The 72,089-nt window shown below is 36.1% G+C and overlaps 3 protein-coding genes across 6 annotated transcripts in view; all 3 read left to right on the top strand.

The window, feature by feature from the left end:
* The first annotated feature begins 33,991 nt into the window (after positions 1-33,991).
* Positions 33,992-44,171, top strand: LOC133866780 (uncharacterized protein At4g15970-like). 2 transcript variants are annotated; one of them, XR_009899918.1, is made up of 5 exons: positions 33,992-34,317; positions 37,785-38,150; positions 38,672-39,153; positions 39,287-39,386; positions 43,904-44,171. XR_009899918.1 is itself a non-coding variant. In XM_062303413.1 (5 exons), exons 1-4 carry the CDS (start codon positions 34,102-34,104, stop codon positions 39,327-39,329), a joined length of 1,107 nt encoding a protein of 368 aa, XP_062159397.1. In that variant the 5' UTR covers positions 33,992-34,101; the 3' UTR covers positions 39,330-39,361; positions 43,904-44,171. The 2 variants fall into 2 exon arrangements, 1 of the variants encoding a protein (XP_062159397.1); XM_062303413.1 differs by having other exon boundaries at positions 39,287-39,361.
* Positions 44,172-59,897: 15,726 nt separating this feature from the next.
* Positions 59,898-63,494, top strand: LOC133867447 (uncharacterized). Of its 3 annotated transcripts, XM_062304213.1 has the most exons (3): positions 59,899-61,094; positions 62,859-62,990; positions 63,305-63,494. In XM_062304213.1, exon 1 carries the CDS (start codon positions 60,058-60,060, stop codon positions 60,958-60,960), a length of 903 nt encoding a protein of 300 aa, XP_062160197.1. In that variant the 5' UTR covers positions 59,899-60,057; the 3' UTR covers positions 60,961-61,094; positions 62,859-62,990; positions 63,305-63,494. The 3 variants fall into 3 exon arrangements, with proteins under 3 accessions (XP_062160199.1, XP_062160197.1, XP_062160198.1); XM_062304215.1 differs by lacking the exon at positions 62,859-62,990 and having other exon boundaries at positions 59,898-61,040; XM_062304214.1 differs by lacking the exon at positions 62,859-62,990.
* An 8,494-nt stretch (positions 63,495-71,988) lies between these two features.
* The window catches only part of LOC133867307 (uncharacterized protein At4g15970-like), an 8,212-nt gene continuing 8,111 nt past the window's right edge, over positions 71,989-72,089 (top strand). The window contains exon 1 of the mRNA XM_062304033.1: positions 71,989-72,089. This exon is cut by the window's right edge and continues 281 nt beyond it. The gene's annotated coding sequence lies outside the window, so the exon portion shown is untranslated.

Below are 72,089 nucleotides of genomic sequence, written 5' to 3'. Positions count from 1 at the left end.
CAGGAGAGGGAGCTACATACCCGAGATCGGTATTGTCAGTTGGGCTTTTCTGGATAGACAACATATGAGTCAGCTTCTCATCAGTGACTCTCTCTAGTTGGAGCTGCGTCTCTAGTAGCTTTTCCTTGAGCTCTTGAATTCAGAGCAGCAATGAACTCTTCTCAGTCTGAAGACTGTTCAGATCATAGAGGTGCTGCTTGCGACCTTCCCTCAGCTTCTCATACTCTCTGTAGAGTGTCTTGTAAGCCTCATTGAGCTCTTCTCCATTATCACTGTGCTCTGAGTAATAAGAGTCCTCTTCTTCAACGAACAGAGCCATAAAGGCTAGAAATTTCTCGGACTCTGGAGCTTCTTCTTCTGACTCATCACTAAGAGTCACATTGTAAGCTTTCCCTTTTCCCTTCTTAAGATTCCCGCAATTGGCCCGGATATGCCCAAAGCCTGAGCATTCAAAACATCGGGGTCCTTTGGGATCTTTCTTCTTTTCTTCCTCAGGTTCAGCTTCTCTGGGAGGTTTCTTTACTTTTTCAGAAAACTTCTTCTTGAACCAATCATCTTTCATCAGTCTTTTGAAATTTTTGGCTAACATAGCCACAGCTTTCTCTTCATCCTCAGAGTCATCTTCAGATGAGGCTTCTACTTTCTTCTTGGAAGCCTTCAGGGCAACGGTCTTCAATTTCTTGACCGAGGGCAGAGACAGCTCATATGTTTGAAGAGATCCCACCAGCTCTTCAATCTTCATCTCCTCAAGATCTTTGCTTTCTTCAATGGTGGTTACCTTGATCCTAAAACGCTCAGCAAAGATCTTAGAATCTTTCGGATGAGTTTTACATCCGAGATAGGCTTCCCAAGACTCACCATGGAGTTTCTTAGGTCACTCATCTTGGAGTAAAACTCTCCAAATGTCTCATCTTTTAACATCTTAATCTCTTCAAATTTTGAAATCAACATTTGAATTTTGGCAGATTTTACAAGTTTGGTGCCTTCATATGTTGTTTCCAAAATTTGCCATGCTTCCTTGGCTGATTAGCAGTTTGAAATTTTTGCGAATTCAGATGGTGAAAGTGCTTGGCACAGAGCATGGAGGAATTTATCATTGGAAAGCCGTGCGTTTTTCTGAGGGATTGCTTTGAGGGTTGCATCCGCTGGTTTAGTCCAACCAGTTTCAACAATATTCCAACAGTCAATAGATTTTAAAAAGAAATGCATCCGGGCTTTCCAATAGCCATAGTTCGTACCATCAAAGGCAGGAACAGAATTAAGAGTTTGAGACATATCAATAATATAGAAGTCAACAAAAATTAACACTCAAGAATTAAATCTACATAGAGTGTACCAAGCTCTGAACTTGGAAAGAATCTGAAGCTGGTCGAGTACTGAGAGGCGTCCGGACGGGCTGCTGAGTCGTCCAGACGGATGCAAGCTGGATAGAAACTTCTCAACACAGTGGAGGGTCTGGATGGAAATGCACGTCGTCTGGACGGATGATGCTTGGTCTATCTGGCGTCCGGGCAGTATGGCACGTCGTCCGGACGGATGGAAAAGTGGACAGATGAGCGTCCGGACGGGATGACACATCGTTCGGATGACTGACAGGGAACCGAAATTCTTCTGATTTGCAAGCAGTGCAGAGTCTTCTGAAGCACTTATGAATATTGGAATCCCTGTGATAAAACATCTTTACAAACAAGTGTTTTTGTCCAAAACAGAATGAGGCCAAAAACTAACATAAAACACTTCATGGGGCAGAAGAGAGATATCCTCGGATCGAGAAGTTGGCTGATGAGTCACAAATATTGTATATTTGGACCCCTTAATTTACATTAGTTAAACCTTTAGTTTTGTATTTTTTAATATCTTTTGCAAATTTTAGTGTTTTAGTTGTTTTTCAGGTAATGGGAAGAAAGAAGTCTCAATTTATATGGAATTGCAAATAATATTTTGTCCAATAAAAGACCATGTGCGGCACCACATATAGAAAACGAAATATTTTGACTTAACCAAGAAGAGTTCCAGCATGCAGCTCTTTACACACGTTATTAATTTTGATAAGGAAATAGCATGCACATGAAAGGCAGCACTTGGCCTTCAATTGGACAGATTTTTCTCCACAACAGTGCAGCACACGTGAGGCACCAAACCAGCAACTCATGCACACGTCATTCAGCTCCCAAACTGCATTGGACAGCAGCTGGGCAGCACGTGGAGGGCAGCACACTTCCATCTTCAAAGGCTGGCAGCACTACACACCATCATAGCAGAATTGCACACATGGAGATCACCGGCCAACACATTTATGCAGCTTCAAAGCTGTTGAACAGCAGCTCCACTCCCAAGCACCGAATGGACAAAGGGAAAAAGGAGGGCAGCACTTTGCACACTTGGACAGCACCAAGAGACAAGCTAACAGCAGCTCCCGACCAGCATGCAACTAGATGTCATCATTACACTTTTTTGTGGCTGGAAATTCAGCATGAAGCGGTTCATGATTGTGTTGAAAGCATGAAGCGGTGCGGCGGTAGCTATAGGTGAAAAACTTGTCTTTCAGTCATGCTCTTGAAAAGAGGTGTCCTAGATTCCAAGTTGATGAAGCGGTGAAATAGAAAATAAGCAATGATTACTTCTCATATTAGTTCAAGGCTAGCTTGGGCGGCTAGGCAGAATTTAATACACCTTTGGAGATGCTTTTTCTTGGAGATAAGAAGGAAATCTCTTCCTATGTAAAGGCTGGCAGCTTTCACGTAAAAAGGAGTAGTATAAAGGTGAGTTTTTAGTTTTGTAAAGGAGAGTGTCAATAGCTTAGTTTCTTTTGGAAGAAGTTTAGTTGTAGTTTTTTTTAAGAAAAAAAAGAACAAAGGACGTAAGAGCAATTCCAGCACCATTCTATCTTCAAATTTTCGGTGGACAGCAGTGTGGATGAACTGGGCTTCGACTCCAAATTATCAAAGGACCTCCATGTGTGGCTAAAGCTCTTCCTAGGGTTTTGATAAACCCTATCCAAGTATCAATGGCTTAATTGTGCTTTGTTCTTTGGGATATTTATTTTGGGCATCAATGATTGTATAACTATGAGGATTACATTTTTGTAATTGGTTTTAATGATTAATGCAATCTTGATAAATGTTTATCTTGTCTATGAGAAAGCTTTTTATTTTGATTGTACTCGAATTATATTTATTATTCAAAAGATGATAAATGTAATGGTTATGCAATTATATTATTTGAACATGCAACAAGAGGTTTTGATAGTTCATGCCTAGGATAGACAAATCATGCTACATTTTAGGTTAAAGTAATTTAGGTAGATGATTTGTACTAATCCTAAGATGAGCTATACTTAATCCTTGTCAGTTTGTAACCAAGTTAATGAATTTGATAGTCCATGCTTAACAAATATGGATTATACATATTTATTAATGATGGTATTTTCTTGACAATTTGTTGTGTGCTTGACACCCACACACAAATAATATCAGGCCTAGAATGAATATCCTATATTAATATGATAGTGATTGTTATGAGGATAACGGTGAAATCAATTCCCTAGTTTCCATTTCATAAAGTTCAATTTTAATTTATTTTTCAGTATTTAATTTTCTTTGTTAGTTTATAAATTAAAAATCACAAAAACAACATTTTTCTAAGGGATAAATTAGGATTGATTTTATTAAAGCTTGATATACGCAACCAATACAATCCTTGTGGATCGACACCCTCAATATAGACACTGTCCTACAGTGACTCGTGCTATTGCGAGTGGTATTATTATTATTGAAGTACAAAATAACCACATCACTGGCATTTGCTTTGGTTGTCTCGGCTCGGAGGTTGAGGCCGTATTTCCAGGCTCATGCTATCCTAGTTTTAACCGAGTATCCAATGAGGAAGGTTTTGTAAAAGTCCGATCTGTCACGCCCTTGTTTTGGGATATAAGGGGAAACGCGAACTTGAGTGCTAAAAACTTGTACATTTACAATATAGAGATTGCAAATTCCTATTTTATTAATATAGCCTATAATTAATTAATTACGAAGCCATAAACTCCAAAAAGGGATATACTATACAATAGTCGGTCCACAACGATCCATTTCTCTTAGTGAGGTCTGCACCTTTACAAGAAATAACTTCGTCTTACTGTGTCATCTGAAAAAAAAATTGGGGGAAAAGGGGTGAGTTTGACAACTCAGTAAGGTAAACACAACAAACAAGAGTATGATATTTTTCAGAAATTCTAAATAACTTCAAATAATTTAGCAGGTAAAGAAACAGTTAAATAACATGAAAATAGATCAAATGCAGCATGGTGCTTGAATCATTTATACAGTGTGTCAGTTTTACCCTCCACCGGCCCACTTCCGCTATTTAACCGTAAGCGGCACACGTTACTTTTGGCACGTCCACGAGGACCAATCCTGAAGGAACAAATTGCTCATCCTGTCGTCACAGAGAAGAGCTGACGGATTAGGAACTTCCCTAGGTGAAGCCCTCCCGACCGATAGCCCACACTTTTGGTGTGGTTGCCATGCTACCCATATGGATCCGGATCAAAACACGATGTAGCCGTGGGGTAAAACTTTGTGTGATATATGCACATATAATTACGATAATATCATCATTATCTGCTCACATGGAGCACATGCAACATATACGATATGATGCACAAATATAACTATAAAGAATTTCATGAAATCATTATATAGCACATATACATTCTGAGGTCCACAGTTTCATTATCTTAATTCACAATTCATACTTTGAAAGCTATAATCATATAATCACATGATTTCCCAATTACATTTGATAATAAGAGTAATATCATGACAGAATTTAAAGTGACAATCAATATAGAGAAATGAAGGAGTTTTAGGAAAATTCTCGACTTTTTCTTTTGAAAAGTTTTATTAAAATTTCGCTGGGGTTTTTAGGTAGTGTTTCCCTTACCTGGATTTTGCAATTAGCGTCGGGGTCGACCTTCTACCACAAAGATTTCCACAGAAATCTATCGGAAAAATCACCCAAAAATCGTAGGAAATCGCTTCCTACTTCACCGGATCCTCTCTTCCCGAAGACCCACCGAAACACGGCCTCCAAACACCGAAAATCACCTCTGACGCCAACCCACGGAAAAACCCAGCTCTGTCTCGTCGGAAATGCCCTGGTTCGGCCGAAAATCGCGCTACTGGACGATTTCCATTCGTCGGCTCTGCCTTAACGGATTTCGCGTCCTCCGGCCACCGGACGACGACCCAGAACCGGTCATCGTACCTCCTGCTCCTCCGGTGCTAACCCACCGGTTCTCTCCTCTCCCACTCCATGTTTCTGCCTCTCATCGGTCTCTCCCCCGAACTCACTCTCTCCCTGGCTCCCGATCTTTCTCTTTCTCTGCATCTCTCTCCCTCTCTCAACCGATCTCCCTCTTTTAGTATCTCTCTCCCTGTTTCACTCTTTCTCTCTCCCAATCTTCCCCTCTCGAATCCACTTTCTCCCTCTGTCTCACTGTGTCTCGGTGAAGAAAAAGAATAGAAGAAGAAAGAATGAAAAAGAAGAAGGAAGAAGACGAAGAGAAGAAGAAATAATAAAAGAGGAAGACAACCTGCTGTGCAAGTTGTTTTTTTTTTTTTTTTTTCAACTTGTTGATTAAGTCAAGCTTAAATTACTTAATAAGTTTTGTATTATTATTACAAAATTTAATTTATAAAAATATCTTAAGTTAATCTTTTAAATATTATTATTCTTAGATATTTCCATACAAAACTTAGTAATTAGTTTTGTAAGATTAGAGTCAAGTTCATTTTATTGCAAATATTATTAACCCAATAATATTATATCACTGACAACATTAATATAATATTGTGTCAATAATAATTAAAAACTGGGGCATTACACGATCTTTCTGGAAGATTAGTCAACTGAGCAATAGAACTCTGGCAGTTCGATATTGAGTTTCATCCTCGAACAACTATAAAGGGGCAGGTTCTAGCAGATTTTTTAGTGGAATTCTGCAATGTTCCCGAAGCGGAAGAACTTCCCGAAGAATCAACCTGGGTTGTGCATGTAGACGAATCCTCGGCACGAGGCAGAAGCGGGGTGGGAGTCATCCTTAGGAACCTCGAAGGCCAAGAGTTTGGTTTTGCTATAAAACTGGACTTTGTCACCACCAACAACGAAGCAGAATATGAAGCAGTGATAGCAGGATTGGCACTGTCTCGAGAGATGGGAGCAACAAACATTGAAATTCAAAGTGATTCTCAGGTAGTGGTGGGCCAGGTTCAAGGACAATTTGACACTCAAGAAGACCGAATGTCGAGATATCTGGAACATGTACGTCATTACCAATCTTATTTTGACAGGGTTGTTGTCACAAAGGTACCTTGTGAGGCAAATACGCAGGCAGATGAACTTTCAAAGATAGCTTCGGGAACAGAGGAGTAGATCGAGACCTCACAACGATAGATTATTATTCTGACCGAGCCGTCCATAACCCCGGAGATTAACATTATGGAAGCCGGTACAATACCAAATGAACCGGAATGGGCTACTGAGATTATTCAGTTTCTAAAAGACGGGTCTTTACCCCCAGATAAGACTGCAGCTCGGAGGATTAGAAATTAGGCAACTCTGTTCTGTCTCCTAGGAGAAACGCTCTACAAAAGGGGATACTCCGAACCATTACTGAAATGCCTTTCCAGAGCTGAGGCGGAGTATGTGCTGAAAGAAATCCATGAAGGTGTGTGTGGGAACCATTCGGGAGGATGAATGCTGGTGCACAAAACCATTCGAGTAGGATATTACTGGCCTACGGTAAGTAAAGATTCAGCCCAAGTTGTGAGGCGTTGTGACAAGTGCCAAAGATTCTCAAGAATTATGAAGACAGCTCCTGAAAAGCTTACTCCCCTTACTTTTCTATGGCCGTTTGCGAAATGGGGGGTGTACATTGTTGGCCCAATGCCTTTAGGGAAGGGGAGTAAGAAGTTCTTAGTTGTGGCTGTAGACTATTTCACCAAGTGGGCAGAAGCAGAAGCGTTGGCAGCTATAACCACAACGAATATCACAAGTTTCCTTTGGAGGTCGGTGGTGTGTCGGTTCAGTATCCCACATGCATTTGTCACGGATAATGAAAAATAGTTTGACTGTGAACCATTCCGCAGGTGGTGTTTAGAACTTCGTATCCGAAACTACTATGCCTCGGTACTGCGTCCACAGGCGAATGGGCAAGTGGAGGCGACAAACAAGACCTTGGTAAGGACATTGAAGAAAAAGCTCGAAAAGAAGAAAGAAGCATGGGTTGAGTATGTTCCAGAGGTGCGTTGGTCATACCGAACCACAAGAAGAACTCCGACAGGCGAGACCCCATTTTCACTCACCTATGGGACCGAGGTAGTGATACCAGCTGAAGTGGGATCCCCGAGTTTTCGTGTAGCTTACTACAATCCCGAGCTCAATGATGAAAAAGTCAAGCTACACCTAGATCTTTTGCAGGAGAAAAGAGATGATGCTCAAGTTACATGGGCAGCGTATCAAAATCGGACAGCTCGGTACTTCAATAAAATGGTGGTTCCTAGAAAGTTTCAGGTTGGAGATTGGGTCCTCAGGAAAGTGAGCTTAATGACGAAAGATCCAACAGAAGGAAAAATGGCACAAAAATGGGAAGGTCCCTATCAGATAGTAAGATGTCATCAAAAAGGGGCTTATCGTCTAATGACCGAGATAGGGAAGATGCTCCCAAGATCATGGAACGCCGAACACTTGAAGAAGAAATATTATATGTAAATTTTTGTTTTGTTTTGTTTTTTTTTTTTTTCTACAAATTTTATAATCAATAAAGCAGACCGTTTCAAAAATTATGGAAAGGATAAGAATCCGCCCGAATCCTTTCCTCGGATAACCCGAAAAGGTTATGGAAAGGATACCAAGGGAAGAAACCCCTCGGTTGGGGGTTTCCGAAGGGATAAGGATAAGGACATGAATATTCTGAATTGTAGTCATCACAAGATATAATTCCATAAAGAAGAAATTGAAAGATCGTAAATTGTTCAAGACAGAAGTATGAAAGGTATAAACTTTTCTTGATTTATAAAATCCTTCACAGGTTACAAGAATTCCCCCCCCCCCCCCCCCCCAGGGCCAAAAAAAAAAAAAAAGGAAGAAAGAAAAATTCAGTCCTCAAATACAACTTTTAGTTTGCAGCGTCATCGAGAGGATCATCTCGGGGATCCGGTGTGTCAGATCCCCAACTCGGAACATCGGGCATGAATTCTTTACCAAAGTCTTCCATTTCTTGGACTGCTTCATCCGAAATTTCGACTAGAAGCGGGCCAACCGTTTCAAGATCGAACTTATACTGAGGGTTCATCACCAAGGCTCGAAAATTCTCGAACCCCCAGTTGAATCCCTGACCCCAACTTTGGTCTCGAAGATATGGCATGTAGCTTAGTTGCTTCAGATAGCGTTTCAGTTTAGCTTGGCCAGCGTCATAACTGGCTCTAAGTCTGATCAAAAGACTCTCATCCTGTGCCTTGAGAGCTTTGTCTCTTTCGGCCTCAAGTCTTTCAACCTCGGCCTTTAACTTCTCCTTTTCGGCTTCAGCATTTTCAGCATTTTTGCACGCTTCGGAGCATTCGTTTTGTACGGCCCATAAACGAGACCCCAGTTGATCCGCACGGTCAAGTTCAGTAGAAAGACCTACGACAGAGCGGGTATACCGCTCATTTGTCTCAGACACTTCCTTTTCTAAACGAGCTTTGGTGGAATGCTCCTCGGATATAATTAAGTCCCGGGAAGTAAGCTCTTCGTCCCGGGATTGAAGGAGAGCTTTCAAAGTTAATACTTCCTTCTCTAGCCTCGAAAGTCAAGCTTGCACTTCGGGGGTTGGGGCAGTAGGCTGCACTTCTTGACTGTTTTCGTACCTTTGCCAGAGGGCTGTCATCTTCACCAGAAGCTACAAAGAAAAAGGAAGGAAAATTTTAGAGTAATGTGCTTAAATTTGGTTTAAACAAGGGTTCGTTTTCGGAAGCATACCTGATAATGGGAGATAAGAATGCCTTGGGCAATTCTCTTGGGGGAAGTAGTCCCCGCATTTCCTAGGAACCCTTCGGGGATTAGGTTTTTGATGGTCTCCATCGGATGAACAAGAAGGCCTCTACCCAAAACTTCGAAGGCCGCTGTAAATCTAGAAGAAGAGCTAGGTCCCATAGAAGGAGCAGTTTCCGTATTCGGGGCTGCCTCAGACTTATTAGGCCTTGGCTCAGAAGTGCTAGCCTCAGTGTTGGCTCTGTTTCTCTAAGGAGCTTCTGGATGATGAGTCGCCTCGGAAATGCTCGCCTCGGTATTGACTCTGGATCTTTTACGCACTTCAAGATGTTGAGTCGCTTCGGACTGATTTACGCCCCCTACTTCAGGGTTAGCACCTGGCCTATTCTGAACTCCCACCTGCGGAGGAACTTCTGGCTTTTCGGTACTTACCCTCTCGGGTATTCCCGTGTGAACTACCTCGGTCCGATTAGGAGCTGAATATGATTCTGGAGAGGTAGCATGCTTCGTTTCACACTCGTAATTAGGAGGTGGGGGAGTTTCAGGACGCTCTGTTGAAGGAGTTCGAGGAGTATGTTCTTCCACTATGTCTTCGGCAAAAGCTTCATATTGGGGGGGTGGCAGCATCCTCATTCTTCTCTTCAGCAGACTCCTCACCTGAAGAAGCAAATTCTTGTTGAACCTCCTCGGCATCAGAGGGCCTTATGACTGGCCTACCCCACATACGCTCAGCCTCCGAAATTATTTCGGCCAGGCGATCTCAGGCACCAAATTTCTTTTTCCTTACCACGTGCTTCACTCGGCGCATGGCTAGCATGGTACGGGCCTCAGGTATCGGTTCGCTCTCCCCTTCTGATCTTTCTAGAACCGGACTTGTTGTTGTAGAGGCTCCGGCATTGGTTTCCTCGAGAGGAATGTCTGAGCCCCGGTGCGACACCTCGGAGCTAGTTTCATCTCTTAGGCCAAAAGAGGGTAGGGAGCCAGCTCCTCGGTTTGGGGAGACTTCCGGAACAAAACCCCAAAAGCTCGTTGAGCCCTCTTCAGTGTTGGTTTCAGCCGTGGGACTCCTCGGAGAAGTTCTCTTCGCACCTGAGGCGGCCAGAGGAATGTTCTGCTTCTTCCTCAAAGGAACATCCTCGGGAGTTTCTTCGGCTCTTCCAGAAAGTCTCTTCTTGGTGGCAGGCCTCGGTGATGGAGGGGCATCACTTCTTTTCTTGGCAACTCCTCTTTTGGTGATCGTCTTCTTGTTCCTCAGGATTTTATATCGAAGAAATTGCCTCAAATATTCCTCGATCACAAGGTTATCAAAATCAATTTTGTCGAACTTCTCGGCTTTAACCCTAGCTGCAGACCAATCGCTTATCTTCATAACATCTTCCCGATCAGATATACTAATTGAAGGGGGTTCGCTTCGGTTAGGTCGCAGCAATTACCAGGTCCGAGACATCCTGCGGTTCTCGGGCAAAATTGTACCTTCGGTGCATTCCCATTCCCCAGATACTCGAAAGAACTGTTGCTCCCAGAACTTGTTGTTAGTCAACCCGCTCTTAAGCTTGATGAATATAGGGGGTGACGGATAGAAAGCTCGATCATTCCCTCTGAAGTCTGCCTTGGCCTATAGATGTTCAAGAATTGAAGAATCTTCATCTCCTTCTTCAATACTAGTCTCCAGAGGATGTAGGAAGCAAATAGATATCTCCAGACGTTGGGGATGATCTGACTAGGAGCAACCATTAGAAAAAGGACAAAGTCTCGGGCGATCTCCAGAAAGGGTAGCCGGAGTCCAGCCATGAACATCCTTTCGAATAAAGTGACGTCATTGTCATCGATAACCTGAGCCCCTGGGGTTTGATAGAACATCCTTACCGTCGGAGGGATGTCATAGTTCAGCTGTAGTACCCTCTCATGCCTTTCGAAGAAGGCGGTCTCCACCCTGCTCTCCAGGGGAGAAAGGTCCACAGGGCCGTCAGACCTTTTAGTTCGGGCCCGAGAGGTAGGGGGAATATTGGAGGTAGCTTTCTTGGGGGCCATTTCAGAGAGAGAAAGAAAGAGTGGAAGTTTCAGAGAAGGAAAAACTCAAGAAGATGATGACAATGGTGTATAATGAGAGAGAGTACGGAAATATGTAAAAGGGTGAATAGTAAAAATAGTTGAAGCATTAAATATACCCCCCACGGGTCCAAGATATTAAGAGGCACCATCATTTCAGAATCTCCGAAAACTGAGGGGGTGTCCGTTTCGAATCCAGAAATCAAATGAGTATTAAAAGACGCAACCTCAAGAATAGCACGTCATGATTTCAAAAGAGTGGCGACGTCAGGAATGTGCGGGCTTCCGTCATTATGAAAAAAAAAAAGAAATGAAGCGGCACAGTTCAAACGTTCAAACTTTCAAAAAGACGCCGCATTTGTGACAAAAGTGATGATAGAGTACAGGTTCGCGGGCAACGAATAATTCCCTTAATTTCAATTTATTTTTGAAATTAGAGAATTATGGGGGTAACTGTTAGGGATAAAATCAGCTCCGAGGACACGTGGATCCTAACTTAGAGTCACCTCAGTGTTACATCTCGGACATTCATCATGACCCTGTATAAGAAGATTGTCTCGGAATGATTACACCTCGGACTTACCAAACTCAGCAACAGTGCGAGAATATTCCGAGATCTCCTAGTCTGATCGGAGCGAACATGTCTCAGATATTTACGCCTCTGAGGATTGGTCAAAGCACACTACAATCGTCTTGGAGGTATCTTCTTGAACTTGACTAATAAGTGATTAAGTATTAACAAAACACTAGCATGAGAAAATCCCTAAAGTTGGAACGCTACACGATGTGATAAGGCCCATATCCCGGAAGCCTAGAAGCTAATCTTTATCCCATATTTAATGGGATAAGACCGCAAATGATACGGAACTAGGATTGAAGAGGCAGAGCGCTATCCAATCTGGACTCTATTGCCTTATTCAAATTTCCTGAAGATAAGGCTAAGACTCGAGCAAACTGGGACTCAAACTCCTAGTCCAATTGGGCTTCAAGAGTTCCAGTAGGTCTGTAAATACATGCATATAAATAAGACCGCAATGCCACGTAATGGGGATGCATCTTTTGAGCTTTGAGATTGCAAATACTCTCCAGAGAATTTTAACTGACTTAGGCACCGGAGTGGGCGTAGTCGGCACCCCTGACAAGTCGTTTACTATTTTTTGCAGGTTACAAGGTGAATCAATTCATCACAGGGGAGAAATACACGACGAATCATACCGGAAACTGTACCAACACAGGCTTTCATGCTTTTACAGACAAACCCTAACTATCGATAACCACACACATTCTCCTTCAAGTGCGAAACAGTGAGCTTTTTTGAATATGGATGGGAATAGCAACCCCTTCACCTCAATCACCGAGCTCTGTCACGTGTTGGCCTCCCAAGAGGACCGCTTACGTCACTGCCCTTTTGCTCGCGAATCTAATGACGACGACCACGTGGAGTCCACAGGGATCCTCATGGTGTCTTTGCTAGAGAGTAGCAGCGTCCACGACGTGTTCCAGACCCCACCAGAGGGATCCGTACTCCAGAGCTTAGAGGAGCAGTGGTCGATGGCCTTCAATCATCCTTATGACCGGGCGATCGATGGCCCACGTGATGTCGTGGATTTGGGGAGGGACTTCGATCTAGGGTTTTCGGAGGTGGAACTGGTGCAGAGAGTCAACGACGATTCAGTCTCTGAGTGCCGAATGAGGACGGAATCGTCATTGGATGAGGGCTTAGCCGACTCACTGTCGAAGAAATCCAATCTTTCAGAATAGCAAATGGCTTCGGAGGCTCCATAAGCGTGTGTAGTAGCTCTAACTGACACCAATACAGAGAATTTTGGTGTGAAATTGGACTTCGAGAGTCGCAAAAACTTTGAAATTAGTGAAGAAACGACAGTGGAAGCAAACAGTGACGATATCGAAGTCTATTCTTCCACGAAGAGGAAGTTGGATTATTTTCAATCGGAATCCAAAGAAAGCGGCGAGGACGATTTGGAAGGTGAGCAGCCGGTGGGGAAGGGAGCATAGAGAGTGCTGATTAGCATATTGAACGTGTTGAAAATTCTCAAGGAAGGGTGTGATGATGAGGATGAGAGCCTGAAGAATGTTAGCATTCTGGAGATTTGTAAGCAGCGGGGAGTGACTTTTCCGCGACCGAGGTGGTGGCCGGAAGGCGGGTTTGAAGCAGTTGACGATAGAGATGATGGTGGCGAACCGGCGGTGGTTTGAAGCTGGAGAATGGAGAGAGAGAGTTTTGAGGCCATTTGAGTCTTTCTTGCAGGTTGTTATTTTGAGAGCCATGGATGGGGTAGGTAGCTAATGTGGAGCTTCTTTTGGCTTGTAATTTGGAAAGCTTCTTCATGGTATGCTCAATGTGTTTTTGATTCAGAAAAAATTGCGTTTTTAATTTTAAAAATGCACAATTTTAAATGTTAAATTACAATTTTATAAGTCAAATCGATATTTTAGAACACACTTCTTATTTTTTATCCCTTTTTTTTGTGTTTTATTTATTTATTTTTTATCGACTTGTGAGGTAGGCCCGTCTCAATATATTTTTAGCCTAAGGCGACAAGGTTAAGTCTAAGCCTTTTTTTATTTTATTTTATTTTATTTTATTTTAAATATTAATATTATATTTTTATTCAAAAGTTAATTTTCTCACTTTTAATTGAAATTTTGGTTGTTCAATGCTCGTTTCAAGGCCCAAAAAATATTTACCCACCATATAATTGTTTATTATTATTATTTTTATTCTCTCCATTATTTTTAAGAATAGAATGTAAACATATGAAGTTGGAAAATAAATTTTATTTAAGACTGTCTTTAATATTATTTTATTCTCTTATTTAATATTATCAACTTTTTAAGTCTTATTTCAAGAATGAAATGGTGGAGAATTAAATGATATTAATGCATTTTTAATTACTTATTACTATAATTAAGGCCTTAATTAAATAATGTTAACTATAATTAAGCCTTCAAATATTGTTTCATAAATATTTTTTTTTTTTTATTAATATTCATTAATTGAAGGCCTTTTTAAATTTGGGCCTTAAGCAACGGCCCAACTTTTTCCTATATAGAGCCGGCCTTGCTTGGAGGGTTGGGATTGAGAAGTATAGGAGAGATTTGAGCTTTGAGGAAACAGAAAAGGCAGTAGCTTGATTACTACGGAAGAGATTTTAATTGTTTTTCCTATTTTGGACCATTTATTTTGGTGGGGTGTCTGACCTGGTTTAGTTTTGCATGGTAAGAAGATAAATGAGTTTCATGGAGACGGATGGGATTTAGCATATTGGTTTTTAAGGCTTTTAATTGGAGTGTAACCGACAACAGCTGATTATTAAACCATTCATTTATTGAGAACATCTTTAGAGGATTCGAGCAACGAATGAGAGAGAGTTATGGGTATCGGGGTGTCTGAGCAGGTTCCCGGGCTGTCTGGGGGTGCAAAACTCACTTGCTCGGCACCCCGAAACCCACACCCTCATCTCTGGAATTCAGACAGAGAATTCCTAAAATGAACACCGAAATTGGTGTGATCTATTGAATAGCCAATTTCTTGCCTGCAAACATTTGAAAAGAGTGAAATTGATGGTGATTTATCCTATGTAGAGGTACAATGCTTCATTCTGATTGGTCTGATGTGTGGTTTCCTTGAGCAATTTAAGGATTAGCTCTTCTGCAATTAGTTGCAGCCTCTCTACCAGAGACAGGCAATTGGAGTGGGGGAATTAAGACAATAATCAGAGCATGATCTTTTGGTGATAACTGGGGAATTTCCCAGGAAGTGTCATATGATGATAATGATAGAAATTTTTTGTGGTTTGATTACCCTAGTTGGGTCTGAATCTCAGATGCTTGATCTGCGTTGTTTGGAATGTTGAGTTGTTTGATCGATTTGAATCGTATTCAATTGCTTATTAATCTCTATGGAGAAATGTGTAAGGTATTGAAAGATCAATGTGTTCGTGTGTGAGTTTGATTGATTCTCTTGATAAGAGATTTACTGGACAATAGTTTTGCTTCTGTTTACATTTATTGTGTTCGTGTGCGAGTTTGATTGATTCCCTTTATAAGAGATTTGCTGGACAATAGTTTTGCTTGTGTTCACGTTCACGTTCACGTTCATTGTGTTCATGCTTATTGTCCAAGAACAATGTGTTCATATTTACATTTACTGTGTTCGTGTGAGAGTTTGATCGATTCCCTTGATAAGAGATTTGCTTGGCAATAGTTTTGCTTGTGTTCCCATTTACTGTGTTCATGTTTACTGTCCAAGAACAATAGTTTTGCATGTCAGATTTGGGCAACTACACATTGTTTGATTCCTTTGATTTTTTCATGACATACTTATAATTATACTCATGAAGCTCTCTGGCCATGGCGATAAGATACCAGCTCAACCAATATAAATTGTCACAATATTTCCAATAAGGTAAAGGTGATGTGATTGGTTTGAGACCCACATCAAATTTGATCTCATTACATGTATATATGACTTCATTTTCCATAAAAGATTAGCATGGCCGAGCTTTAGTAATCTGAATTGTATAGATTTTTCTTCTAGACTTAAAAGAACTCCCCCAAGTGCACCCACTACCTAGTAAATTTTACTTGAATTTCAATGGCTGACAATAATATGTCTGAGAAGTTGTAAGAAGAAATTCAACTAAGTATTGCTTAAAAATAATGAATTTTGACCTACCTTTACAATTTGAATACCTAACACATTCTTGACAATATTGGGGCGGGAGAGGAGAGAGAGGCCTCTGATAGTTTCTAGAGAGAGAGAACTTAAAAGAAGAAATTGTGGCGCGGGGGGAGGGAGGCTTCACCCCTCCCTCCTCCCCGCAATGTTTTTTGACCTCTATGGAGGTTTTTGCTTCCCTTTGGTTAGTTCCAAGGGTGATTTTGTCTCCTAGCCTTTAGGGTTATGGAGTGGGTGTTTCCTCTCTGGTTTCTAGAACTAGTAGAGAGGTATTTTGGCCTATTGTTCTCTTGGGATAGAGGTGTTTTGTGTTATTTGGTTTTTTTTTTTAGGCAGGAATAACAAGCATGAGACGTTTGTTTGGGAAGGGGTTTTCTATCCGTGCTTCATCGTCATCTTCATTTTTTGTTGTTAGATATAGGCCCATCCGCTGGGCTTTTCAGGACACGCCTCTCAATGGTGTTCGCTGTCCCCCTCTGGTCCTACCTTCGCAAGCTACGACCATGTGGGTCTTCGGTGCTTGGCGTGTGGCCCACACGCGCTAGGGAACTCTTTCCTTAGAGCTGCGCGTCAAGGCCACAACTTGTCTTTTAGGTCTTAGCCGGTGGTGGTGGGTGGTTTTCGCAGTCGTTTGCTGCAGGGGGTGCCAGGGTATGGCGCGTGTTTATACGCGCCGGCACCGGCGACGGTTGTCTTCCTTCAGACTCCGACTTTGTTTGGTGTTTCTGTTTTGTCTTTGTTTGTATGTTTATTCTCGTATTTGTTTTTATTTTATCAAAAGTCTGTCTATGGGTTTTCAGATATTACTGGTCTGTTTTAGGGCTTGTTTTGCCCGAATCAGCCTTCTCATCTTTAGGATTCGTGCTTAAATGTAGAGAATGGCTTAAATGCCTGATCTTGTAATATTTGTTTATTTCTAGACAGCACCCAAGTCAGATTTTCTAGCTTAGTGGGTAGCGTGCGTTTGTCCTTCTAGTCATTGTAATGTGCCCTCGATCCTATTGGTTTTAATACAAGGAGTCCTGAGCTTATTGTTTCAAAAATAAATAAATAAAGATTCTTACAACTCCTAACCAAAATCATCCAGTTGGGCTACATAACTCATGAATCCTACCAACTATAATATGGATAGACCCATTACAACTCAAGGGCTAAAGGCCCACTATCCCACCAACGCTAAAGGCCCACTCACCTAATATACCTATTACAAAATTCCCATGAGGTTCAACAAGAACATAAATTTTCTACAAACCTGTTTCTAGGAAATTTTTTACAATCCACATATAAGAGATACATGTATCATTTAAACTTATGAGAATCACATGTTTTTTTTTTGTTAATGCTATTAAAAAAATATGTGAGAAGCACATGCTTTTAAAACATGTGCTTCTCACATGCCAAGGGATACATGTCAATCTTAGAATCTTAGATATAGTTTGTATGAAATTTCTTACAAACCGGTTTTAAGAAATTTCTATCTGTTCGGCAAGCACTAAAGAGTGAGTTTGAATCCAGCAATGGGAATTACTCATTCTCATTCCTGATTAGTATTAGCCACATTGGATTTTACTGATATCTTGGTAGGATCAGTTAGGCTATTGCTCAATTGGTCTTGAGGGAACGCATGTGGTTTTTCGTCCAGGTAGAGTAGCTACAATCGATTGCCCCCTCATGCCCTTTTAATTACCAAGAAAACAAAACAAAACAAGTAGCATAAAAAGAAAAGAAATGATGCGGCAATGGGTAAAAATGAGGAAATTTGTACAAGTGACAACATAATGGCTATAGCTTCCACCACACCACTAGATTTCATCACATGATGTAAAACATTCAGGCAACAATCTGTTGTTCTTCAATTCCTACACAATTTAGTAACCAACTTCCTATGTTTGAAGGTATCTGAAAACACCATGTTCTCCAAATTTCGACACCAACCCAACAATATCCTCTTCATTGAAAGTCCTCCCTCGGCAATGCCGCAAAAACATTAATATCACCCGTAACATCATTGGGCAGACATTCCTCCTCATATTTGGTTGAAGCATCTAGTCAAGCACATTAAGTGCATAATCGGCATGCCACATCTACTATGGAGACAAAATTGGCTGCATGCTATGAAGCCACTACACTGGCGTTATAGTTGATAAATTTTGCTGGTGACTTCAAAATTGTCGATTTTATAGCAAGACGAATCAAGATCTTCGGCGATAACGCTGCTACAATTTTCTTTTCTAAAAATAATAGGAGTACAAGTAGAAGTAAGCATATTGACATCAAGTATCTCAGAGTGAGAGAGAACATTAGGAGCATGAAGCGTCTATTGGACATATAAGTATTAAATTGATGAATTGCGGATCTTATTACTAAGAGTTTACCAGTAAAATAGTTTAAAAGTCATATAGAGCATATGAGACTCATTAATTCGTTTTGTACTTCGTTTCGCTCTATTAGTCTATAGACATTAAGTAATTGTTATAAAGTTTTATGCAAATTTATTAATAAATAAAGTTGGATCTGAATGGCTAAAGTGTAGTTGCTCACAAAGTACTCATTTAAAGAGTATCATACATTGTAATACATGGAATGAATGACTTATTTTATAATGGTTTTACCATCATGTTTCACGTGTAGTATTATTTACGTGAGTAAGAGTATTCCATGAATAAATTAGAATAAATAAAGTTATGGCATTATTGAAGTACCTAACACCATAAAGAAATTCTAGTGTGAAGGATGTTGGACCATAAAGGGTGCAAACCCAAGTATAGGTTTTTGCAAGTAATAAATCACGGTAAGTCCGAGGTCGATCCACAAGGAATGATTAGACACGAGAGAATAATTTTTATTATTATGTAGAAAAGAAAAAAAAATAAAGGAATTTTGCTTATGGTTTCCACTCGAAAGTGGAGCAAAGGAATATAATTTAAATTAAAAAGTAAACTATGAAACTAAAATAAATAAAGTTGATTTGGAAGATAATATTGGAAATGACTAGGGTTTTAAGGATCCACCTAGTATTTTATTACGTATTCATGAGACATAAAAAAAATATAAAATAGATCAAACATGGGTTGATTGAGAATTTGATTTCAAAAAAATGAAACAATAAATTAAGCATTCTATATATTTTCGAATCATATCAAATCAAACAAAATAAGCATTTGATATAAACAAAAAATCATAAGGAATCAAAATAAACTTGTCTCATTAAATTACTCTCAAATAAAAATCATCCCCAAAATTTAATCATTCATCTATGAAAACAAATAGTCCCAAGAAGACATAATAAAAATGCTAGGTTTCACCTCTAGCCTTAGGTAGAGGTTTAGTCACTCATGTTTGTGAAAATAAATTCCATAATCAAAGTGTTAAACATAAATTAAAAACAAAGAAAATAAAAATTCAAACTCTCGCCTCTATGCTCTTCTATGCTCCTTGGCTCTTCTCTCCTCCTCTTGCAAGAGCAAAACATGGTATTTATAGAGCTTGCTATGTCTTTTCGGTGCTTCTAATCTGGAAAGAATTTGAATTTCTTGCATTAATTGCACCGCAGCCCAAGTGTGGAAATGAATAATATCTTTGGTACTGCATTCTCTTTTAGAAAGAAATCCGTCTTCTATTCGGTTTCCCAAGTATGGAAGGAGATGCACGCTACTTAAAAAAAATAAAAATATTCTTGTCTCTCTTGTTCTGGAAGAAATAGGTGCTGCCAGGTCTAAGTGGAAAGACGTGTCTCCCTTTGGCAAGAAAATCGTGTATAACAATTCCGTGTTGCATGCCAAGCCTAGAAAGAAAATTGCTTTGTCTTGATTTTGTGCACAACTACAGGTCTAGGTGAAACAATGTTCTCCAAAGCGCCTCCTCACGTGTTCATCCAATATTTCTTGGAGAGAAAATCCTATTTGTCAATTTAGTGTTGCCCTTCATGGAAAAAGAGCTTGGTGGTCCAATTTTAGATTAAGACAAAAAAAAATTATTTCCTTCTCATTTATATTTTATTCTTCCCAATATTTCTTTCCTTTGTTAATCCACAAAAATATTGACATTTTCTCTCAAAGACCTGTAAAACACTTAAATTCTAAAACTAACCAAAATTATCAGAAAATAACAAAACTAAGGATTTAACAAATGTAAATTAAAGGGGGGGGGGGGGGTCCAAATATACAATATTTTGCACTCATCAAATACCCCACAACTTACATTTTGCTAGTCCCTTAGCAAAACAAAATAAAAATAGAAAATAAAATCAAAACATGAAACATAAATCCACTTTCGTGGGAGGGACGATTGCATTTAGCGAATGCAACAAGCCTTTTAAACCCCTAGGACTCCCTAGAGGACGAGTGAAGTCTCGTGAGGGTTTGCCAGAAATGATACCCACAAACATTGAAACACTATGTTGTCAAAAAGAAAGAATTTTTACACAAACCATGGTTCATACGTCATTAGCATGCTTAAAAAGACAAACACCATCATCAATATCAACAAGGGATCCAACGTCAAATTACTCATAAATGGACAATTAAGACATCATTTATTCTCAAATTCAAGATAAGTATCTAAAAAATCATTAGAATCCCTATCAAATGAAATAACCAAGGCAATATATTATTTTATTATATATATATATATATATATTTGGTAGGCTGTGCAATGCTCGACTCCCTTAAGCTTTCTAATTGACCCATGTAACGAGTGTTGGGCCAGTGACTCCCAAACCAGATGTAAAAATATCCCTAAGGGCTTAATTACTCAAGTCAAAAAGGCTACGTAGCCAAACTAGCCATACAATCAACAAAATTGAAATTCTCACATTTTGACGCGAACACTCAATGCTTAGTGAGGCAAGAGGCCCAGTTACTTAGTGAAAAACTCAAAATGATCTTTTCTTTCTTTCTTTCTTTCTTTTTTTTTTTTTTTTTTTTTTTTTTTTTTTTTTTTTTTAATAAATGTAAATATATCTTGAAAGCCAAGGATATTTATCAATAGGTCATCCAACAATTCTCAAAATACACAATGATTAAGCACAAATTCATACCCCACAGATTGCATGCTAATGTGCTCGTGATAATTCAACTCAAACAAGTGAAGTCTTACTAGCCCAAAAATAAGTCAAAAGACTCATATTCCTACTGACATGATGTGTTCAAAACTTTAAGCAAGCCAATGAAATGCAAACCTCAGCTATTGTTTAACTCAAACTTGACAACAACAAATTTTGTTCGTTTGTTTGTTCGTTTTTTTTTTTTTTTTTTGAAATATAAAATAAACAAAACAACATAAAAACAACGACAAGCATCAAGCATGAAGCTCCTCCCCCAACCTAAAACTTACATTGTCTCTAATGTAACAAAATAAAGTAAAGAAGTAGATATTAGGAAGGGTACCTTGAAGTGATGAAAATAAACTAAACTTATTGCCTGCAAAAATTAGAAAAACAAAACACAAAAAAAAAAAAAAAAAAACCTAAACTACGACACATACATTTCGATTATAATGACAAATTAAGTTCATGTGTTTGGCAGATCCTGATAGACAGGATCCTTCAAATTACTAGACTCATCTATTGGCTCAAAATCTTCATAAAATGGTTTCAAATATTTTTCTTTAGAAATATTACCATTTTTGAAGTTTTCAATTTTGGGTGCTTTGACACTTGATGAATCAGTTTTAATGGGTGCATCCAAGTCCTCAAAACATAAGTTACATCCATTAGTGTCCATCATTGGATCAACATCTAGAACAACATGAGCTTTTTCCAATTCTATATCATCACTCATGGGAATTAGTAAACATGCCTCTATAGGATCAGAAAACATAGAGTGAGAAAACTTATCTTCCACCAAGGTTTGGATCATGTCCACCTCATGAATCTCCTCCTCATCATCAATGACAGGTTGCTTACAATTGTTCAAGATCTTCAACTCAACGGTCATATTTCCAAATGTAAGCTTCATGATTCCATTCCTGCAATTAATCAAAGCGTTAGAATTAGCCAAAAATGGTTGTCCCAAAATGACAGGTACATCAGTGCTAGAATGTGAAATAGGCTTTGTATATAAAATAATGAAATCCACAGGAAACTAAAATTTATCCATTTGCACCAAAACATCCTCTACTACCCCTCTTGGTATAATAACAGATCGATCGGCAAGTCGAAGAACAACTTTGGTGGGTTTTAACTCTCCAAGGCCCAACTACTCATAAACTGTGTAGGGTAGTAGATTTACATCCGCTCCTAAATCCATTAATGCTTTATCAATCTTAGAATTTCCAATGATGCATGGGATAGTTGGTGATCCAGGATCTTTCTGCTTCAAAGGGATTTTCTGCTGAATTATAGCACTTACTTGCTCTGTAAAAAATGTCTTCTTGTGAACAAAAAGCTTTCGCTTTACTGTGCAAAGATCTTTCAAAAATTTTGCATATGAAGGTATCTGTTTGATGGCATCTAACAAAGGAATGTTTATCTTTACTTGCTTGAATTCTTTCAAAATATCTTGATTTTCTGTTCCCTTTTTAGGTGCAAGCAACCTTTGGGGAAATGGGGCAACAGGCTTATACACTTTCTCCACCACATCTTCAACCTCACTAGGCTTGTCATCTTCCTTGGTTTCTAAATCTTCCTTAGGTGGTGAAACTTTTGTTGTGATCTCTTTATTAATCACCTTTCCACTCCTAAGGATAGTGACAGACTTGGCATGTTTTCCACTTGAGTATTGCTGACTTCATTTACCCGAGCTCGAGTCCTTGGGTTAGGTTCAGGTTGGGCTGGAAACTTTCCTTTCTCTCTCATATTCAACTGAGACTCAATTCTGCCAATTGTGTTTTTCAACTCTTGAATATCTCGCCTGGTATCTTGGTTGATTTGAGATTGGCTTTGTATGAAGGCTTGCAATGTTTCCTCCAAGGTCTGCTTATGTGGTGGCACATAAGGAGCACGAGAAGAAGATCCTTGAAGTTCATTTGTAGATTGACCATTTCTCCAACTAAAATTCAGGTGATTCCGTCAATTAAGATTATACGTCTCAGAATACGATGAACTGAATGGTCTTTGATATGCATTGGCCGCATTGGCCTGTTCATGCAACACCTCTTTGAAGCAGGGATTGTGGGACAATCCTTGGTCAAATGTACATTAGCCTCACAAATCTCGCAACTAATCTCAATTGGTTTGGGACTCTTAGTCACACCCACTTTGCTCAGCTCTATGGCCTCCACCTTCCTTGTCAATGTAGCAATACGAGCACTCATATCCTCATTTGCTTTAATGTGATATAAACCTCCCCTAGAATTGGGTTCAGGTTTTGCCTTATCAGTCCTTTCTGTGGTGTCCCAGACTCGAGCATTTTTAGCCAAGAGATCAAAATAATCCAAGCTTCATCAGGTGCTTTGTTCATAAACTCACCATTACACATCATCTCCACAAATTGCCTCATGTTGGAAGTCAAACCATCATTAAAAAAAAACTTATCGCCCGCCATGTTTCATACCCATGATGTGGGCATGAGAGTAAAAGTTCTTTAAACCGTTCCCAACATTGGAAAAATGTTTCATTTTCTTTCATGGAAAAATTCATGATGCTCATTCTCAAGGTATTGGTCTTATGAGTTGGGAAAAACTTTTTCAAAAATTTTCTGGTCATTTCTTGCCATGTCCTTATTGTTCTGGGCCTTAGGGTGTGTAGCCAATATCTGGTTTTTCAATCAAAGAAAATGGAAATAATGTTAGTTTAACAACATCATCAAGATTACTAAGATGCATAGCACAAATCATATCAAATTCCTTGAGATGCATGTAAGGATTTTCATAATCAAGCCCACGAAACTTATGCAGCAATTGGACTACCCCAGGTTTAATGTCAAAATTTCCTGTATTGGCGGGGACTGCCACGTAGAAAAGGGTACTTGACCTAATGGGTTGCAAATAGTCTCTAAGGCTTTTGACAGGTTGGTCAGCTTGGTTTTCAAATTCATCCTCATGGTTACTCCCTTCATCATCAGTCATATCTATAGAGTCGTTAAAAAAATTCTAACTCAGAATTATGCAACTCTATAGGGACAATTATCAAATTCTACCTTACTAAGCCTTTTTGTGTAATCGCGTTGCCAAATGCTCATACATAAAAAATTAACTCAATATGCTACAAAGTAGAACAATATCACCTGAAGAATTTATGATGCCTTCGCACTTTTCCATAAATAAATCTCCCTTGAATTTCTCAACTGTAATGATTAAAAAGTTGGTACCTGTAAAAAAAAATAAAACAAAATCAATTTTCTTTTTATTTTTTAAAAAAAGATAACAAAATAAAATTTAAAATAATAATAATTAAACTCAGTGTCTTAAATGCATTCCCCGGCAACGACGCCAAAAACTTGTTGGACCACAAAGGGTGCGAACCCAAGTGTAGGTTTTCGCAAGTAATAAATCACGATAAATCCGAGGTTGATCCACAAGGAATGATCAGATACGAGAGAATAATTTTTATTATTATGTAGAAAAGAAAAAAAAAAAAAATAGGAATTTTGCTTATGGTTGCCACTCAAAAGTGGAGCAAAGGAATATAATTTAAATTAAAAAGTAAACTATGAAACTAAAATAAATAAAGTTGATTTGGAAGATAATATTGGAAAAGATTAGGGTTTCAAGGATCCACCTAGTATTTTATTACGTATTCATGAGACATAAAAAAAATATAAAATAGATCAAACATGGGTTGATTGAGAATTTGATTTCAAAACATGAAACAATAAATTAAGCATTCCATATATTTTTGAATCATATCAAATCAAACAAAGTAAGCACTTGATATAAACAAAAATCATAAGGAATCAAAATAAATTTGTCTCATTAAATTACTCTCAAATAAAAATCATCCCCAAAATTTAATCATTCATTTATGAAAAACAAATAGTCCCAAGAAGACATAATAGAAATACTAGGTTTCACCTCTAGCCCTAAGTAGAGGTTTAGCCATTCATGTTTATGAAAATAAATTCCATAATCAAAGTACTAAACATAAATTAAAAACAAAGAAAATAAAAATTCAAACTCTGCGCCTCTATGCTCTTCTATGCTCCTTGGCTTTTCTCTCCTCCTCCTTTTGCAAGAGCAAAACATGGTATTTATAGAGCTCGTTAGGTCTTTTCGGTGCTTCTAATCTGGAAAGAATTTGAATTTCTTGCATTAATTGCACTGCAGCCCAAGTGTGGAAAGGAAATAATATCTTTGGTACTGCATTATCTTTTGAAAAGAAATCCATCTTCTATTTGGTTCTCCAGGTATGGAAGGAGATGCACGCCACTTAAAAAAAATAAAAATATTGGTAGTGATCCAACCGATGATTTAAAATAAGAATTTTGGTTTTGCAATTTATCAGTTTTCACAACTACGTGGATTTTAATATATTTAACCACTCGCAATAGTACGGGACTTTGTAGCATAGAACTAAGGAGGGTATCGTACCACAAGGATTGGGGGGGTTGTTTAGTTATGAAATATTTAAGACGTTGCCTAATTTAATTATAAAAAAGATGATTTGTTTAGTTTTATCACTAAGCTAAAACAAGTAAAATGGAGAGATTTAAGAACAAGTAAAGTATAGGACATTGGTTTCACTCAATCCTCATACACATGGCATACTATATTCCTCCCGGATTTCCTTCAAAAATGTAATACGAGCGCGTAATGATTGTAAATCACACGACGACCTCAACATGAAATTACTTTAGTTAAAGACAATGATAATCCATCTATTTATACAAAAGTCATTCAACTTATATCTAGTGTTGAATGATTCATGCTCCCTAGTATGGACTATAAGACCTTTTAATAAGCATACACATCTATGGAAAAAGCATAAACCATCTTAGTTAACACATAATCTCCACATAAAATTACACTAGAATGGAAAGACATTTAAGCAATAATTAAACTAAAACAGTGTGTAGTAATATGTGTTCCCTAACATGAGTTCTCAAGTCCACATAAATTGTGTCATAAGCACCATTACATAATTGTCTTAGGCTATGTAATCATTACACTTGTATGGAAATCCAAGAACAATACAATCAAACCATGGCACTTAGAAATAGTTCATCAACACCTTACAACTAAATTAGCTACTCATAGAGATATGGATTCTCTTATAGAAGAAGAAGAACCCATTTCTATAAGAGGTATAAGAACTATAACCCACACTAACAAGATGTAAAACAACTAACTTTAATGAAGGAACACTAACAAGATGTAAAACAACTAACTTTAATGAAGGAATCTAACTTAACAACTAAAAATGCTCAAAAACAAGCTTTAAATGAAAGAAAATCTAAGAGGAACATTAAAGAACAAGCTACGGACTCTGGAATTTAAGGATTCCAGAGTTGTATTCAACATAAAATAACACAAACAAGAAAAGAAGAAGAAAGAAATGGTGGAAGATGTAAAGAACACTTGTATCAACTAGATTTCAACTTCACTTTACTAAAAACGAATTTAAAATAAGTTACAACATCAACATACCTTTAAAACTAAGCTCTCTGGAAAACATGAAGAAAATGGTGCATCACTTGAATGCACATAAACTAAAAATGAGATTATCAACTAAAAACTATCTATATATTTAACTCTCACGTCCATCCTCTATTTATAGAGGAATTGATACAACAAACCTCTCTCAAACAATCACTCTCAGCCGTACAAAATGATGGTGACAACTTCTAATTAGGACCGCACAACTTGAGGATGATTTTAGGCCACACAAAAAGCTGTTGACATCTGAAGATCTTTCTAAAATATTTGAAGTCGATCGATCGATTTATTTTGCCATGGAGATTTCGATCGATCGAATGTAGATCGATCGATTTAAGTTCCACTGAATAATCGATCGATTGACTTTTTGTGCAAGGAAATTTCGATCGATCGATTATACTTGATCGATTTTTCTCTTCTAGGCAGGAGCACTTGAACTTCAAATGTCTTCATTAAGCTTAACTTGTTGATTTTTTTTCTTGTTTTCAATTAAGACCTAAAAAAGAGATGAAACACTAAAACATAATAACACATTATTTAACAACACGAATTAGAGTTTAACATATGCAAATAAAGGGGCTTTTAAATGTAAACATTCAACGCTTATCAAATATGCATGTCTCTCTTGTTATGGAAGGAATAAGTGCTGCCAGGTCTACGTGGAAAGACGTGCCTCCCTTTGGCAAGAAAATCGTGTATAACAATTCCGTGTTGCATGCCAAGCCTGGAAAGAAAATTGCTTTGTCTTGATTTGGTGCACGGCTACAGGTCTAGGTGAAACAATGTTCTCCAAAACGCCTCCTCACGTGTTCATCCAATAATTCTTGGAGAGAAAATCCTATTTGTCAATTCAGTGCTGCCCTTCATGGAAAGAAAGCTTGGTGGTCCAATTTTAGATTAAGACAAAAAAAATTATTTACTTTTCATTTATATTTTATTCTTCCCGGTATTTCTTTCTTTTGTTAATCCACAAAAATATTGACATTTTCTCTCAAAGACTTGCAAAACACTTAAATACCAAAACTAACCAAAATTATCAGAAAATAACAAAACTAAGGGTTTAACAAATGTAAATTAAGGGGTTTAAATATACAATATTTTATACTCATCAAAGGAGACCAAGTGAGAGAATGTTAGAAATCCCTTAATTATCAAAGTGTTGCCCACATGCCATATACGGTTTATTTAGATACAAATTAAGGTATTCGGTAATTTACCCCAAATAATGAATTATTTGTGTAATCATAATTTGAATTGATTTTTATTCCTTGATGATAGGAATAATTAAGAAAAAATATTAATTCAGATTTCATGACCTAGCCTATATAAATTTAGAATTGTCATCAAGGGGTAGCTCAATCGGCTGGAAACCACACCTCATGAATTAAGCGAAGGTCACTAATTCGAATCCTCATTTTTCCCTATTGTGTGGACATGTCAATATATATATATATATATATATATATATATATATATATATATATATATAGTTAAAAGACATTTATCTATTAAAAAATTAAGAGAATTATTTAATGAGATTAACTTATGCTAAAACAAATGAAGCAAACAAGTTTACAACGGAACATGATCTTCGCCATTTGAGGATCCTCTCCATTTCTTTGAAATGGAGAGGATCCAAATTCGTTTAGAACGGACTTTCCAAGGATTTCTGCAATACTCACGAATGTGCATTGCTAAAATATTTTTATTTATTTTTTTCTCTGAGCAAAAACATCAAATTTCCAAATCTCAATATATATATATATATATATAGATACATTTTCCATGTCTCTGTCAGATCTCAAGCCTCCTTAGGGTTCTTTTCTGTGTCGCTTTTTCTTTTCTTGTTTTCTCCCCACCATTATTTTTTTTTTTTTTAATTTTTTTTTCTGCTGTACTATTTGCTCAGAGAGAGAAAAAAAAAAAAATAGATATCCAGTAATTTTGTTGCCGAAATTACAAGTAATTCGAGAAGTAAATGTGAAAAAGCTCCAAAGCAAGTAAGTCAAGATTCTCAAATTATGTGAATTTATGTCATTTCTTGCAGCAAACGGCTTAAAAAATGCTACTTATATTTAAAAATGTTTTACATTCAAAAAATAAAAATTCATTTCAAAAAACTTTTTCTTAACTTTTGAATAGACGTTTCTTCTTTAGTAAACTAAAAGATAGTGTTTTGCTCAAAACTTTTATACGACGTAAAATGGAAGAACCTGATTAAAATATTCTTAATTCTCATTGGTAGCATTTCACATTTTTAATATGCAGCATCTTTCACGTCGTTCGATTCAAGAAACGACATGAATTTACATAATTTGATAATCATAAACTTTAGGGTATCCTTGTCCATCATGAGACCCACCTATCCGAACTAATTTTGAGCAACCCACTTGTTTTTTGGGTAGAAAAAATTCATCTCATTTGCTGTTCGAATTGTTAATATGTCACGTTTTTAAAATATACTTAATTCTTATTAATAATATGTCACATTTTTAATATACATCATTTTTCACTCCGACCGATTCAACAAACGAATTGCATTTACATAATTTTAAAAGAATTAGAAACTGTAGGGTATCCTGGTTATCACGAGACCCACCTGTCTGAACAAGTTTTAAACAACCCATTTATTTGTTTGGGAAAAAAAAAAAAAAAAAAAAATCTCACATTTCTAACCTGAACCAGTAGCGTTTCGAACAGTAAATTAACAAATGGAGAAGGATTCGGATCCCAGAAATGAGACAAAAGCTGGCCGAGTGCGTCAAGGCATGCATCTCGACATATGACAATGGGCATGACTTTGTAAAACACAATGAAGCCTTTTTTATATGCTTTTGGCATTTCTTTTTTCTTAGAGCAAATGACAACTGCAAGGTAGGTGGACATCCGCCATTGACGAAAACAACAAGGAAAATAGAAGAGCGAGGAAGGTGAGAAATGATATTCTGCACCTCTGTCTTTTATTTATAAAAAATTAAAAAATAAATTCACATAATCAGATCCGGAGCATTCTTTATAGCCTCACTAAATTTTACTAGTCAAAATAGTTAAAAATTACTTTTTTCTATTATGGTGAGTCATTTTTTTAAAGCACCATTCCAACAGTCTTACCATTTTAACTATTCATTATCACTATTCCATTTAAATAATTTTTTTTTTTTCAAATTTCTTTATTCTTTTGCTATTTAATCTTTTTTTGAATTTTTTTTCCCTACCGGTCATTTTTTTTTAAAATTATTTTGTTTTTTGAAAAAGTTTTATGGTTTATTTTGATAAAATGTATTAATAATCAAGGCCACATTTAAAAATCTATTTAAATAATTGATACTCAAAAATAATTTTAAGCATTTGAAAAGCTCCCCATTTTTTTATTATTATTATTTTTATATTGATAACATAAATTTTAAAAAATATTACCAAATAGAAGTTTAACATGCCAAAGTTTGGTCGGATTGTATAAAAAAAAAAAAAAATGAGAGCTATAACAATTTTTATTGTTTTTTTATGATTTGGTGACTGAACAGTACTCATCAAAATTAGTGAATACTGTTCACTCACCAATTTTTTTTGGTTAAATTAGTGAGGTTGCTGTGAGTGATTTTTGTGCGTTTTCATCAAATTGCATCATCAAAAACTATTTTGGTAAAGCTACTAAAAATACTACTCATTTAAATAATTTTGTGGTTTTTTTATTTTATTTTATTTTTTTATTTTCAAAAAAAGGAAGGTAAAAATAGTCAATAATTACGTAAAGAGGTTGCAAGTATCATTCCTCGAAGTAACATAGAAATAAATACGAAGGATTAACGCACATTCGTCCAGCTTGTAAACGTCACAATTGGCGCTTCCTTGCAGCCAATCAAGTTATCAAACTCCCGCACGTTACACGCACATGTGCTTCTTTTTCGGATATTAAAAGTCAACGAAAACTACCGAAATTTAAAGAGAACCCTTCTATACGGCAGTAGTAGAAAATAGTGAATTTATGCTCACCAATAATCACTTGACATGTTCGCTAAAAAAGTAGTAGAAAATAGTGAATTTATGCTCACCAATAATCACTTGACATGTTCGCTAAAAAAGTAGTAGAAAATAGTGAATTTATGCTCACCAATAATCACTTGACATGTCCGCTAAAAAACAAAAAAAGAAATGATGCTGAAGTACCCAATCCCTCTCACAACTCCCATATTTGCGTTCTAAAAAAAGAGAAAAAAAAAACACTGCCCCAATTCATGTCCGCACTTCCGTCGGTCGCCCGACAGTTGCTTGTCCACCCGTTCACTCATCCGCTGTCGTCAAATCACCGCCCGGACTGGACCACGCTGCCAAAGTCGTCATGCCATCTTGCCCAAATAAGTCCACTGCTCCTCCACCGGTGTGGGTGAGGCATTTCATCATACACCTTGTGTGTATATTAACATTTCTGTTTCCTTTAGATTATACAAAAAAAAAAAAAAAAAAAAAATTCCAGAGAGAGACAGACAGAAAATGAGAGAGAGAGAGAGAGAACATAGACAACACAAAGAAAATCCCACACTGAAGAGTTATCGGTGTGGGTTTTTCTTAAAAGTCTCGGGCATTGGTGTTCGGGCCTGGGCATCGTTTCGATTGGGCGGCGACGATCGGTGGAGGAGCAGCGTCGGCGGCGTTCGGTTCGGGCTTGGGCAGCGTCGGCGGCGTTCGGCTCGGGCCTGGGCAGCGTTGGCGGCGTTCGGCTCGAGCCTGGGCAGCGTCGACGGCGTTCAGATTGGGCGGTGGCAACGTTCGGATTTGGGCGGTGATTCACCGGTCAAGGGAACTAGCATAGGTTGAAGAACAAATGGTGTTTTTTTTTTAGCATACGTTGGAAAAGTGGTCATCTGTTTTGTTTCTGTTTGATTTTTTGGTTCCATGCTTACGTGTCAACTTTTCATTGGAAGGCAAAAAATGTCTAATTTCTTCCATGACCGGATTGAAGTTATTCCCAAATCTAAACCATCGCCCTCCCTGGATGGTTTATCATAAATTCAATGGTGATTTTAAGAGCCACATCAATTTTGGGAGGACAAAAAGGAGACACAAGGGCGATATATAGCATTACTCATTGACGTGTTTAGGGAAAAATATATATATATATATAAATTCCATTGATTATCATAAAAATACAGCAAGTTGTTCTAACAAAACCTCATTTACGACTTGTTTAACTATTGTTCTGGCTAAACTATATGCAGCAGAATTTGTATCACTATTAGGTTGCGTTTGACATTTTGATTTCGTAGACAAAAAGTGTGATTTTAAATCAAATCTCAAAAAATGAATCGTTTGGAATCGCGTTTTAAAAAAATTACGATTTAAAAATACAGAAAATCGTTTTTTTTTTTTTAAAAAAAAAAAAAAAAATCGAAGGCAAGTGGTAGCTTTTTTCAAAACGTACAATTTTAAAGGCTAAATTGTGTTTTTAAATGCCAAAATGTAATTTTTTTCAAACGCTTATCTGCATTTAAAAAAATTATGTTTTCAAATCGCAAAGGCAAACAGACCATAAATCATCAGTAAGAGCACTAGTAGCTAGCAGATGCCCTATAAGTGGTTCCCTTCCCTAAAATAAGAAAAATTTGTAAAAAGTTACAAAAAAATAAGCCACAACAGTTATCCTATTATAGGGCTCCATCATTGGGTAGCTACAGTGCTACCCAATACCTTATTTTAATATAAAAAAAATCTCTCTCCTCTCTCCTCTCTCCTCTATGGCTCTCACGCGTCCTGAAGCAGATGAAGCAGGGAGATGGGTTGGCGAAAAATCAGTACGCATCTTGTAGTCGCCGAACTCACGGCCTCTCCGGCACCGGAAGCAGATGAAGACGGTGATCCCGAGGAGGACGGAGGAGACGACAATCCTGATGGGTTGGGGGTGGAACTGGAAAATGGGATATTGGGTGTAGCTTATCTTCTCCAAAGTCCAAAAGTCCGAAACCGAGATTGCCTAGTTCCTCTTCTCGCCTTTTCGGGTCGAGCTACTTGACGAGAAAAAGTCTGTTTGAACGCCGGTACGACACATCGGAGAGGGTGAAGCGTGGCTCAAGACCCTTGAAGAAAATAAGAGTAAAAAGTAATATTTAATTGATATAGGAAAAATTAAGGGAATTTATTATGGGGTGTTTTCTTATAGGGAATCAAAAAATGGTTTGGTTCCCTAAATTTTTCCTAAATTAGGGAAAATGATTGGGAGTCTGCTGCTAGTGCTCTAATACTGAAAATGGATTTAGCTTTATGTGCTATTGTAGCTTTTTTACTAGTTTAAATTTAATTTTAAGTTTTTCTTTTTTTATATTATTTTATGAGAAATACAAAGAGTGAAATTAAATCTGGACGAAAGTTGTAATTTTTTTCACAGCAGCTAAATTAAATCTGTTGAAAATTATAATTTTATCTCATGCTGACATGTTATTTCTAATCAACTATTGCATTAGCTCATGTAAAAAAAAGTGTCAACATAGTGAAATATTAGGGATTTAAAAATATGGTTTTTAAACTTTCTAACATTAATCTTAAATCATATAGCCATTGAATTTAACAACCCCTCAGGATGAATAGTTGATACTTCAAATTGAATTTTAATAATTTTTTTTTTAATTCAAACTATTAAATTAACGTTCTTTAGAAAAACATGTTAGTCTTGCATCACATAAATTAATGTAAAACAAATTATTCCATTTCAAGTCAAAGGAATATCCAACGAAGTAACCCAAATCAATCCCTTCAAATAAACTCACCATTATTTATTTATTGGGATAATTGCACCGTTGGTCCCTGTGGTATGCCATAATTATTTTTCACTTCCTATGGTTTAAAAAGTTCATGGGAGGTCCTCGTGGTATGCAATAATTACAAATCGATCCCTGGCGTCAAATTCTGTTAAAATTTTTAACAGATTTCGTCAAATGCCACGTTAGCGACACGTGTCACCAATAAGATGGCGACACGTGTCCATTTTAATAAAAAAAAATATAAATTTATTAAAAATTAAATAAAAATACTTATTTCTTTTTTTTTAAAAAAAAAAAATTCAAAAAAAAAAAACTGAAAGGGTGGCCCAGGCCACTGGGGGTGGCGCGCTGCCACCCCCAGTGGATGGGGGCGGCCAGGCCACCCCCAAAGGGGTGGCCCAGCCTTCAGCTTTTTTTTTTTTTGAATTTAAATTTTTTTTTTTTAAAAAAAAATATGTATTTTTATTTATTTTTTAATAAATTTATATTTTTTTATTAAGATAGACACGTGTCGCCATCTTATTGGCGACACGTGTCGCTGACGTGGCATTTGACGGAATCTGTTAAAAATTTTAACAGAATTTGACGCCAGGGATCGATTTGTAATTATTGCATATTACGAGGACCTCCAATGAACTTTTTAAATCATAAGGAGTGGAAAATAATTATGGCATACCACAGGGACCAACGGTACAATTATCCTTTATTTATTTTGCAACTTGCAAGTTCCAACCCCCCCCTTGTCTCTCTCTCTTAATGCCTATGTTTTGAATTGTGGGCTAAATTAAAGTACTATTTATTTACTCAAAGAAAAAAAAAAAGAAAGTAGTATTTTATTTTTTTAATTCAACAATTCATATTAATTATCAATAGCTTATTAATTAAGAAGAGTGAGAAGAACGGCCAGCTCTTGGGCTATAAAAAAATGACATTGACATTGCCCATATATAGACGGGAAGGTGAAGAAACCAGAGACGAGAAAAATTAGCGCTTCTAGTCTTCTACTCTGAAGATTGAAGAACACCATCGTCAGCAATGAGCAACTCAGCAGCCGGCGCCGCTGACCCCAGCAACGACAATAAGCCGTCATTGTATTCCGGCGGTAACCATCTCGCCCTCCATCGGTTTGTCCAGGCCATGCTTTTACTTGTGGGAGCAGCCGCCTTAATAGGCCTGCTTCTTTATAACTCAGCCTACCCTTTCCGGTTTCTTCCCGGATCTTATCATCGTGCCTCTGAATCACCATCTCCGGTGAGTTTTTCTTCTTCTTTCAGTTCTTTGCTGCCTATACATACATCTTTCAATTTCTTTCTTTTATTTATTTTTATTTTATTTCCAAATATTTTTTGTTGATGGAGACTTGCTTTCCTTTTCTCTAAGCGTTTTTTTTTTTTTTTTTTTTTATCAAGTATAACTCAAGGATTTGAGGGGTTAAATTTAGAGAGGGTTTTTGACGTAACTAATTTTGAAGAAATTTTGAAAAGTTCGATGCATAGAGGATTTTTAAATTTTTCTCTAAAATTTGCTTAAACTTTTGAATTCGAGAGCTCAATATGGTGCTCTTAACACCATAGTGATTGTATTTTTTCTTATTCTTTTTTTTTTATTGGTATTATGAAAAAAAATTAATTATTTAAGATGGTATTATATTAAGAATATTTCATCATCACTTACTAAAAGATTAAGCCCACGCAACAAAAGAAGTTTTTGATAGAACAAGATCATGCCTCTTCCGAGAATACGTGGATGTAAATGGTAATCAATCCAAAGTCAAAGTCAATTGCTTTTTATTTTAGGTTATTTTTTTTATAGTTATTATTTAAATTGATAGTAATTCAGACAATAAATATAAAAAAAAATTTATGAGATTTACCTATTTAAATAAGTGTGTGGGCTGCCTGAAAGCTATTCAGGTTGTTACTCATAAGAGATTGCTAGCAAGCTCAATAACAAAATTGCTCAAGAAAATCAATTTCAATCTAAGTCTAGTTTAGTATTGCCTTAAATTTTTTGCTTCTCTTCTATTTTCTCTTTACCTCTCTGAACCGATTATCATGGAGATGGCTATCAATTGAGAAAAAAGTAAAGAGAGGAGAGGCCGGAGGCGGAGGGACCAGAGAGAAAAATTGGGAGGATATAATAAGCGAAGAAAATTACTCAATATTAATAGAAATACTAGCTAATAGAAGTCTTAGATTGAAAATTGGACTAAAACAAAGGTCTTAATTTTTTTATATGTTATTTTTGAAATAAAAATTCAAGTCTTAAAATCAAAATAAGATAAAAAGGCTTTTTATACTTAATTTTCCTTTTTTTTTTTTTTTTATATATATATATATATCGTGATATTTTAAAGGGAAAAAAGAGAGAGAGAGAGAGAGAGAGAGAGAGAGAGAGAGAAATTTAATCACAGTTAATAAATCATAAATGTACCATTTTTATTAAGCTAATAAATGAAGAATTTAATTATCCTTCTTCTTGTGTTAACGGCTTTTTGGGTATTTAAATTTCGATTTGTCAGTTAAATAGTCGGTGAATGTCGGTTTTTTTTTTTAATTATTATTATTTTCTTTTTCTGAGCCGGTGAATGTCAGTTTATATAATTATAGTTTTGTCAGTTGAGCCGGATTAAGCTGGGTCCCAAAGACTCGAAGCAACATCCTTTAGAAAAAGAAAGACTCGACCAATGGTAGAAAGGTCAAGTCAACCAGAGGCCCCACTTGTCGGGTCAATGATTTCCAATGCCACCTGACAAAACTAGGACAAATATTTTTTTATTTTTTATTTTTTGTAAGTAACTAGGATAATTATTGATTTTTTTTTTTTTATCTATTTAATTATTATAAACTGATATTTAATTTTAATATCTTTTTAGTCCTCTAATTTTAAGATGTTAAATTTGTATCTTGGTAAAACTTATAAGAAACCTGTTGAACTTATAAGAAACCTGTTGTACGCGAGTCGTACATATTTAATTGTTGATTTGAAAAAAAAAAATATACCAAATATGAAAAAAAAAAAAAATAGCATTTCTCAACATATAAAATTAAAATCTTGTTGGAATGTTGGTGATCGATGCCCATTGTTCTTCAATTTGATTTAAGATTCATCTAACATTGCCTTTTAATATTAAGTCATGCAGAAATAAATAAATTTTACTTCTATAAGTATAATATAATTTTATTTTGGTATAATTAAAAAACGTATTATCCAATCCGAAACCTAAGCATTTTGTAGGTTTCCAAAATTATTTATATATATAAAACCCACTTATAATCTTGATATTTGGTAAAGTATAATAAGCATATGAAAAAAAGGCAATTGGAACTCCGTAATTATAGGGAATCCTAGGGGCATATTTAGGTGAGAAAAAATTTTCAATATCAAATTATACTAAGATTTTATCTAACTTTTTTTTTTTTTTTTTTTTTTAATTTTGTCTCAGGTTTTCTAAACCATCCAAACATAATTTCAAAAATTAAATTATTTCGGTATTCATAATTTTTTGTATACCCAAACGAGCCCCTAATTACTGCACTCCACCTTTTTAAACATAAACAGTACAGCTAAATTAGTTTCGTATTATAATTAACTTATCTTAAAGAAAAGTGTGAATTAAATCAATCTGGGATCCACTTGTGCCATGACCAGTGAACCCATTAGACGAGAATATCCCATCCAATTATTGGAGTAATTATATATATATATATATATGCACACATGCACGCAGGTATAACTCTTGTAGCTTTAATGAAGTGCATGGAGCCCAAAATTTCCACGCTTTTTCTTTGAAAAGTGTTAGGGCACTTCCATTCCTCTAACTTCCTATTCTTTCTGACTTGGCAATCCGATTCAATCCAAAAAATAGTCTGTCCAACTTTTCTCATGGGCAGCTTCGACCCAACCTTTGGGAGTGGTCGACTACCCCAACCAAATTTCTAAGGGTGGTTAGTGGTTATTACCATTCTTAATGTGAGATCTAATAACTGCAACCACTAAATTAGGTGGTTCCGACCACCCACCTTAGTGTCACACTAGTAGTGTCACTGTTATATGAGGCCATGGCCCGTGTGAGCAATTAATTTGAAGGCTGGCCTAGTTGAAGCAATATGTTTCATGTTTACCTTTTGATGCTTGGATTAAAACTAAGCTCCCTATGCTTATATGGATGATAGGCATATGGAGGAAACTAGCCGTTGATCGATTAGTAGCACATGCCATTTTCAGCTCAACTTGCTTTGCATTATAATCTCTCTGCTCCTTTATGACTATGGCTTGACATCCTCACTTAGTTGATCACTAGTTTTGAGTAAGACTGTCAGTTTTTAACACAGCTCACGAATTCGATATAAACTCAATACAAAATTAGCATGTTAGGGTTATGATTGACCTATATAGTCTTATGCACATGCCTGAACATGATCCAAATCCGACACTCGAACACGAATTGTCATCTCTAGTCCCGAGTTTATATGTTTCACTTATCTCTGTTATTTTCATAGCTGTGTGGCTCAGGGTGCTGGCATATATATTTTTCTTATCTAACTGGAGAGATAGTAAGAGGGAAAGACTAAAACATATATATATATATATATATATATATATATATATATATATCAAACTAATTTATTGCTCCTATCGATTGATCGATGATTAATCTTATGTAAACCCACAAATGTACTTGGATTTTTGTTTCATTTCCCATATTTGATTTGTAGTTCCTGGCAAAAGTTGAGTTGGATAGAGTTCTAAGAAAAGCATCAATGGAGGACAGTACCGTTATCTTGACTACTTTGAATGAGGCATGGGCAGAACCCGGGTCTATGCTTGATCTCTTTCTGGAGAGTTTTCGAATTGGGAATGGAACAAAGAGGCTTTTGAATCATATGGTCATAATATGCTTGGACCGCAAGGCATATGCCCGTTGCTTAGCTTTACACTCTCACTGTTATTATCTCGACAGCAAAGGAGCCAATTTTTCACGTGAGGCTTTCTTCATGACTCCAGCATACTTGGAGATGATGTGGGGAAGAATTCATCTTCTGGCTTCTATCCTTGAGATGGGCTACAACTTTGTTTTCACGGTATATATTCTCTTAATTAATTTCTCTAATTCGTGTTAAGTATTTGAATTATTGATTAATGCTATACTTACAACTCATTTACCGTTCCTTTACAACTTGTTGACACGTGTTAACATGTGATTGGAGTCACATGTTGACACGTTTCAACAAGTTGTAAAAGAGTTGTAGTTTTAACTTTTTATTTTTTTTCTAAATTATTATGAATAACATTGCAAAAGTATTACCAGTTTCTTCATATCTTTGATCTTCGTGTGCCTTAATTACTCGAATCTTGGACGTACAGTAACATGCAATAATTAACAATTAGTACCTTAATTTTTTTAAAAAATGTTTAGTTTCATTCTTTTGCACATCTCTTGTCCATCTCGGTAGAAGAGACATGCAAATCCATTATTGATTTATGGGATCACACGTGGGTTTCATAGATTTAATCGTAGATTTGCAAAAAAGAGAAACAAATCCTCCCTGTTTGACTTGAAACAAAGAGAAATGTAAGCAAATTAGTTTACTTTGATGACCAGGATACTGATGTGATGTGGCTTCAAGATCCATTTCAACGGTTCTATTCAGATGCTGATTTCCAAATTGCTTGTGATAAATTCTTTGGGAACTCTTATAATGTAAAAAACAAACCAAATGGAGGATTCAACTACGTAAAGTCTAACAGTCGGACGGTTGAATTTTACAAGTTTTGGTACAAGTCAAGAGAAGCATATCCAGGGAAGCATGATCAAGATGTACTTAACAAGATCAAGGGTGATCCATTCATCACGGAGATTGGACTGAAAATGAGGTTCCTTGATACTGCTTACTTTGGTGGGTTCTGTGAGATTAGTAGAGATTTAAACCTAGTTTGTACAATGCATGCAAACTGTTGCATTGGCCTTGAGAACAAAGTTTATGACCTTAGAATTTTGCTCGAGGATTGGAGCAAATTTATGTCACTGCCCCCAAGTATGAAGGCATCACCACCATCCTCATGGACAGTTCCACAAAAATGCAGGTATATATATATATAAATTATTTGGATATATATGATTTGTTGGAAAAATTATTATTATTTAAAAAAAAAAAAAAAAGTTTCTATGATGGTTAAGAATTGGTTGTGTTGCTAACGTGTGGTCATTATCATCAAGGAATTCCTTTGGTAAATTACCAAAGAAGAACGGCAGAAGGTAATCATAAATGGCAATATTTGCACACTTTTAAGGGTACGTTCCGATCATATAAATCCAGGTAAATTATTTTAATTGTTAATATATATATATATATTGGTTTTTGGTTTTTGAAAAGATATATATAAAGTTTTAGGGGAAAACATATATACTTGGCGACCAAACTTTGAAAAGTCAAACTCTTTTTTTTTTTTAAACATGTAGCAATATTTGCTACTATATATAAATTGAGAAAGTCCAAAGGCTAGTACAGAGAAAGGGAAGTCAACAAGACCCCTAAACTCTAAGTCAGAAGGATCTGACTTGAAAACAGCTGCCAAAACAGAAACATCAAATTTTACCAGAATTACATTTGAGTTTTTCTTACATTAACGCTCACTCTCAAATAAAATAGGGCCGATCTAGCAACTAACCAACATAAATTCCAATAAAACTTGAGCAGTACACAGACAGACTGTACCGGAGGAAACAAGAGGAATACACACAAAGCAGAAAAAACCCAAAAAAACTGCTGACAGTGGAAGAAGAAGCAGAATCCACCGGAAACGGCGGTGCGTGGAGGACACGCACTGTCACCAAACCCACCCAGTCGTAGGTCAACCACCGTAGAACTCAACTAGCACCGTGCACAGCCAAATAAAGCGGGGCGTGGCCGTCACACACGCCAAAGAGCAACAAGCTCTCTGGTGTGTGTAGGCCACGCACTGGACACCGACAACCACCGTGGCCCGAGCTTCCGGCGGTTGGAGCAGACGAAGACGGGGAGCACGGTTGAGGGGCTCATGTCTTGGAAAAATCAACGGAGTTATGTAGATCTGGCACCAAAAATTGAGGAAGAAAACTGGAAAAACGGTCAAACAACCACCATTAAAGACACGATCACCGTCACACCTCCAAAGCTGGAACACCTAGATTTGAGTTTTCCTGCCAAAAACAAAGGAAGGAAAAGAAAAAACACAAATATAAACCACCATAGCCTAACAAGGCTAGGGGAACAAAAGCTCCCCAGCTCAAAAGGCTGGGAGAAATCTAGCTTCCACTGAGAGAAGCTCAGGGAGGAAACAAAACACTTTAGTCCAAGAGGACTAAGGCCAAGACAAGAGCTAGGGGGAGGAAGGCTGACCTCCCTCCCCCGACAACGACGATCACTCCTTTTTTCCTTGCTTCTGTTATCTCTCTCTCTCTCTCTCTCTCTCTAGAAGAAGAAGCAAGGAGTTTTTCTTCAAAAGTCACACTTAACCCTATTGAACTACCACATTATTATATGTTTTTTTTGAACTGCCTGAATTGCCCCTGAAATTATTAAAAAATAAAAGAAACTTGAAAAAAATAAACCGAAAATGCAATAGGTGGTGGCCGAACAACTTAAAACACAAAATATTTTTTTTAGAAATCTCAATTATTTCTCTTGTTGTAGTAATATTTTATCAAAATATGTGCTTAACTTTTGCAGAGGTAAAAGCTAAATTATTATTTAAAAAAAAAAAAAAAAAAATTCAAGTTGGTAGTGTAGAGTGGAGTGGTGATGGCCATCAGTTGACTTTTTCTTTACTTTTCTTTTCTCTTAATTTTTTATTATTTTTTAAATTTTATTACAAGTAGGCTCTACATCTGTAATGCTCGGCCCAAAACACCTGACAAATATTTAGATATGTTTAATTTGCTAATAAACAAAACCAATAAAAACACAATAAATTAATGTTGTGGATTTTCTAAAACATTCAAAGTAGTTTTAGATAGAAAATTTTGGGCTTTCAAACTACTCTGAAATTTGTATTCTTCAACAATTTTCTGAACGACCCGATTAAGTCATTAGACGACACTTGAACAATGTTACAAAGAAAGTAACGAAATTTTAGGGAAGTCATCCTAATAGTTCTGGATAATTGATGGGACAGTCACAGTGCACACGCGATTAATACATTCAAAAGCTTAGATAAGTAGGAGAGAACCTTATTAAAGGGCTGGGGAACCCTAGCAAACCTCACCCCCTCCCCCTCCCCCCCAATTGGCCATCCTTCCACCCTAGAGAGAGAGAGAGAGAAGGAAATTTGCTTGGTTTTGGAGACTTAGGAGCTAAAGCTTTCATCTTTGTGGTAAAAGAGCTGAATTTGTGTTAGTTTAAGCGTTTGTTTAGAATTTTTTGATACTTGTTAAAAAGTTAGGTTCTTTTGGTAAAAAACAAACTAGACTTTACATGAAAGCTTGACCCTTTAGGCCTTTTAGAGGCTAGTCTTAGTTTTGGACCTTTGTTAGTGCGTGGGCCCTTTTGTCATATCAAAACATCCCTAGGCTGTTTAGCAAGAGGAAAATTGGAGAAAACGATGGGTTGTGTTAAATAAGTACCTTTAGGATTTTAGACCACCTTAGGATCTAGGGAAAATGGAAAGATAGGAGTTTGAGTGAAAGCTTAGAAACATTCAAACAGTATCGAAAATCATCCTAACATTGGAGACCGCCATCCCAACGATTTTCGGGAGGTCTAGACAGTTTTCGGGCAAAATATGTTAATTAGGGTCTTAAGTGTAAATTAGGATTTTTAACTTAGAACTTTGGCTAATATTAGGCATCGTTTGGTTCGCAGAATGTCTATTCGATCTATTAGGAAAATGAATAACTATTTTTAAGAATAAATAAAAGTGGAATGGAATAACTATTAATATTCTTTTCTTTGGTTGTAATGGTGGAATAAAACGTTACATATGTATTCTTTTATTTGATACAATGCAATACACTGATGAATGGAATCATATTATAATCAAATTTTCAAAAACACCTTTATAATACAAATATAATTTACATTCTTAAGGACATTTTTTTCTTTATTTTAGAAACATAAACAGTCATCCTATGACTTTTTTTTTTTTTTTTTTTCAATTTCGTCGAGTTCATAGCTTTTTTTTTTCATATACAATTACGCTACAAAATGATTTATAAATAATAATAATAATAATAATAATAATAATAATAATAATAATAATCATATCATTATCATCAAAAAAAAAAAAAAATAGATCATTTGCAAAACCCTTTTTATTTTATTCTTTTTTATTTGTTTTCCAACAACAAACATTCGTTCTTTGCTTACAAAGTAAAATGATTTATAAGAAAAGAAAAAAAAAAAAAGAAAAAAAAAACACATAATCATCAAATCACCATCATAAAAAAATTTTAAAAAAATAGATCACCTGCAAAGCCCTTTTTATTTTTTTATTTTTTATTTGTTTTCCAGCAACAAATATTCGTTCTTTGCTTACAAAGTTTTTCCTAAGCCTCCGCAAGGCAATTGGAGTCCCCCTGATATCAAGAGGTACTCGTTTTACTACGTCTAAGTGCATTCCGTAGGTTACATCATAGGAAAAAAAAAAAAAAAAAAAAAAAAAAAAACGTAACCCACAACAAATTAAGTTGGGTTGAGAAACAAAGAGAGGGAGATGCGAATACAATTGCAGAGATAGAGAGAGATACTGAGTTGAGAAACAAAGAGAGAGGGATAAGAGATTTGGGTGTTGAGAGGGTTGGGGCTTTTGGGTAAAAGATGAATTTTATTTATTCCCACAGGAAATGAATAGGTATTCCCCTCCTTTTTGAGTGGAAGACCTATTCATCTTCGTAAGAGAATAACTATTCCCTTAAATAATATATAACCAAACAGATGAATAGCTATTCCGTAGGAATAACTATTCAATTCCATGGGTCTAATTTGCGAACCAAACAAGGCCTTAGAGTGTGATGCAGAGTAAGAAGCTAGAATCTTTGCAAGAAGCTCATGTTTGAAATTTAATGCTCGAGGTAAATAATCACCTGCAGATGCTTAAATGATCGACTAAATCTTTTTTGGAATGAAAATATTATGTTTATAACTTTGCATGTCAAGCTAGTATGAAGCCCTTATCTACATGTTGTGAGCCTTAAGTTATACAGTAATATTACCCTGAATTGGTGTGTGAGAGAGAGTGAGAATATCATCCCCTCTTCCGGAGGAAAGAAATTAGATTTCTTTTGAGGAGAAAAGTTTTTTGTGTTTTTTATTTGATAAAAAAACCACAATATTCTGCAAAGTGTCAAATTGAGCCATTTTCTAGGCTTAGAAAAATTTAGTTGGGAAAGGGAGAGGGGGGTTTAATATATATGTTCAAAAGTTTCTTGCATGGACTGCAGTATTGTTAAATTTTTATGAGTACGTGCCCCCAAGTGTTTCCACTGTGGCCATTTATTTGTGTCTGTATGTCTATACAAACTTTTAAGATATAAAAAGAGGTCTCTACTTGGTCGTGATTTCTAACTAGAAGTTCATACTCTTGGTTGCACTGAAACAAAGATGGACGGAACTTTCGTATATAAATTGGAGGAAGAAAAGATTCCAGATGCAAATAGCAGTCACTCTGCCATATTCATCTAGCTCTCTCTCTCTCTCTCTCTCTCTCTCTCTCTCTCTCTCTCTTTCTCTGTGTGTATTATTTGAAACACTTTCTTAGAGAATGAGAAAACTGGATGTGCATTGCTGAGTTTTAGTTTCATTTAGATATGTGCTATTTTCACTGATTTGAATTATATGTAATGTCTTATCTTTTGCAGAAGCATCCATAAAGAAGGATCTATGTACACATCCTGGTTCTTTTGGAGACATGTGTATACTTTGTGGGCAAAGGTTGGCTGAGGAATCTGGTGTTACATTTGGGTATATTCACAAGGTATACTTCTTCAAGATGATTGGTTGGCGGAATTCTGAGTTTTGGTTATCTTTGCTGCATATTGAAAGAGAATATTTGTAATACTTCTGAAACTTCTTATATTGAGGCATCATACAGCTTATATATATTCACAAGTTACCGATCCCCTTATATGAAGCAGTTTTATAATTAGAACTGGAGAGATTTAAATCAACTTAGAACTTATGAAGTATGCTCATGTTTATTGATCTCAAATGGAATTTGGTTTAAGCCTGTGTAACATCTGTATTTGCGGGACTATACAGTTCACCAACTAGTGTCTAGACTATACCCAATTACCCATTCTCTCAACAATAGAAATAACAAAAAGAAAAAAGAAAAGAAAAGAAAGATAAAACCTGGCATAGTGGCATAAAAGTTTAGTCCTTGACGTACAAAACAATTTGTACGTGCTTTTCACAATTGCGCCGCCGTCACTCGTGTGAGTCCGCCGATTGGCACAAAGATCTTCTTCTCTTTTCCTCCTCTTTCTCTTCTTCTCTCTACTGACGTTTGGACGTCTGACTTGTACAAGCAACACCTCCCACCGCCCAACGTGCATGGTAGGGAAAAGGTTGGTCTTCCTATAACCCTTTTTTTTAAGGATGTGTTTATTTTCTTTTTCCAATTTTATTATTGGCGTGATTGATATTTGCGAGATTCTATTTTTTTTTTTTTTTTTCTTTTCTTTACTTTTTCTGAATTCATTTCCTGCTATTTATGCTCCGTCTATTTGGGTGGAAAGTATTTTTTAAAAAAATATTTTTTTTTTTTTTTTTTTTTTGGTGTTTGATACAACCGAAAATGATGGTTAACGAAACTGTAAAAGTCTTTTTAATTTTTGAAAAATTTAAATCGTTTTTTGGATTTAAACTGTTCATTCTTGTATGCACGTTTGTGAGAATCCGCCACCGCCGGATATTGAAATTTGTTGGTAGTCCGAATTTACTGTCGAAGGTTCTCGAATTTTGGTATCCAATTGCTAGAATACGGGAGCACAGGCCGGATTCCGGTAAGTCAGATTCTGGCAAGATATATAGGCTAAAATTTTGCTGGTGCTGAAATTTGGAAATTTCTGTCAGAATCCGATGACGTCTAGCCACCGGATCCGGCTGTAATGTGCTAGATTCCGGCCAATTTTGCCTGAAATTTGGCCATTTGTGCTGGATTCCGGCCAGTACTGTGTTAGATTCTAACAAAACTGGCCGTCACCAGTGATTTTTCGCCGTTGGGTGAATTTTTCGTACAAGCCAAACGCTAGAAACTATTTTCAGGGAGAAAAATGATTTCGTTGAAAATATTTTACGACGGAAAATATTTTTTTTGGAAACAAATGGAGCATTAGTTTAAAATGACACTTTTTGTTTACGAAATCACAATCCTTTAACGCACCATTAAACATAAAACTTTTATTACTGATAATCCTGTAAAAAAGCAACAAAAAAAAAAAAAAAAAAAAAAATCAATTTGTGTTAATGTTACTATATTAGTTAAAATAAAATTCATAAATTTGTTTCTCTGGGGTAAGAAAAAGGCATTGAACAACTTATGACCAAAACAAACGGTGTTGTTGTGCAGGGGAAGCTGTAATCGTACTAGGAGGTTGCTGGTTTGGAATGCGCGCTTTGAACCAACCCTTATGGAGCACAAAATCGACTGACTTTCTGGATTGCCGAAACTCGTTCTAGAGCGCATTCTATCGTTCATCCCCTTGAAAAAAATTCTTCAACTTACTACATTGTCAAAGAGATGGCAAAACGTCTGGTTCTTATTCCCTATTCTGGAAATTAATGAAGATATGGTTCGGTTAGAGGATTTCAATTCTTTGTGGAGAAGAGTTTACTGAGTTGCCATAGGCAAAAGCTAAGCTTGAACAAATTTGAGCTTATAATAAACATAGATGAATCGAACCGCGCTCTCGTGAACCGTTGGATCGGGGATGCAATTGAAATCAATGTCAAAGAGTTGAATCTCTACATCCATTTGTATCCACACAAATACTATTTGCAGGTGCCAGATAGTGTTATGACAGCAAAATCAATAACTGAGTTGAGGTTGTGGGGGTGCAAATTCGAGCCATTTCACAGAGACATTAACTTGCCCTGCTTGAAAAGCTTGGTTTTGGTTGAATCTTTGATGGACGACCAAATCCTCCAAACTCTAATTGCAGGCTGCCCTGTTGTAGAAGAGATAATCATCAAACAATGTGATGGGTTGAAGAACAAACATGTCTATGGTCTTCCTAAATTGACGGCCATTGAGGTGATTTCTAACCGTGTGATTGAGAGCATTGAGATTGAAGCATCAAAGCTTGAATCTTTACGTTGTTAGAACATATAAACATATTATGCTTAAACTAACATGCGCAGCGGAAATAAATAAAACGGGATTTAGGCTTACCTCTAGCCATCTTTGCTCAAGCGCTTCCACGAAAATCTGAAGAAAACAAAAATACTATTTGAGAGATCTTCTAACCTATGCATATGACTGTATTGCCATACTGATGGTGTACACAAGTGTTGGTACAGTTTCCAGTACGGTGACGTGTTGCCTTGTGATTCGTTGCCTTCCTTAATCTTCTCTCTCCTCGTAATCTGCAAAATAATAAACGGCTCGTCGGACTATGGGGGTGCCGATCGGACCCCCACTCCGATGCCTAAGTCAGTTCAAACTAATTTTCTGGAAAATATATGTAATCTCAAAAGCTCAGAGAATCTGCTTTTTTTTTTTTAATACCTGACGCCGTAGTCTTATTTATAGACTCACAGTTCACAGTTATAAAACCGCTAGAGTGCTTGGAGCATAATTTAATTAGGAGTCTGAGTCCTAGATCACATAGTCTTCAATCTTATCTTTCTGATTAGGAGTCTGAGTCCTAGATCACATAGTCTTGAGTCTTATCTTCATAGAATTCAAATTGGGTAGTAGAGTCCAAACTGGATAGGACACTATCCCTTTAACTAATGTCATTCTATTAGGTACCTTATCCCATATTTGATGGGATAAAAGACTTTCCTTGTTTTTTCTGCAGGGTTGTCTCCCCGGCTCTTGGTGTTGGACTCACCGAGAGACTTTCCTTGTTTTCTCTGCAAGGTTGTCTCCTTGGCTTTCGGTGTTGGACTGACCGAGAGACTTTCCTTGTTTTCTCTGCAAGGTTGTCTCCTTGGCTCTCGGTGTTGGACTGACCGAGAGACTTTCCTTGTTTAATTTGTTGTAGGGGTTGTCTCCCCGTATCTTTTCTGCAAAAAGGGTTAACAAAGCACTGCATATACTAAAACAAAATAGCAGAATGCACAGTAGCACTATATATCCTTTTCATCCGTCGGGATGATTTTGTGATCTTTTCACTCACGGCAGGAGTGAGGCCTCAACACACGAGTCTATTTTATAAAAAAAATATATATATTTTTTCCTGGTTGATAAAAACCAACATTTATCCTTACTTTAACATAAATCATAGTTGTAAAAGAAGAGTATGAACTTATCTGGTGAATTCAATGAAGATGGACCATCTTACTTGGAGCTCCTTATCCTGCACGCCACTCGATATGGTGCTCTTTGGGAGAGTTCCTCAAACTGGACCCTCGGCTCGGATTTGTCCCTCGCCACGTGACTGTGCACTTAGGAGGATGGCAAATCTAGAGGGGTCCTCAAAGTGTGCCATTTGGAACTAGGAGCTCGGGCATAGTCTCCTCGAGATAGTACCCTCGGAATAATACTCTCAGTATGTGTCATCTCGGTACATACTTTTCGCCTCGGTAGAATACCCTTGGATCAAACTTCTCGGATTATACTTTCTTCTCGGTTATATCACCTCGGATCTAACTTTTCGCCTCGGTAAAACACCTCAGATCTAACTTTCCCCTCGGTATATCACCTCGAATCTAACTTTTCGCCTCGATAAAACACCTCAGATCTAACTTTCCGCCTCAATAAATCACCTCGGATCTAACTTTTCACCTTGGTAAAACACATCGGATCTAACTTTTCGCCTCGGAAATAACTTTTCACCTCGGTAAAACACCTCGGATCTAACTTTTCACTTGTGTAGAACACCTCGGAACTAACTTTCCGCCTCGGCAAAATATCTCGGATCTAACTTTTCACTTGTGTAGAACACCTCGGAACTAACTTCTCGCCTCGGTAAAACACCTCGGATCTAACTTTTCACTTGTGTAGAACACCTCGGAACTAACTTCTCGCCTCGGTAAAACACCTCGGATCTAACTTTTCACCTCGGTAAAACACCTCGGATCTAACTTTTCACTTGTGTAGAACACCTCGGAACTAACTTTCCGCCTCGGTAAAACATCTCGGATCTAACTTTTCACTTGTGTAGAACACCTCGGAACTAACTTCTCGCCTCGGTAAAACACCTCGGATCTAACTTTTCACCTCGGTAAAACACCTCGGATCTAACTTTTCACTTGTGTAGAACACCTCGGAACTAACTTCTCGCCTCGGTAAAACACCTCGGATCTAACTTTTCACCTCGGTAAAACACCTCGGATCTAACTTTTCACTTGTGTAGAACACCTCGGAACTAACTTTCCGCCTCGGTAAAACATCTCGGATCTAACTTTTCACTTGTGTAGAACACCTCGGAACTAACTTCTCACCTCGGTAAAACATCTTGGATCTAACTTTTCACCTCGATAAAACACCTCGGATCTAACTTTTCACTTGTGTAGAACACCTCGGAACTAACTTTCCGCCTCGGTAAAACATCTCGGATCTAACTTTTCACTTGTGTAGAACACCTCAGAACTAACTTCTCGCCTCAGTAAAACAACTCGGATCTAACTTTTCACCTCGGTAAAACACATCGGATCTAACTTTTTTTTCTTTCTTTCTTCTTCTCTTTTTTTTTTCTTTTTTTTTTTTCTTTTTTTTTTCTTTTTTTTTTTTTCGTTCGTACATGATGGCAAAAGAAGCTGCAGGTTCTTCTGTTTGGTATTTTGCTTCAGTGAAGGCAGCTAGGATTTTTATTCCTAGAGCTGTAACTTTGGGCTTCTTTTCTTTCTTTCTTTTTTGTTGTTTTTCGACAAACAGAAAAATAAGAGCCCTGGCCTTGTCTCTTCTTCACTTTTACAAGTTTTCAATGCGTGATCCAAGTCCTTTCTTCAATCCCTTCCGCACGTCTTCATAATGTCCATCTCCTTCCAGAATTCAAACCCTTCTCTTTATTTATTTTTCTCTCATGTCTGTCTCCCTCTCTCTCAATCACGTCGCTGCCCATGTGATCAGATTGTGATTGACAACGTCATGGCCCTTTCTTTCTTGTCATCTCTGCAGAGAAGGTTAACAAACACGTTGCCGGTACTATAGACGAGCACAAATCTAGAGATATACTTTTATTGACTCAAAAATCTCTTTCTAATAAAAGGAAAGGCATGGGCTAAGAATTTTTTCAATTTTTCGTAAAATCAAGGCTTGAGAAGTTCAAACCATCATTCTTCATTTATAAACCCAATTATTTGTCTTGTAGTGCCAATAAAAAATATTAAAAATCAACAAGTTTCAGAAGAGAAGCATCATTCCAACCAAAACTCAATAGTATAGTTGTAAGGCTTCATGTTTGTTGGTACAGTTTCCGGTATGGTGACGTGTCGCCTAAAGATTCGCTGCTGATTTCTACCGAATACCTCAATCCTGCAAAAGAACAAACAACTCGTCGGGGGTGCCGACCACGCCCACTCCGATGCCTAAGTCAGTCTAAATCAGTTTTCTGCAGAGTAATCTGAATCTTAATCTCAAGAGCTTAGAGAATTCGTATTTTTATACCTGGTGTGACGGTCTTTATTTATAGGCCGGACCTTCTTGACACCTAGTTGGATTAGGAGTTTGAGTCCTAGCCTGGTTGAACTTTAACTATATCTTCAGGGAATTCGAGTAGGATTGCGAAGTCCGTAGTTGATCGCGTTTGTACTTCTTTACATTTGATTCCATGTCAATAACCATTTTATCCCATAAATTATGGATCTGTAGTTTATCCCTGATCTTCTGGGATTCTATCCTTATCGCACTCTAAGACGAGTGTGGCGCATGGCACCTTTTAGAAGACTGTAGCATATTTCAGCCAACCTCCGAGGCAATGATATCCGAGATGTGTTCGCTCCGGCCTGGAGATCTCGGGATATATCCGTACCACAACGGGGTTGTGTAAGTCCGAGATGTTTATACTCCGAGATGTTGACACATCCAATAGATATCACCCCGAGGAGATATCACACCGACTCGATATCATACCGAGGCGTTATTACTCCGAGACACAAATATCCGAGATATGCTCGCTCCATTCAGACTAGGAGATCTCGGGATGTTCCACATACCGTAACCTGGAGTTTTAAGACCGAGATGTTGTTATGCCTCCGAGATGTATTTGCACCGAGACGTCGTTATACCTCCGAGATATATTTATACCTAGGCAATCTTTTCTTTGCTGGCCGAAATAAATGTCCGAGGCATAGATCCGAGATGTTTCTGAATCCACGTGTCTCTAGGGTTAATTTTATCCCTAACAATGTTTTTTTTTTTTTTTTTACGAAACGCTTGTAAACGGACAAGGGCACAATAATTTTTGATCTTTGCCTCTTGTTGAAGAGAGTTTCAGATCTGACACTCCAAAATTTCTCATCATTGGATTTCATCATGGCACATATAGTTATCCACACCATGAATTTCTTTCCACAATTTAACAAATCAGAATGAAAAGAAAGGTATGGACTTATCTTGCGCATCCGCAGTGAAGAGTTTTGATTTTGTGGTGGACGCAGATTGGGGGTCTTCATGAAGGAAACCATCGGCCTGTTTCAGCCATGAATTGTCGTGAAGTCATCGTTGTGAATTTTGTACTTTTTTGTTGTTTCAAAAATAAGCTGAATCCATCATCACCGAGCAATTAGGTTCCGATCCGTGATTTCAAACTTGACTTGATCGCGCAGTCATCGTTGCGGATTTATTTTTTCGTAAGAACGATTCTTCGTTCCCACAGACGGCGCCAAACTGTTGGTACAGTTTCCGGTACGGTGACGTGTTGCCTTGTGATTCGTTGCCTTCCTTAATCTTCGCTCTCCTCGTAATCTGCAAAATAATAAACGGCTCGTCGGACTATGGGGGTGCTGACCGGACCCCCACTCCGATGCCTAAGTCAGTTCAAACTAATTTTCTGGAAAATATATGTAATCTCAAAAGCTCAGAGAATTTGCTTTTTTTTTTTTTAATACCTGACGCCGTAGTCTTATTTATAGACTCACAGTTCACAGTTATAAAATCGCTAGAGTGCTTGGAGCATAATTTAATTAGGAGTCTGAGTCCTAGATCACATAGTCTTCAATCTTATCTTTCTGATTAGGAGTCTGAGTCCTAGATCACATAGTCTTGAGTCTTATCTTCATAGAATTCAAATTGGGTAGTAGAGTCCAAACTGGATAGGACACTATCCCTTTAGCTAATGTCATTCTATTAGGTACCTTATCCCATATTTGATGGGATAAAAGCCAATTTTGATATATTCTGAATATCTGTCTTTTTGGAGATAACGAATGGTCTTGTACTTGGGTCTGATCTGGCCGGGCCAACCCGATGGGCTCGGCCCCCGATACTACCTTAGGCCCACATGTCTTTGGTGTTAATTATTTCTCCAACAACAAGCTATTAATTTATAGGCTAGGTCAGGGACCCTCAAATATGGTAAATATCGTATTGTTCCTCCCATCAAGGAAATAATATTATTAATTGATTTTAAATCAATTAAACGATTTCATTATGGTAATCTAAATTAATAGAAATTACCATAACCATAATACCGTATATTATATTTATTTATTAAAATATAATAAATATAATAAACACCATAATATGGATATAAAGGCCACATAAGGGAATAATATTTTACATTCTCCCACTTGGCCTTTATGGCACATAACCTTATGGTATTAGGTTCTTTAGTTTGACCAATCACTTATGGAATCCTCCCACACAGATAAGAAATGTTTCACATGAATTATGGCGGTAAAATCATTATAAAATTAGGTCGTCCCTTCTATGTATCACAATGTGAAACACTCCTTACATGAGTACCTTATGGATAATCAAGCTTTATGAATGAACTTCCTATAAGTCATTCGGATCCAACTTTATTTATCTTCATGGATAAAATAACAAATGTGCACAAAATCTTTATTATAATAACTTCATGTCTATAGACCAAAAAGAGACAAACCAATTTAACTAAGCAAAAATGAATTAATGAGTTTCATATACTCCGTATGACTTTGTACTTTCTTTACCTGTAAACTTTAAGTCATGGGATCCGCAATCATTAATTCAGTACTTATATGCTCAATAGACCCTTTATGTCTCTTCATGTTATCTCTCGTACTGAGATACTTGATGTCGATTTACTTCTGCTTCTACTCTTTATTCTTATAAAAGAATATTATAGTAGAATTACCGCAGAGTATCTTTATGGTCTAACTATAAAATCGACAATATTGAGATTTCAACAAAATGTCTTATCCATCATGCATGTGTACCAAATTCATAGCATGTAAGAATTTTAGCTTTCTTGGTAGACGTAGAAATTATAGACTGCTTATTGCATCTCTAGGATATATCTCTCAATAAGAAAATATATACCCTAAAGTAGACTTTTTACTATCTACACAATCAGCAAAACTCAAATCTAAACAACTAACCACCTCCAAATGGAAAGTGTATCTTTATGTTAAGTTGTACTTCTTGGTTCCTTGCGTATACTGCAACACTTTATTTGCAACACTTTATTGACCTAGTATTCTTACTGTCAGTCCAATGGTTAAGTCTAGTGCAAGCCTATGCTTTTCTAAGGTTGCATAATGCAGATGCTTACAAAAAACTTTTCATCAGCCCTTGTTCCAATACATTTTGGGACAATAATTTGTCCATCTTAGTTGCTACTGAAGGTGCATAATCCTTCATTCTAAATCTTCCCAAAACTTTTTCAATAGGTTTCACCTAAATCCTTCATTTCAAAGTTTTGTGAAATGAACTTTATGTAGCAAACCTAAATCACAACTTGCAAAAATAATATCTACATATAGGACTAGAAAGATTCCTGTACTCCCACTGACCTTAAGGTATATATACTAAGTAACAAGGTTTTCAATAAACAATGAAGCAATAACCTTGTAAAAAGTATTCCACCGATGAGAAATCTGTCACAGCCCATAAATAGAAGTCTTTAATTTGCAAGTATTCGAATTGTTATTTATAAAACCTTTAGGTTGTGTCATGTAAAACTCATCTTTAAAATCCTCATTCAGGAAAGTTGTTTTCACATCCATTTGATGTAACTCTAAGTCAAAATGAGCTACTAATCCTATGATTATCTTGATGAACCATTCTTAGACACTGGAGAGAATGTTTTATGATAATCAATGCCTTCTTTATGAGTAAAACCATTGACTACGAGTCTAACTTGACTTTTGAGCCATAGATTTATCTCTTACTTCATGGCATTGAATCATAATGTGGAGATTTCTCCACTCATAGCATGTGAAAACAATTTTGGATCATCTTTATGTCCAATGTCAACATCAGACTCTAGGAGATATACAACATGATCACTAAGAATTGTTGATCTCCTTATTCTATAGGATTTTCTTAATTCTACTTGCTCTGCATTTTGCAATGGGAGAATAGATTTATTTTGAACTTGTTCTGTATGAGTTGGTTGTTCTAGAACTGATTGTGGCTCAGGATAATCAATCTGATTTTCCCTTAATACAATCAATCTTCCTCTATGAGAAGGAGATTTGGCCAACTCTAGTGCTTCCACAAATTTCAATTAATTTGTGTGAATGAGCACTCCCACTAGGTTCCTCATCCTCTAAAAATTTTACAATCAACAACTCTAGGATTATATGAAGGATAATAAAACATTAAAACCCCTTAGAGTTTACTAGATAGCCTATAAAAGGTCCGTTGGTTGTCCTTGAATCTAATTTCATTAGGCGATGATTATAAATTCCCTCTTTAGCAAGGCAACCCCATATGTGTAAATAATTTAAACTAGGCTTCCATCTATTTCATACTTTAAAAGGTGTCTTAAGAACAATCCTAGATGGAATCATGTTTAACATATACAAAACGGTCTTTAAAGCTTTACTCTATAAGGGTAATAGCCGATTAGTATTACTAATCATTTCCCTTTTGTATGTACCTACCATAATACTCTTTGCCTATATCAGATCTTATGATCTTCATGTTGTTTCTCTTCTTCTTCCTTATAGGTATTGAAAGCATTCAATACCTCAACTTTATTATTTAGAAGATAGAGATACATAAACCTTATATGGTCATCACTAAAAGAGATAAAAAAATATCTCTGACCATTTAGGCAATAAGTATGACAAAGGTCAACACACTTCAATGTACATGATCTCAAGAATTTTAAAAGGCTATCTTTAGCACCTTTAGTGGTCTTGTTGGTACGCTTTCCCTAATACAGTCCACACAAGTACCAAAGTCAGTAAATTATTATTTACCAACTTTTATTTTTTGTAAGGAAATATATTTCAATCTCCAAAGCCATAACAAGAGCATTTTAAATTCACAAAGACTCTACTTTACGTCAACATCAATATACAAAAATAAACAAATAATTTTGTTTCAAAAGTTGGGACATAGGTCAATTTTAAATAGACTTTAAATAAACCCCCAACCAATATTCCACCAAAAAAATAAGAAAAATTTCAAGTTTAAAATAAAATTGAAATTTTTTAATAGACTAAACTAGAAAATAAATGTCTAAAAGATTATGGAATATAAAACATTTTTTAGGTCAAAATTATAACTGAATTTTAAAATTAACCTATAGATCCCAACAACCTCCAATTATGAACACGTGTTATGCATTTGTTGACAATGTGGATTGTTAAACCATAATCAATCCACAACATATTTGAATGAGTCACTAAAAGAGATTCACGACACACTAAATATATGAGATTATCTTTATTTTTAAGTCATTTCTCATACTTTATGCAATCTTTCTTTATATGCTCTCAGTTTTCCTTATTGCAGAAGAAATAAGTGTCTTGATTGCCATAGTGTTTCTTGGTACCTTATTCTTATGCTTTAACTGATGAACATAATTGCATTTATTGGTCTTTTCCTGAATGATAATGTGAACACTTTATGAATTCTCTCATCTTCTTAAACACACATAGTTAGAAGTTCTTTTACTAACCATTTATCCTTATGTATGGTAAAAGATAAAATTATACACTTAGAAGAGAGAATTCAAAAATGAAATAGACCAATAATGATTCAAAAATCTCAACATTTAGGGACTTAAGCTAAGCTATAATATCCTTCATTTCCATAATGAGATTAGAAACACTTTAGAAATTGTAAAAAGTTTATCTTTAAAGCTTTTTCTATTAGAGTGCTGGCTAAGTTTTGTTTGAACTTACTAAATGTTCATAAACAACCTTTATAAACTTTGACCCTAAAACATTCAGGAATAAATCCCTGATGACTTTAGTGATATGAAATTTTATGAACATCTAACTTAGGTAATTAAATCACTCTCACTGTTCATACTTAATAATCTCATGTGGCGTACTTAATTCTGCGGGAGTAACTGGTTTGTCCACACAGAGCACCAAATTTTTTAACACCCCAAGTGAAAAAACATATTAATATTTTTCCAGTCAGAAAAATATTACCTTAAAGTATTGGAACATAAAACTATCAAAAGTAGAGTAATATGAATAGCTGTAATGACCAAGAAAATAAAAATAAATACTTTAATGCTATGAAGTAACTTTATTTTAAATTCGCCAATACCAATTTAAATAGTAAATTTCAACCTACCTATGGCCAAAGGTTACATCACGCATGAAATTTACTCTTTATTAATAAGAGTAAAACAAATTTAAATATTAATAAATAAAATTCTCCGTACCTGTGGGCAACCGAGCGAAATTTTACTATTAAAACTAAATTTGTTTTCTTATTCTAATTAAGTCATAAAAATAAAAACTTCCCTGTGTGGATAAGTAATTAAATTTATGAATTAATTACAAGACGATGTTAATTTTTCTATATGAAGTTCATGTGTATAATCTTTATGCAATTATTATAAAATCGAGATGCTGTGGCTCTTCCAAAATCATAATAATCACGTTGTAATTCATGAACATCTAATAAAATTCTTTCTGAAGTTCATACGTGTAATCCTGATGTAATTATCATTAAATATAGGATGATGTGGCTCTCCCAAAATTATTATGATAATTACGTGTGTGCAATCTTGATGCAATTGTCATTCAAAAATTGGGATGCTGTGCCTCTCCTAAAATTATCATGATAATTACGACTTCATTAATATCTAACAACTTTATAGATTCTCCCTTAATAGCTCCGGGAATATAACAAACCAATACCTAAATGGGGTAAACAGCATTTTCCAAGGTGCAACTAGGTGAGTTCCTAGGAAAGTGAGGGGGGTCACAAGGACACACTTAAATCCCAAGACTTTCCTAGCCAGAACTTTTCTAGACTTTGCATTCTTGGATATTACTGTAAACACGCAAGCATATATGGTATTGTTAATTATTCTTAGGTCTAGACATCAAACAATTTATATTTAAACAATATAAATTCAACAATTAAAATATATTCCTCAATTCATGTATTAAAGAAACAATGATTTTAATACAGATCAATGCAAATCATAAGAGAAATAAAATTGCAATATGAGGACATAATAAATTACATGGCCCAATGGTTTAGTAGGTGGCTTTAGACCATTTATAGAACCCAAGTTCTAAACCCCACAAGAGCCTATTGTTTTTAATTCTTGATGGGCTACTGAAATGGGTCGGGTTTCTGGGTCACAAGACTCCAAATGGGCTACTGTATTGAGCAATTGGGTCAACCCACTTAATCGGGTCGGGCCTCTAGGTCTATGTATAGTGCTGGCCCAAACTGGGTCAGCCCACTTAAACGGCCCAAAACTACATTGGTTTTAAAAAACCCTACCCGAAAATATATCCAACCTAGAAACCTTAATGGGTCGAAACCCTACCTGATCACCAAGCAACCAGACCCGTAATGTTCCAGATGGAATTGAAAACCTTAAAAAATGGAACCCTAGCCGCCACCCTTTTGTGAAAATACCCATATCAAAATTACGGCAACTCAAAAATAGGCAGTATATCACAATACACAGAATAGTGATAATAATAAAAAAATAGCCATATCAAATTTATGGGTTTTCAAACGTATGTGAACAATAAATTTAATTGTATTCACAAAACATCTACTAGATTGAACAAAAATATGTTCACAAAACTATGATTTAACAACCGAACGTGAACAATAAAAAAACAAACTATGTTCATAGAAATTATGGATTCAACAAAAACTTATTGCTAAGCAAAATAGCATAGAGGTGGCTCTGATACCACATGTTAGAACATATAAACATATTATGCTTAAACTAACATGCACAGCAAAAATAAATAAAATTGGATTTATGCTTACCTCTTGCCATCTTTGCTCAAGCGCTTCCACAAATATATGAAGAAAACAAAAGTATTATTTGAGAGATTTTCTAACCTATGCATATGACTGTATTGTCGTACTGATGGTGTACACATGCTATTAATTTATAGACTAGGCCAGGGACCCTCAAATATGGTAAATACCGTATTATTCCTCCCATCAAAGAAACAATATTATTAATTAATTTTAAATCAATTAAACGATTTCATTACGGTATCTAAATTAATAGAAATTACCATAACCATAATACCGCATATTATATTTATTTATTAAAATATAATAAATATAATAAACACCGTAATATGTGATATAAAGGCCACATAAGAGAATAATATCTTGCATACGTATCTATCTCACGACACCATGCCAATCACCCTACTGCCGTGTGAAAATCTAAAGAAGTTAGAGTTGCATTCGGCCAATGTGACAAACCAATGGTTGCAAGATTTTCTTTCTCAACACCTACTCATTGAGCGCTTGGGCCTACATAGTTGTAATATGTTGAAAATGATTAAGATTGCAAGTGATCGCATCAAGAGTTTAGCCTTTCATCATTGCCTAGATCTGATTGAAGTTGGAATTGTTACTCCTAATTTGCAAAAACTCGAGTATTATGGTGGTGTTAACATTGTATCGGGAGTTAATTAGTCTATTGAAAAGATGGAATTCATTCGAAATTATTGACTTTTGGAGAGCTTGGCATGCCGAGCTATTCTAGTTTCTTTTATTTGACTAATTAATCTTTTCATGAATAATATTGTTCGGTTCTTCCTTTTGATTGGCTTCCAGAGGTGGCCGGAGGGGTGGCTCGCAGCCACCTCGGAAGCTTGGTGGCCGCGTGGCCACCCTAGAAAAGACCTTGGGTGCCGCGTGGCCACCCCTTAGGCAGGGGGTGGCCGTGAGCCACCCCAGAGGTGGTTCCGTGGTGGCCGCGCGGTCACCCTAGAAAAGACCTTGGGTGCCGTGTGGCCACCCCTTAGGCTAGGGGTGGCTCACGCCGTGTGGCCACCCTTTAGGCTAGGGGTGGCCGGAGCCACCTTTGGGGGTGGTTTGCGCACCACCCCCTCCACCAAAGGGTGTGGCTGGCAGCCACCCCATTAGGTTTATTTTTTTTTATTGTTTTTTTTTAAAAAAATATATATATATTAATTTTAATATTTTTTTTTATTAATTACTGTAAATGGCATTTTGGTCTTGAAACCAAAATTAACACTAAAAAATAGCATATTCCTTCAAAGTTAACGGAATTTCCTGATGGAAGGGGCCAAAATATGTAAACATGGTAGTTTGATGTTATTTTTTGGTCGAAGTGTCAGTTCATGGAACATGTTGACAATGGCTGATAGTTGATGGGGTGAAAATGTAATTACCCCTTTTATTTTATTTTATTAATTTCAAACCTTTTGAGAATAACTATAGAAATAATATTCAAATCTTATGCTACCTATAATGTTTTTAGTAGGTCCGTGCTATAAACTCGAAGATTTTAATTAACGACCACCTAATCATCGTTTAGCTAAAGTTGAAACAATTTTAAAGGGTTGTATATAAGCCTGTCTCCTATTTTTCACATGTTAGGGTAATTCTTATATCATCATGTTCATGATCTTGTTCTGCATATTATTCTTTATTAATTAATCAAATATTGTTGTTGTCATTGCATGAACAGTATAATTGTTCCTCCATTTAATTTTAAATATATGTATTAATTAATATCAATATTAGAGAGCTTCCAATTTTTTTTTAAAAAAAGACATGTATTGCTTAAATGTGATAAATATTTTGAGCTTTAGAGAATGTGTATATGAAAAGATTATAAAAATGCATATTTTAGAGAATGCATATTTTTTTTTGAGAGTATCTAAGTTATTAACATTTTTTTTTTTTTTCAAAAACATATTTGAGTTGATTTTTAGAATTCAAATCTATTCAGATTTTATCCATTTTTTTTTTCTAATTTTGTCTTAAATTTTTTAAACTATTCAAACATAATTTAAAAAGATAATTTTTTTTCGCTATTCACAATTTTAAATATAATATAAAATAATAAAATATAATATAAAAAAATCGTACACCCAAATCAACTCTAAAGAATATTAAACATCACTCCATTATTTCCTATCCCTACAACATATGTGGTGTGTTTTCGGGTAACGTTTTATGGAAGACCACACCATATAAATTTTTAAAGAATATAATATAATAGGGTGATGTATAAGATTGGTGTAACTAGAATGAAAAAAAATAAAAAAATAAAAAAATTATTGAAGAACAAATTAGATTGAAATGGGCTACCCTTTTAATTTATATATATATACCCAAATTACTCAGAGGCCTTCGTCTTCCTCCGTTCATCTCACAGAAACACTTTATCTCAGGCTTTCATGCTTTTACAGACAAACCCTAACTATCGATAACCACACACATTCTACTTCAAGTGCGAAACAGTGAGCTCTTTCGAATATGGATGGGAATAGCGACCCCTTCGCCTCAATCACCGAGCTCTGTCACGTGTCGGCCTCCCAAGAAGACCGCTTACGTCACTGCCCTTTTGCCCGCGAATCCGAAGACGACGACGAGGACCGCGTGGAGTCCACCGGGATCCTCATGGTGTCTTTGCCGGAGAGTAGCAGCGCCCACGACGTGTTCCAGACACCACCGGAGGGATCCGTACTCCAGAGCTCAGAGGAGCAGTGGTCGATGGCCTTCGATCATCCTTATGACCGGGCGGTCGATGGCCCACGTGATGCCGTGGATTTGGGGAAGGACTCCGATCTAGGGTTTTCGGAGGTGGAACTGGCGCAGAGAGTCAACGACGATTCAGTCTCCGAGTGCCGAATGAGGACGGAATTGTCGTTGGAGGAGAGCTTAGCCGACTCACTGTCGAAGAAATCCAATCTTTCAGAACAGCAAATGGCTTCGGAGGCTCCAGAAGCGTGTGTAGTAGCTCTAACTGACTCCAATACAGAGAATTTTGTTGTGAAATTGGACTCCGAGAGTCGTAAAAACTTTGAAATTAGTGAAGAAACGGCAGTGGAAGCAACTAGGGACGATGTCGAAGTCTATTCTTCCGCGAAGAGGAAGCTGGATTATTTTCAATCGGAATCCAAAGAAAGCGGCGAGGACGATTTGGAAGGTGAGCAGCCGGTGGGGAAGGGAGCAGAGAGAGTGCCGATTAGCATATTGAATGTGTTGAAAATTCTCAAGGAAGGGTGTGATGATGAGGATGAGAGCCTCAAGAATGTTAGCATTCTGGAGATTTGTAAGCAGCGGGGAGTGACTTTTCCGCGGCCGAGGTGGTGGCCGGACGGCGGGTTTGAAGCAGTTGACGATAGAGATGATGGTGGCGGACCGGCGGTGGTTTGAAGCTGGAGAATGGAGAGAGAGAGTTTTGAGGCCATTTGAGTCTTTCCTGCAGGTTGTTATTTTGAGAGCCATTGATGGGGTAGGTAGCTAATGTGGACCTTCTTTTGGCTTGTAATTTGGAAAGCTTCTTCATGGTATGCTCAATGTGTTTCTGATTCAGAAAAAATTGTGTTTTTAAATCCAGTAAGACTTATATTTTAAAAATGTACAATTTTAAATGTTAAATTACAATTTTAAAAATTAAATCAATATTAAAACACACTTCTTATTTTTTATCTGGTTTTTTGTGTTTTTTTATTTTTATTTTTTTATATTTAGAATCTTGAAAAAAATGCGACTCGTCACTCGGAAGTAGGCACGCCTTAATATATTGAGAAATGCTAGAAGTATCAAATTTTTTACCAAGAGATGTATACTAATGAATAAGCTCCACATCATCTTAGTACTCATTTCTTGGTAAAAAATTTGGTACCTCTAGCATTTCTCCAATATATTTTGAGGCATAAAGCGACAAGGTTAAGTCAAGTCTTTTTTATTTTATTTTATTTTATTATTTTTTTAAAATATTAATATTATACTTTTATTCAAAAGTTAATTTTCTCATTTTTAATTGGAATTCTAGCCGTTCAATATTCGTTTCGAGGCTCAAAAAATCTTTACCCACCATATAATTGTTTATTATTATTATTATTTTTATTCTCTCCATTATTTTCAAGAATAGGATGTATACGATAAAAGTTGAAAAATAAATTTTATTTAAGACTATCTTTAATATTATTTTATTCTCTTATTTAATACTATCAATTTTTTAAGTCTTATTTCAAGAATGAAATGGTGGAGAATTAAATGATATTAATGCCTTTTTAATTGCTTATTACTATAATTAAGGCCTTAATTAAAGAATGTTAATTATAATTAAGCTTTCAAATATTGTTTTATAAATTTTTTTTTTATTAATATTCATTAATTGAAGGCCTTGTTAAGTTGGGGCCTTAAGCAACGGCCTAACTTTTTCCTATATAGAGCCGGCCTTGCCTGGAGGGTTGGGATTGAGAAGCATTTATAGGAGAGATTTGAGCTTTGAGGAAACAGAAAAGGCAGTAGCTTGATTACTACGGAAGAGATTTGAATTGTTTTTCCTATTTTGGACCATTTATTTTGGTGGGGTCTGTGACCTGGTTTAGTTTTGCATGGTAAGAAGATAAATGAGTTTCATGGAGACGGATGGGATTTAGCATGTTTGTTTTTAAGGTTTTTAACTGGAGTGTAACCGACAGCAGCTGATTATTAAACCATTAATTTATTGAGAACATCTTTAAAGGATTCGGGCAAGAAATGAGAGAGTTTCAGGGAGAGTTATGGGTATCGGGGTGTCCGAGCAGGTTCCCGGGCTGTCTGGGGGTGCAAAACTCACCTGCTCGGCACCCCGAAACCCACACCCTCCTCTCTGGAATTCAGACAGAGAAATCCTGAAATGAACACTGAAATTGGTCTGATCTATTGAATTTAAGTTGTTGGTGAGATATGTTCTTTTTCTTTTCTAATGAAGTGGTCAGAGCTATTGATAAGAATTACTGCATTTTTATGGAAAGGTTTTATGATTAAAAAGCTATAGGAGCTAAGGTTAGTTGGCAGGCCATCTGTGACGATATTCCAAGGAGATTGAGGAGATAAAACATTATATCAGGGTCAAGATTGAAATTACATAGACTTGCAAGTTCTTTGATACAAAAACAAAATGGTAAATGATTTATTTCTTATGCCAGTAACTTGTTCTAGCCGATTTCTTGCCTACAAACATATGAAAAGAGTAAAATTGATGGTGATTGATCCTATGTAGAGGTACAATGCTTCATGCTGATTGGTCTCTGATGTGTGGTTTCCTTGAGCAATTTAAGGATTAGCTCTTCTGCAATTAGTTGCAGCCTCTCTACCAGAGACAGGCAATTGGAGTGGGGGAATTAAGGCAATAATCAGAACAGGATCTTTTGGTGATAACTGGGGAGTTTCCCAGGAAGTTTCATATGATGGTAATGATGGAATTTTTTTATGATTTGATTATCCTAGTTGGTTCTGAATCTCAGATGCTTGATCTTAGTTTTTTGATTGATTTGAATAGTATACATTTGCTTATTGATATCTATGGAGAAATGTGTAAGGTATTGAAAGATCAATGTGTTCATGTGTGAGTTTGATTGATTCCCTTGATAAGAGATTTGCTGGACAATAGTCGTTCATGTTTACTGTCCAAGAACAATGTGTTCATGTTTATTGTCCAAGAACAATAGTTTTGCTTGTCAGATTTGGGCAACTACTCATTGTTTGATCCCCTTGATTTTTTCAGGACATACTTATAATTATACTCATGAACCTCTCTGGCCATGGCGGTAAGATACCAGCTCAACCAATACAAATTGTCACAATATTCCAATAATGTAAAGGTGATGTGATTGGTTTGAGACCCACATCAGATTTCATCTCATTACATGAATATATGACTCCCATGAGAGATTAGCATGGCCGAGCTTTAGTAATCTGATTTGTATAGATTTTTCCTCTTCAGACTTAAAAGAACTCCCCCATGTCCACTCACTGCCTAGTAGTAAATTTCAATGGCTGGCAATAATACGTCGAGAAGTTGTAAGAAGAAATTCAACTCAAGTATTGCTTAAAAATAAGGGCTAAATACACATTTGGTCTCTGAGTTTTGACAACTTTATTTTTTAGCCCCTGAGTTTCAATTTGTATCACAGATGGTGCCTCAATTTTGGTAAGAGACCGAATTAGTACCTCAGTTAAGTTTTCTGTCAAAAAACTAATTGCTCGCCATGTGTCAACATCTGAGGTTGACATGTGGCACTATATAAAAAAATTAAAAATCTTTAAAAATTTATTAAAAAATAATAAAATGAAAAAATGAAAAAAAAAAAAAAAAAAAAGGGGGGGGTGGCCTTGTTTTTTTATTTTTTTATTTTTTTTAATTTTAATATTTTTTAATTAATTTTTAAATATTTTTAATTATTTTATATAGTGACACATGGCGGACCGTTAGTTTTTGGACGTAAAGCTTAACTGAGGTATTAATTTGGTATTTTTTCAAAATTGAAGTATTATCTGTGATGCGAATTGAAACTCAGGGACTAAAAAATAAAGTTGTCAAAATTCAGGAACCAAAAATATGTTTAACCCTAAAAATAATGAATTTTGACCTACCTGTATTACTTAGAAATTCAACTCAAGTATTACAGAGGTGATTTTGAGTAAACTCGACAAAATTTGGGGAAAAATCTTTTTTAACGAGCTTACTACGAATGCTTTAATACATTTATTGTCTTGCTTATAAAGATCCTTACGACTCCTAACCAAAACCATCTAGTAGTTGGGCTACATAACTCATAAATCCTACTAACTATAACATTGATAGACCCACTATCCTACCAAGGCTATAGGCCCACTCACCTAATATACCCATTACAAAATTCATATGAGATTAGGCAAGCACTAAAGAGTGAGTTTGACTTTAGCAATCGGAATTACTCATTCTTAATTAGTGTTAGCCACGTTAGATTCCACGGATACCCTGGTGGAATAAGTTAGGCTATGACTTAATTAGTCTTAAGGGAGCGCATATGGTTTTTCGTCGTCTAGACTCCTCCTGAGCAGTTTTCAGTAGATAAGTGCTACCATGGTAATGTCCAGGTAGAGTAGCTACAATTGGTGGCCCTTTCTACCCTTTTAATTACAAAACAAAACAAACAAACAAACAAACAAAACAAGTAGCATAAAAAGAAAAGAAATGGGGGTAATTACATTTTCCCCTCATCAACTACCAACCATTGTCAAAATGCCCCCATGAACTAACACTTCGACCAAAAAAGAGTATCAAACTATCATCTTTACACACTTTGACCCCTTCCGTCAGGGAATCCCATTAACTTGAATGGAATATGCCATTTTTGACTGTTAATTTTGGTTTAAAGACTAAAATGCCCTCTACAGTAATTAATAAAAAAATATTAAATAAAATTAATATATATATATATATATATATAAAAAATAAAAAATAAAAAATAAAAACTAAGGGGGTGGCGCGTGAACCACCCCCAGAGGTGGCTCGCGGCCACCCTAAGTCTTTTCTAGGATGGTCGCACGGCCACCCAGCCTCCAGGGTGGCCGGAGCCACCTTTAGGGGTGGCTCGTGGGCCGCGGCCACCCTAGAGGTGGTCGGAGCCACCTTTAGGGGTTGCTCACAGGCCACCCACGGGCTCTGGGGTGGCAGCACGGCCACCCTAGAGATAAGCTGGGGTGGTCGCGCGGCCACCCCTAGTTCCAGGGTAGCCGCGAGCCACCCCAGAGGTGGCCAGAGCCATCTCTGGGGGTGGCTCGCAGGCCACCTAGCCACCTCAAGGGGTGGCTGCCGTTACCCTTTTTTTTTTTCTTTTTTTTTTTTTTAAGATGAGGGTATTTAGGTCATTTTTTAAATTGGGTTAGAGCATTTAAGTCTTTACATGAATTAGACTGACAGAAGGGGCCAAAGTGTGTAAAGATGATAGTTTGATGCTCTTTTTTGATCGAAGTGTCAGTTCATGGAGGCATATTGGCCCACATGCTATGTATGATTTATTACTTAGAAATAAAGTTGTCAAAATTCAGGAACTAAAAATATGTTTAACCCTAAAAATAATGAATTTTGACCTACCTGTATTACTTAGAAATTCAACTCAAGTATTACAGAGGCGATTTTGAGTAAACTCGACAAAATTTGGGGAAAAATATTTTTTAACGAGCTTACTACGAATGCTTTAATACATTTATTGGGTCTTGCTTATAAAGATCCTTACGACTCCTAACCAAAACCATCTAGTAGTTGGGCTACATAACTCATGAATCCTACTAACTATAACATTGATAGACCCACTATCCTACCAAGGCTATAGGCCTACTCACCTAATATACCCATTACAAAATTCATATGAGATTAGGCAAGCACTAAAGAGTGAGTTTGAATTTAGCAATCGGAATTACTCATTCTTAATTCGTGTTAGCCACATTGGATTCCACGGATATCCTGGTGGAATAAGTTAGGCTATGACTTAATTAGTCTTAAGGGAGCGCATATGGTTTTTCGTTGTCTAGACTCCTCCTGAGCAGTTTTCAGTAGGTAAGTGCTACCATGGTAACATCCAGGTAGAGTAGCTACAATTGGTGGCCCTTTCTACCCTTTTAATTACAAAACAAAACAAACAAACAAACAAAAAAACAAGTAGCATAAAAAGAAAAGAAATTGGGGTAATTACATTTTCTCCTCATCAACTACCAGCCATTGTCAAAATACCCCCATGAACTAACACTTCGACCAAAAAAGAGCATCAAACTACCATCTTTACACACTTTGACCCTTTCCGTCAGGGAATCCCATTAACTTGAATGGAATATGCCATTTTTGACTGTTAATTTTGGTTTAAAGACTAAAATGCCCTCTATAGTAATTAATAAAAAATATTAAATAAAATATATATATATATATATATATATATATATATATATATATATATATATATATATATATATATATATATATATATATATATATATTAAAAAAAAAAAAAAAAAAAACTAAGGGGGTGGTGCGCGAACCACCCCCAGAGGTGGCTCGCGGCCACCCTAAGTCTTTTCTAGGGTGGCTCGTGGGCCGCGGCCACCCCAGAGGTGGTCGGAGCCACCTTTAGGGTTGCTCACGAGCCACCCACGGCCTCTAGGGTGGCAGCACGGCCACCCTAGAGATAAGCTGGGGTGGTCGCACGGCCACCCCTAGTTCCGGGTAGCCGCGAGCCACCCCAGAGGTGGCCGGAGCCATCTCTGGGGGTGGCTCGCAGGCCACCTAGCCACCTCAAGGGGTGGCTGCCGCTACCCCCCCCCCCCCCCCCCCCCCTCCCCCTTTTTTTTTTTTTTAAGATGAGGTCATTTTTGAAATTGGGTTAGAGCATTTAAGTCTTTACATGAATTAGACTGATAGAAGGGGCCAAAGTGTGTAAAGATAATAGTTTGATGCTCTTTTTTGGTCGAAGTGTCAGTTCATGGAGGCATATTGACAATGATCGGTAGTTGATGGAGGGAAATGTAATTACCCCAAAGAAATGACGAGGCAATGGTGAAAATGAGGAAATTTGTACAAGTGACAACATAATGGCTATAGCTTCCACCACACCACCGAATTTCATCACATCACATGATGTAAAACATTCAGACAACGATCTGTTATGCTTCAATTCCTACACAATTTAGTACCAAATTCCTATGTTTGAAGGTATCCGGAAACACCATGTTCTCCAAATTTCGACACCAACCCAACCCAACAATATACTCTTCATTGAAAGTCATCCCTCGGCAACGCCGCAAAAACATTAATATCACTCGTAACATCATTGGGCGGACACTCCCTCCTCGTATTTGGTTGAAGCATCTTGTCGAGCACATTAAGTGCATAATCGGCATGCCACATCTACTATAGAGACAGAATTAGTTGCATGCTATGAAGCCACTACACAGGCGTTATAGTTGACCAATTTTGCTAGTGGTTTCAAAATTATCAATTTTATAGCGAGACCAATCAAGATCTTCGACGATAACTCTGCTACAGTTTTCTTTTCTAAGAATAATAGGAGTTCAAGTATAAGTTAGCATATTGACATCAAGTATCTCAGCATGAAAGAGAACATTAAGAACATGAAGCGTTTATTGAACATATAAATATTAAATTGATGAATTGCAGATCTTATCACTAAAAGTTTACAAGTAAAACAGCTTAAAAGTCAAGTTGAGCATATGAGACTCATTGATTCATTTTGTAATCAGTTTCGCTCTATTAGTCTATAGACATTAAGTAATTGTTATAAAGTTTTATATAAATGTGTTGATAAATAAAGTTGAACCCAAATGGCTTATAAAATGTAGTTGCTCACAAAGTACTCATTTAATGAGTATCATACATTTTAATACATAGAATGAATGACTCATTATATAATGGTTTTACCGTCATATTTCACGTGTAGTATTCCTTACGTGAGTGAGAGTATTCCATGAATAAATTGAAATAAATAAAGTTATGGTATTATTGAAGTACCTAACCCATAAAGAAATTCAAGTGTCAAGGAGGCCAAGAGAGAGAACGTTAGAAATCCATAATTATCAAAGTGTGGCCCACATGCCATGTACGATTTATTTATATACAGGTTAAGGTATTCGGTAATTTACCCCAAATAATGAATTATTCGTGTAATCATAATTTGAATTAATTTTTATTTCTTGATGATAGGAACAATATATATATATATATATATATATATATATATATATATATATATATATATATATATATATATATATATATATATATATATATATATATATATATATATATATATATTTTAGATTTCATGACCTAACCTATAAATATAGAACTTGTATATTTTATCTATAAGATATCATTAGGCATAGGTTAAAAGACATTTATATATTAAAAAATTAAGAGAATTATTTAATGAGATTAACTTATGCTAAAACAAATGAAGCAAACAAGTTTACAACGGACTTTCCAAGGATTTCTGCAATACTCACGAATCTGCATTGCTAAAATATATTTATTTATTTTTTTCTCTGAGCAAAAACATCAATTTCCAAATCTCGATATATATATATATATATATATATATATATATATTTTCCATGTCCCTGTCAGATCTCGAGCCTCCTTAGGGTTCTTTTCTGTATCGATTTTTCTTTTCTTGTTTTCTCCTCCTTTATATATTTATATATTTTTTCTGCTGTACTATTTGCTCAGTGAGAGAGAGAGAAAAAATACATAGATATCTAGTAATTTCGTTGCTGAAATTGCAAGTAATTCGAGAAGTTAATGTGAAAATACTCCAAAGCAGACCAGTCAAAATTCTTAAATTATATGAATTTATGTCATTTCTTGCATCGAACGGTTAAAAAAATGCTACGTATTAAAAATGTGATACATTCAAAAAATAAAAATTCATTTCAAAAAACTTTTTCTTAAAACGTAAGAACCCGATTAAAATATACTCAATTCTCATTGGTAGTATTAATTTCACATTTTTAATATGCAGCATCATTCACGTCGCTCGATTCAAGAAACGACATGAATTCACATAATTTGAGAATTATAAACTTTAGGGTATCCTTGTCCATCATGAGACCCACCTATCCGAACAAATTTTGAGCAGCCCACTTGTTTTTTGGGTAGAAAAAACTCATCTCATTTGCTGTTCAAATTGTTAACATGTCACATTTTTAAAATATACTCAATTCTCATTAGTAACATGTCACTTTTTTAACAACCAGCATTTTTCACTCCGATCGATTCAATAAACGACATGAATTCACATAATTTTAAAAGAACAAAAAATTGTAAGGTATCCTTGTCATCACAAGACCCACATGTCTGAACAAGTTTTAAACAACTCACTTATTTGTTTGAAAAAAAAAAAAAAAAAAAAAAAAAAAAAAAAAAAAAAAAAAAAAAAAAATCTCACATTTATAACCTGAACCAGTAGCGTTTGGAACAGTAAATTAACAAATGGAGAAGGATTCGGATCCCAGAAATGAGACAAAAGCTGGCCGAGTGCGTCAAGGCATGCATCTCGACATATGACAATGGGCATGACTTTGTAAAACACAATGAAGCCTTTTTTATATGCTTTTGGCATTTCTTTTTTCTTAGAGCAAATGACAACTGCAAGGTAGGTGGACATCCGCCATTGACGAAAACAACAAGGAAAATAGAAGAGCGAGGAAGGTGAGAAATGATATTCTGCACCTCTGTCTTTTATTTATAAAAAGGGTTAAATATATTTTAGCCCTCAAATTACCATCATTTTTTCGAATGGCCCTTCAAACTACCAATGCTTAGATTCTGGCCCCTTAAATTACCACTTTCTGATTTTTTGGCCCCATCCGTCTATTTATGCCGTCAATTTTAACAGAAATTGGCCAAAAACTCAAAAAATACCCCTCCCTTAACTGTGGAAATTTCAAAGTGTAGGAGGGGTATTTTTGGATTTCTGTTTAAAATTGACGGCATAAATGGATTGATGGAGCCAAAAAATCAGAAAGTAGTAGTTTGGATGGCCATCCGGAGAAATGGTGATAGTTTGGAGGGCTAAAATATATTTATCCCTTATAAAAAATAAAAAAAAAAAAATTCACAAAATTAGATCCGGAGCATTCTTTATAGCCTCACCAAATTTTACTAGGCAAAATAGCTAAAAATTATTTTTTTTCTCTATTCTGGTGAGCCACTTTTTTTAAAGCACCCCCAACAGCCTCACCATTTTAATTATTCACGATCACTATTCCATTTAAATAATATTTTTTAAGATTTCTTTATTCTTTCACTATTTAATTTTTATTTTTTTTTTAATATATGTGAGTGATTTTTGTGAGTTTTCATTAAATTGCATCACCAAAAGCTATTTTGGGTGAGGCAACTAAAAATACTTTTTATTTACATAATTTGGTGGTTCTTTTTATTTATTTTTAAGAAAAAGGGAAAAATAGTCAATAATTACGTAAAGAGGTGGCCAAGTATGGTGCCTCGAAGAAAGTAGCATAGAAATAAATACAAAAGGGTTTAACTCACGTTCGTCGAGCCTTCAAAACGTCACAATTGGCGCTTCCTTTCACCCAATCAAAAAAAGTTATCGAACTCCCTCACGTTACGCACATGTGCTTCTTTTTCGAATATTAAAAGTCAACGAAAACTCCCTAAATCTAAACCATCGCCCAGATTCGTCCTCCCTGGAGGCTGGATGGATCCGAGTCTTTCCCCCCAATGCCCAATGTATCACGTGTTTAAGGAAAAAAAAAAAAAAAAAATAGTAAGTTGCTCTAACAAAAATACAGAAAATCTTTTTTTTTTTTTATTTTTTAATAATCGAAGGCAAGGGATAACTTTTTTCAAAACGCACAATTTTAAAGGCTAAACTGCGTCTTTAAAGGTCAAATTGTAATTTTTTCAAACGTTTAAAAATTACATTTTTAAATCCCACATTTTAAAATAAATTGATTTATCTTTATGTGCTACTGTAACTTTTTTAACTGTTTAAATTTAATTTAAAGTTTTTTTTATTTTATTTTATGAGAAAGGCAGAAATAGTGAAATTAAATCTGGACCAGTTGTAGTTTTTTTTTTTTCACAACACCTCCATTGAATTATACTTTTATCTCATTATAATTTCACTTGGCTAACGTGTTAGTTCCAATCAACTATTACATTAGCTCTCGTAAAAAAAAGGAAAAAAAATAAAAAAGAATGGCAACGTGGTGAAATAGTTGGGGATTAAAAATATGGTTTTTAAACTTTCTAACATTACTCTTAAATCATAGTCATTGAATTTAACAACCCCTCTTAATGAATAATTGATACTTCAAATTGGATTTGATGTTTTTTTTTTTTTTTTTTTTTTTTTTTTTTCAATCCATTAAATGAACGTCTGTTCTAAAAACATGTTAGTCTTGCATCACATAAATTAATTTAAAACAAATTATTCCAACTCAAGTGGAAGGAATTAGGGTCGGACCTACATGGGGGCCAGGGACTCTAGCCCCCAAGCTTGAAAATTTTCTTCAAAATTTTCTCTTTTTTTAAAAAAAATAAATAAATAAATTTTATTCATAATTTTTTTTTTTAATAATTTTGCTCCCCAATTTTCTTTTTTTTTTTTTTCTTTTTTTCTTTCAATTTGACCACCTATATTCACAAGGCTGGTCCACCACCGGAAGGAATATCCAACAAAATAACCCAAATCAATCCCTTAAAATAAGCTCACCATTATTTTGCTACTTGCAAGTTCCAACTCTCTCTCTCTCTCTCTTAGTGCCTATGTTTTGAATAGTGGGCTAAATTAAAGTAATATTTACTCAAAGAAAAAAAAAATAAAGTAGTATTTTATTTTTTTAATTCAATAATTCATATTAATTTTCAATAGCTTATTAATTTAGAAGAGTGAGAAGAACGGGCAACATTAATTAATAAAAGAGCCAGCTCTTCTTGGGCTATAAAAAATATTGACATTGACATTGCAGCCATAGATGGTGAAGAAACG

Source organism: Alnus glutinosa, chromosome 4 (assembly GCF_958979055.1).
Source record: "Alnus glutinosa chromosome 4, dhAlnGlut1.1, whole genome shotgun sequence".
Classification (NCBI taxonomy): Eukaryota; Viridiplantae; Streptophyta; class Magnoliopsida; order Fagales; family Betulaceae; genus Alnus; species Alnus glutinosa.
This window is presented reverse-complemented; position numbering and strand designations above follow the sequence as displayed.

Bases quoted from the DNA above. Each gene is read 5' to 3' on its own strand.
- LOC133866780 (XM_062303413.1), top strand. From the start codon at position 34,102: ATGAGCAACTCAGCAGCCGGCGCCGCTGACCCCAGCAACGACAATAAG. The intron at 38,151-38,671 runs GTATATATTCTC...TTTGATGACCAG, and splicing joins GCTACAACTTTGTTTTCACG to GATACTGATGTGATGTGGCT. The intron at 39,154-39,286 runs GTATATATATAT...ATTATCATCAAG, and splicing joins ACAGTTCCACAAAAATGCAG to GAATTCCTTTGGTAAATTAC.
- LOC133867447 (XM_062304215.1), top strand. From the start codon at position 60,058: ATGGATGGGAATAGCGACCCCTTCGCCTCAATCACCGAGCTCTGTCAC.